Genomic DNA, 72089 nt, shown 5'->3' with positions numbered 1-72089 from the left:
CCTTTTGCGCAAGGACTACACGCATCTCTCTCACTTGGCTCTTACACGACTATGGGCTATATACCGCTTGTCGCTTCATGCTCATTTTACCGTGTTCACTTCGCATGCTATGCTTACTTCTATGCCTTTGCCATGCAATTGTGACCGTTGGTGCATCTACCCATGATTCACCATTATGCTACTCCTATGTGTATTTGCATGCTTGGTGGAGATCCTTGTTGCTATTTGCCATGTTTATCATGTGCCTCATGCTATTGATGCTATTTTGCTCATATCTTGCCTTCATGCTTTTGATATGTCTTGTGCATTATTCATGACTACCATTTGCACACACGACACACTTGACATGATTCCTTCTAGAGTGTTGCATCTTCGCACTACTAGCTTGTAACGCCCCGAGACCGTTGCGCCAGGTGTCTTCCAGTTATTCGCTGTTGTTGCCTTGTCATTTGTTTGCATGTCATGCATTTCATATCATGTCATCATGTGCATCGCATTTGCATACGTGTTTGTCTCATGCATCCGAGCATTTTCCCCGTTGTCCGTTTTGCAATCCGACGCTCCTACGTCATCCGGCTTACCCTTTTGTCTCTTTTCGTGTGCGGGTGTTAAACGTTCTCGGATTGGACCGAGACTTGCCGAGCGGCCTTGGTACACTACCGGTAGTCCACCTGTCAAGTTTCGTGCCATTTGGACTTCGTTTGATACTCCAACGGTTAACCGGGGAACTGTATAGGCCTCGTGTGTGTTGCAGCCCAACACCCTTTCAAAGTGGCCCAAAACCCATCCAAACCCCTACATCCTCTCGGTCGTTCGATCACGATCGCGTAGCCGAAAACCGCTCCTCATTTGGACTCTCCTAGCTCAGTCTACCTATAAATATGTGTGCCTCCCAGAAATTTTGCGCAGTACAAACCCTAGTCTCCCTCCTCATCGCGCCACCGGACATGTCTGCCACCGGCCACCTCACTCCGGCCAACCAGGAGCCGCCACGTCACCCCGCCACCGTTTCCCTCCACTCCGCGGCCGACACGTCGCCAACCCCGCTGCATCTCACCGCGCGGGCCCGGGAGGCCCAGATCCGGCCCCCGGCCCGGTGCGCCGTGCCCCGCCGCCTGGTCGTCCCCACCGCCTCGGGCGACCGGTCCGCCGCCGGTTCACCGCCAGCGCCGCTCGTCCCCGCCAGCCAACTCCGCCGCGCCCCGAGTCCTGCCTCTGCCGCCGCATGCCTCCATGCCGGCTGCGCCACCGTGCCGGCGTAGCTCGCCGCCGCCCGTCCAGATCCGGGGAAGGATACCCCGGATCCAACTCCTCCGACCTCCTCCACGCCGCCCCGCCGGCGACGAACTCGCCGGAGACGCCGCCGCAACCGCCTGGGTCCTCCTCTGCCTCGAACCGGCCCGATCCGCTCTGCCTCCGCGACCAGATCCGACCCGTTGACTTTTCACGGGGTAAGAATCTCACCAAGTCCCCAGATTCCTATCGCATGTCGCCCTGTTCATCGTGTCGTAACTTTGCACTCGCTACTCCGTTTTGCATGAATGATATATCAAAATGTTCATCATGATGTGCTCTGCATTTCATTATATTGCACCATGCTTGTTTCAGTCCATCTTGATGCCCTAAATGCTGTTGCAATAGTGCTATGTAATGTTAGTTCCTGATTCTTATCAATTTATGAGCATTTGTCATTTTTGCCATGATTATTGTGTGCTCCATATGAGCATGAGCTCTACATGTGTTTTGTTATATGCCATGCCATCTTTACAGGGGTGTGTGCCATGTATTTTTGTGATCAATATGGTGTCTAGCACAAGCATGCAAAGTAGCTCTTGTGATGTTGCTGATTTCAGGGACTTAGAATTCTTCCAAGTCATTTCCCTGATGTTATTTTTATGCCATGTATTCATGTTGCTATAGAGTGATCCATGCCTCTTTTGAGCATGTTCAGTAAGGATGATTTTGAGATATTGTTATGTTCTATCCATCCATGTCTTTGTTTGCAATTATGGAGTACCCTAGTATGACTCAATATTGCTCTATTTTTGCTATAAAATGTTCTTGGCAGATTGTTTACATGTTATTTAATTTTGCCGAGGTTGTTGTAGCTGATCCATGCATGCTATGAGGTTGTTCTTGCCATTTTTAGCTTCTTGATCATGTCTTCTTGCTGGGTGTATGCTTAGTTTGTCATGCAATGCCTTGTGGTGAGTGCATGGAGCTCGCAAACATGCCTTCGCAATTCTGTTTCTGCCATGTCTAGTTTTCTGCTAAGTCTAAATCTATTAACGAAACTTGCTATGTTTACATGGGTGCCATCTTATCTTCTGATCCTTTTTGGCTTATGGTCAGTCAGGGACTTTTGTTATATGCTTTGAGTTGTTTCATGCCATGCCTTGCTTTGCCATGATATGTTCCTATACCATGTTGTTATCTTGCTCTAAACATTGCTTCGTGATGTTAATTCCTAACATGTTGTTATTTTCACTAAGTCTGTGAACCTGTTATCTTTTACACTTTTGCCATGATTGTTTGAACCTGCTATTATGTGTTTTAGCAGTAGCTCATTGTTCATCTTTTGTCAAGCATCTTGAGTGGATCACTGCCATGTGCTTTGTTTCTATTGTAGACTGCAATAGCTTATTTTCTTGATGCATTTTAGATGGCATAGTGTTGTTAATCGCAGAATCATGCCATTATTGTTTTTGCTTGCCATTTGCAAACTGTGCATCCGATTCTGGTGATCTTTATATTGATTTCGAACAAAATCAACTCATCTTTCCAGCGGCGCTCTTGGTTTGCCAAGCTGAGGCATGGTTCAATCTTTTCCTTCCGGAGCATGCATATGCGTTGCATATTACTTCCTGCATATCATGCCATGTTTTGCATCATGTTGCTTGCGCATTGCACCGTGGTTGATTGTGGTTCCCTTTGCTTGTGTTCTTGCTTTGGTTAGAGCCGGGAGACGAGTACGTGATCGAGGAACCCGTTGAGAACGCTTACGAGGTTCAAGCTTACGTCTTCTCAGAGAACTCTGCAAGCAAGATGACCATACCCTCGAAATCACTTCTATCTTTGCTTGCTAGATGCTCACTCTATTGCTATGCCTATGCCGCGTTACCTACCACTTGCTATATCATGCCTCCCATATTGCCTTGTCAAGCCTCTAACCCACCTTGTCCTAGCAAACCGTTGTTTGGCTATGTGACCGCTTTGCTCAACCCCTTTTATACCGTTGCTAGTTGCAGGTGAAGATGGAGTTTGTTCCTAACAATATATCTTATTTAATTAATGCATCTATGTACTTGGTAAAGGGTGGAAGGCTCGGCCTTATGCCTAGTGTTTTGTTCCACTCTTGTCGCCCTAGTTTCCGTCATACCGGTGTTATGTTCCTTGATTTTGCATTCCTTATGCGGTTGGGTTATAATGGGAACCCCTTGATAGTTCGCCTTGAATAAAACTCCTCCAGCAAGGCCCAACCTTGGTTTTACATTTGCACTAACAACCTAGCCTTTTTCCCTTGGGTTTCCGGAGCCCGAGGGCATCTTTATTTTAACCCCCCCGGGCCAGTGCTTCTCTAAGTGTTGGTTCAACCTGAGCGATGTCCGGCGCCCCCTGGGCAACCAGTGTCTATGCCAACCTGACGTCTTGCTCATCTGGTGTGCCTTGAGAACGAGATATGTGCAGCTCCTATCGGGATTTGTCGGCACATTCGGGCGGCTTTGCTGGTCTTGTTTTACCATTGTCAAAATGTCTTGTAACCGGGATTCGGAGTCTGATCGGGTCTTCCTGGGAGAAGGAATATCATTCGTTGACCGTGAGAGCTTGTGATGGGCTAAGTTGGGACACCCCTGCAGGGTTTTGAACTTTCGAAAGTCCTGCACGCGGTTATGGGCAGATGGGAATTTGTTAATGTCCGGTTGTAGACAACTTGACACTTAACTTAATTAAAATGCATCAACTGCGTGTGTAGCCGTGATGGTCTCTTTCCGGCGGGGTGCGGGAAGTGAACACGGTTCTTGTGTTATGCTTGAACGTAAGTAGTTTCAGGATCACTTCTTGATCACTTCTAGTTTACGACCGTGCTTTGCTTCTCTTCTCGCTCTAATTTGTGTAAGTTAGCCACCATATATGCTAGTGCTTGCTGCAGCTCCACCTCACTACCCTTTCCTTCCCATAAGCTTAAATAGTCTTGATCGCGAGGGTGTGAGATTGCTGATTCCGCGTGACTCACAGATTACTTCCAAAACTAGTTGCAGGTGCCGATGATAACCGTGCAGGTGACACAACCGAGCTTAAGGAGGAGCTTGATGAAGATCGTGTTCGTGGTGTTGTTTCGTTTTCCAGTTGATCAGTAGTGGAGCCCAGTCGGGGCGATCGGGGATCTTTTGCATTAGGGGTAGTCTTCTTTTATTTTTGTTTCCATAGTCGGACCTTGTTTTTATTCTGGATGATGTAATGCTATATGTATGTATTGTGTGAAGTGGCGATTGTAAGCAAACTCTTTATCCCTTTCTTATTCAGTACTTGGGATGTGTAAAGATTACCCCTCTTGCGACATGCCTACCATGCGGTTATGCCTCTAAGTCGTGCTCCGACACATGGGAGATATAGCCACATCGTGGGTGTTACATAGCTTGCTTGCCTTGATTCATATGATTGTTTGCTTTCTTGCTTTCTTGGGTTGATGACATATATGTTCATGCCTCTCACTTGATTTGTCTTGATCCATGTCGCTTGCCTCCAATTATTGCATATATGCTTATTGATCATGGAGACATGGACACTTTACTTGTGATGCATGCTTGCTTGATTGAGCCTATTGCATTTGGTTGTTCTCACATCATATGCCTCCTTACTATGAAATGCTCCCTTGTCCTTTCTTATACTGAGCATGACGCATACACTTGTTGAGTATCTTACCACACAAATGATAGGTTTTGCATCTCCGCTAACCTCATTTGTTTTTCCGAGTGTTTGTCATGTTCTTTCATGTTGAAGGATTCACAAGGCGATACTGTCATGACACAATTTGGTCATGTGAAGGCATACATGATGTGCAACACCAACATTTGCGAGAATCTCCTAAAGGTGAACTCCTTTCCTTTGAGCCATCCTCAAATATGCATATTGGATGGGTCATTCTTTCATTGTTGTTTCCTTCTTCTTGTCTACATGTTGCACCTATTGGATGGAGGACCAACATTGAAGATTGGCTCTATGGACCTTCACATTGAGGAGCGCTCGGACTTCTTGGATGCACCTTCGAACCTCCACTCATGCCACGACATCGAGCATTGGTACACCAACACCTCCATATTTGTTGATTGTGCTCTCACATGTCATGCTCGATGGACATATCATACACATGACAAATTTGTATCTTATGCATGGATTGACTCATATTATGATTGCCTTGTTGCATCTTGTCTTTCTATGTCATCCATGATATATGAGCTTGTGCATTTCCTTAGCAAATTTGTTGTGATATACCTTGATGGCATATTCATACATCATGATTTTATTGCCTACCATCAATTGCATGATCACATCACATTCAGCATCCATTGCCATATTCATGCTATTGATAAACCGTCTCTCTATGACATCATTTTGCACCAATGTTGCATTGATCATATTCACGACACATTTGTGTGCACAATGAATGCTTTTGCTCCCATGAATGCTTTACATCTCATTTCATATCATCTTCCTAAGCTTCATGTGTTTTTTCACGAACAATATTGCCGAACGGACTCATTCTTACATGATGGACACTTTGTGTGCACTAACCATTGTATTCCCGAGTGTCGTTTGTGTTTGCTCTTTTTGCATGTATACCACTCCGGCGACACCTTGGAGTACTTGGATTGTGCAACGTCTTCCACTACGTCGAACTACAAGTCCGTCCACGACTACCGTTTCCATGGTGATGAGGATCACGACCTGAGGTCGGATCTTTCCCAAGGGGGGGGGGAGATGACGCGGAGCATCCCACATTCATCCCCATGTACACTCCAACTACTCTCCAAGCCCCAAGGATACATAAGATGAGACCTCGACAATACACCATTTGACACAAGGTGAACCGCTCCTCTTCGAACTTTCACTTTCTACATGTGAGACATGGCTACTACCTCCAACGTCTGTGCTATGCATGATCAGGTACTTAGAGGAAAGCCACGGAGCCACCACATCCAACGGACGAGCTAGCGAGGACACCAAGTACAAGTACCAAGAGAAGTCTCCAGCCACCGGACGACCGGGCAACGCCGGATGTCCGACGCCTGGGCAAAAACTCATCCAGCAAGAAGGGAAAGCCAACGGAAGCTACAGCGGCCGGACGTCCGACAAGAACCAGACGTCCGACACACCCCAGCGACCGGACATCCGACCGTCTCCGGAACTCCGGCGCCACCTCACCCGAGCCAAAACGCCGGACGTCCGACAAGTACCAGCCGACCGGACCCTCGCGAGCCACCAGACGTCCGGTACTTGTCGGACGACCGGCCCCTGGCTATGTCCAGTGTTGCGGGCCGAAGCCCATGTGCCACTCATTTACCCCTCCATGTCTCTAGACTATATATACTCCTCCACCACCTCCTAGTTAGGGTTAGCATTGGTTTAGCTCATGTTTAGAGGTAGAGAATTTCTCATCCACATTGGATCTACTCCACGAGAGAGACCGCGGCCTCTACGGAGAAGATCCCTTTGGATTCAAGACCTCCTTGCGGAGAAGAACTTCAGGACCTCCTCACGGAGAAGACCTGTTACCTCTTGTATCGTTCGTTGTTGACTTTGGATCTTGTACCTTCCTTTGTGTTCATGGATCTAGCACATGTGTGATCATACTTGTTGGTTTGACTATTCTCTTGTGCCCCCCTTGTGTTTTCCCCTCGTTTCCCTCATCCCGTTCTTCATGTTCATCACGGAATCCGCTCCTTTCGTCAAAGATCGGCCTATAGGGATTCTACCTTACCCTATAGGGATCCTCTTCTTTCGTGACAGATCAGCCTATAGGGATTCTCCCGCATATACCCAATCACTATCTTGGTTTGTGCATTCCGCATTGTGGCCATACACATACAAAAAAGGATAAGCTTTTAAGCAAAAGAGAAGGGCAAATAAGTTTGTAAGGAAGTGCCATAGCATCATACCACATTGCATATAAGATTGTCATATCCGATCATCTTGGATCATAGCACCGGAACATCATACATATATAGCATACTTGGGATAGAAAGTTCTTACATTTTGCATATCATAGGTTGTGCACAAGTGTCGTATCCTCCTATTGATCAATCATTCAAGCGTTTCTCTTGAGTTGTGCAACACGAGCGTTTTCCGTGGACTCCACATTGAGCTCATTCCTTGGTTGCACGACCCCATTTATCTATCCATGTGTGTGTTTCCATGTGCCATCTATTGCTATAGGTCTAGTTGTTTCACTTGCGAATTTATGAATCTCTTTCAACATTATTGACTCTTGCTAACATTTTGCATCAATTTTTTGTGCTACTATCCTCACTGAGCTCCACCATAAGCCTTATTTGTGTAGGTGTGAGAAACTGACAAGAATTGGTACCAATTGTGCTATTTCCTTGTTACATCATTGAGTGACCATTGATCCATCTTCAACATCGGTCAAGGTACATTTGGTATAGTTCTTCTCCTTTCTCCACTCACATTTGCTCGAGTATTGTGATGGATAGGCAAGGCATTTCAGCTTCGGTATACAACAACAACGACAAGTTCGATGCCACGAACAACTCCACTGACGCCAAGATGCAAGCTCAAATGGTGGAGATCAAAGCCCTCATCAAGTCCTACAAGCGGTCTTCCTCATCTTCGAGAAGACGCTCAAGAGCACATGCCTCCGAGCTACCATCTCCGGCAAAATCACATCGGCATCGACACCATCACCAACAAGGACGTGAAGGTCAAGAGCTCAACGACTTCACCATCTCCCTTGGCATCTTCGCCAAGCGACTTCAAGGCATCTTCGCCTATGGACATACGGCATCTTCGCCCACAAGCACTTCAAGAGAAGCTCCCCAAGCTCAAGTCCTCGACTTCCACAAGCTACTACCTTAACATCGACCATGTGATTCCTTTCTATGGGACACAAGAACCCGAGGAGTATCTCGAATGGGAGCATTTGATGCACGACTACCTAAAGCTACATCAAGTTCCTCCCGAAGATCAAGTGAAGTGCACCACAAGGAACTTCCACGACTACGCGTCCACATGGTGGCTTCACACACCTTCGGAGACCTACGACACGAGTTGGGCCAAGACGAAGAGAGCTATGCGGCAAGAGTTTGTGCCTCCAACCTACACGGAACAACTTCAACGCCAATTGGAGAACACCATCCAAGGATCCAAGTCCATCAATGAGTACTTCAAGGAGATGAAGAAAGCCTTGCGACGAGCCGGCGTGGACGACCCCATTTCGATAAAGTTCCACTTCATGATGGGATTGCACAATGACATCTCCAAGACGATCATCCTCGAGAACTACAAGTCCCTCAATGACAAGTACATTGGTGCTCTCAAGGCGGAACAAGAACTCATGAAGCCCAAAGCTTCTCCACCCCAAGCTCACTTCATGATGACCAAGCTCCATGAGAACGAGCATGAGGCTAGTACCACCATGATTTCCACGCCCGACAAGCTCCAAGACGATACTCCCAAGTTCGACTTCACCGCCATAACTCTTTGTGGCATTGTTGATGCCGAGTCCTCCATGACTCTTTTTCAAGACGGTGCGGTGACGAGTACGACTACGGAGATCCTCAAGGACGAAGCTTTGGAGGCAAGCGACAAGGTGGCGAGCAAGAATGATGCTTCCATCTTAGGAGGTGAGAGTGATGATGTGCCATCTCATGGCGACGACGATGAGATGGTTGAGCACGGGATTTTCTCTTCGACCATGGCGACGTATGATGACTTCAGTGACTTTTGCCACCATATTGAGAGTGAGAGTGACTTCACCACTAGCCCCATATATGATGTGTTACCCCAATTCCCATGTGAGGAAAGCCACAACCTCCACCACTTGAGTGAGATGAGTGACTCCACCATACGTGAGATTGAGTGCACCTATTTTCCGGGAGTGAGTGAACCACCACATAGAGAGAGAGTGATAGTTGATAGGGCATGTGAGGCCACTTCGATTTGGTCTTACCCACCACAATGATGATCTTGACCACCATTTGGTCTTACCCACCTCACCTACACCACTAGAGTGGAATGAACAAGGTAACATAGGTGACGGTGATGCTCTAATCCTGATAGAGGCGAAGGTGTCCCGATGTTTCGATGAGATAGATATCATTTTCTGTGGGAGTCGACTTTGACGATCCGACTACGAACGTGCAAAGACGTCGCGCCTTCGCAATCGCTAAACCAAGTTATGAGGGTTATTGACCACGCCGGAGCATGATCAACCTGACCACGATGGTCTATTTCCTGTGAGCAAATGAAGAACAAGCAAGAAACTGAGATTGCAATATGGATATTGCGAATAAAAGAGGAAAGCTTTATTAATAAAGGTGGGGTTCTGTGACGTCTTGGTCTAGTCCTTGGACACAAATGAACTACGCGAAGTTGCAGCTATGGCGAACTTTCAATCTAAACAAAACCCAAAGTCTAAACGATGCCCTAAGGGTTGTATATATACAGAAGAGAGGGGGGAATTTCGTGGCCCTTGAAGGAGCGGTCCGAAAACAACCCTAACTCTTGTTTCCCCACACATACGGACTCTAAAAACTGCCTATAATCAAGTATTTCGAAATTACATGGGCCTGGCCCAAAAATAAGGTGACACAGCACCTAGAATAGCCTCTAGACGAAATTTATGAAGTGGCATCTTGTATATTTCGTCCAAGGCTTCATGCACTCATTATGGTGGCCTCAAAGTCCTGGAATCATCACTTGTAACTCCGTTCTTGTTCTCCTTGCGCATGCCATCATCTCCATGCTTGAACTTGCTCCAAGGTTCATCTTTCTTGTCCCAACTAGGCCCTTCATTTGTAAGCAAAACAAATGTATCCAATTTAGGCAGCATCATATTCTCATAAGCATTAGAATTGTTACCAAGAAACGAAAGTACCGGATAATTCAATTGGCGTACGCGAGATCTAGTAATTGGTCCAGTATGTATAGCAGCAGGGGTTGTGGGTGTAACAATGGTATTGATGTGCTCATCATCCTCCCCTTCTTGAAATGAAGTCGTCCTCAACGAAAGCTCATCTTCCTCACCCAAATAAGGCTTCAAATCTGCAATGTTAAAAGTGGGACTAACCCCAAAATTTGCAGGCGGCTCAAGTTTATATGCATTATCATTTATTTTCTCTAACACCTTAAATGGACCATCAACATGTGGCATTAGCTTTGATTTGCGAAAATTAGGAAATCTATCCTTACAAAAAATGTAACCAAACAAGATCTTTAGGTGCAAACACAACATGTTTTCTACCCTTATCTCCAGCAAGTTTATATTTAGCATTCATACCCTCAATGTTGTCCTTACTTAACTCATGCATTTTTAAAATCAATTTAGCACGTTCTTTAGCATCAAAATTAACCTTCTCCGAAGATGGAAGAGGCAACAAATCAATAGGTGCATGAGGTAGGAAACCATACATAATTTCAAAAGGGCACATCTTAGTAGTAGAATGCAATGAACGATTATAAGAAAATTCAATATGAGGCAAGCATTCTTCCCACATTTTCTTATTATTCTTCAAAACAGCCCTAAGCATAGTAGACAATGTTCTATTGACTACTTCAGTTTGTCCATCAGTTTGGGGGTGGCAAGTAGTACTAAAAAGCAGTTTAGTTCCCAACTTAGCCCATAAACATCTCGAAAAGTGGCTAAGAAATTTAGTGTCACGATCTGAAACAATACTATTTGGCACACCATGCAAGCAAATAATTTCACGAAAGAACAAATCAGCAACATTAACAGCATCATCGCTTATTATGACATGGTATAAAGTGTGCCATTTTCGAGAACCTATCCACAATAACAAAAATTCTATGCGTCCCCTTATTTGCTCGAGGTAAACCTAAAACAAAGTCCATAGATATATCCTCCCATGGAACACTAGGTATAGGCAAAGGCATATATGAACCATGAGGATTGAGTCGTGACTTAGCCTTTTGACATGTAGTGCAGCGAGCAACAAAATGCTCAACATCCCGCCTCATCTTTGGCCAAAGAAATGTGTAGCAAGTACGTCCTCCATCTTCTTCATGCCAAAGTGTCCCATTAGTCCTCCTCCATGTGCCTCCTGCAACAACAAAAGACGAACGGAGCTATATGGAATGCATATCTTGTTAGCACGGAACACAAATCCATCATTAATGACGAACTTGTTCCACGTTCTTCCTTCTTTACAATTTTGCATTACATCTTTAAAATCAGCATCATGCACATATTGATATTTGATGGTCTCCAAACCAAATATTTTGATGTCAAGTTGTGAAAGCATAGTATAGCAACGAGACAATGCATCAGCAATAACATTTTCTTTACCCTTCTTGTGCTTAATAATATAAGGGAAAGTCTCAATGAATACAACCCATTTAGCATGTCTATGATTCAGTTTAGCTTGACTTTTAATATGTTTCAAAGATTCATGATCAGAATGTATAACAAATTATTTGGGCCATAAATAATGTTGACATGTCTCTAAAGTCTGAGCAAGAGCATATAATTCTTTATCATAAGTAGAATAATTTAGACTAGGCCCACTCAATTTTCCAGAAAAGTATGCAACAGGTTTGCCATATTGTAATAACACACCTCCTAATCCAATTCCACTAGCATCACATTGAAGCTCAAAAGTCTTATTAAAATCAGGAAGTTGGAGTAAAGGAGCATGTGTCAACTTATCTTTCAATAACGTGAAGGCTTCTTCCTGTGTGGTACTCCAAACAAAAGGCACATCCTTCTTTGTAAGCTCATTGAGAGGTGCACCAATGGTGCTGAAATCTCTCAGAAAACGCCTATAGAATCCAGCGAGGCAAAGAAAACTTCTCACTTGTGTGACCATTTTGGGCTGTGGCCAACTCTCAATAGCTTCAATCTTGGCTTTATCAACTTCAATTCCCTGTGGAGTAACAACATAGCCCAGAAAAGATACTCGGTCAGTGCAGAAGGTGCACTTCCCAAGGTTACCAAAAAAACATGCATCATGTAGAGCAATAAAAACATCACGTAAATGTTCCAAATGTTCCTCCAAAGATTTGCTATAAATCAGTATATCATCAAAATAGACTACCACAAATCGTCCAATGAAAGCATGTAAAACTTCGTTCATTAGTCTCATGAAAGTACTAGGTGCATTAGTTAACCGAAAAGGCATGACTAACCACTCATATAAACCAAACTTAGTTTTAACTGTTGTTTCCCATTCATCTCCCAATTTCATACGAATTTGATGGTATCCACTATGCAAATCAACTTTGGAGAAAATTGTAGAGCCACTCAATTCATCGCGCATATCATCTAGCCTAAGAATAGGATGACGATAACGAATAGTAATATTAGACTTGATCTAAACTAGAAAAATTGTAAAATCTCACAGAGCAACCTGAAAATCTGATACCACTTGATAGAGGTGAAGTTGTCCCGATGTTTCGATGAGATAGATATCATTTTCTGTGGGAGTCGATTTTGATGATCCGACTACGAACGTGCGAAGATGTCATGCCTTAGCAATCGCTAAACCAACTTCCTAGGATTATTGACCATGCTGGAGCACGATCAACCTAACCACGAGGGTCTATTTCCTGCGAGCAAACGAATAACAAGCAAGAAACTGAGATTGCAATCTGGATATTGTGAATAAACGAGGAAAGCTTTATTAATGAAGGTGGGGTTCTGTGACGTCTTGGTCTGGTCGTTGGACACAAACAAAGTACATGAAGTTGCAGCTATGGCAAACTTTTAATCTAAACAAAACCAAAAGTACAAACGATGCCCTAAGGGCTGTATATATGGAGAAGAGAGGGGGGAATTTCGTGGACCTTGAAGGAGGGGTCCGAAACCAACCCTAACTCTTGTTTCCCCACACATACGGACTCTAAAAACTGCCTATAATCAAGTATTTCGAAATTACATGGGCCTGGCCCAAAAATAAGGTGACGCAACACCTAGAATAGCCTCTGGACGAAATTTATGAAGTGGCATCTTGTATATTTCGTCCAAGGCTTCATGCACTCATTATGGTGGCTTCAAAGTCCTGGAATCATCACTTGTAACTCTGTTCTTGTTCTCCTTGCGCATGCCATCATCTCCATGCTTGAACTTGCTCCAAGGTTCATCTTTCTTGTCCCAACTAGGCCCTTCATTTGTAAGCAACACAAATGTATCCAATTTAGGCAGCATCATATTCTCATGAACATTAGAATCGTTACCAAGAAATGAAAGTACCTGATAATTCAATTGGCGTGCGTGAGCTCTAGTAATTGGTCCAGTATGTATAGCAACAGGGGCTGTGGGTGTAACAATGGTATTGATGTCCTCATCAAATCCCACTAGTGGACATTCTTGACATTGATTGCTTGCATGATGTTGATCAACCTATTACCATGCTTCATGCTAGTGCGACTTCCCCATGCGATGATTTACCCATTTATGATGAGTTTGATGATTTCCATGTGGAGTCTATTAGTTGTGATGCCATGTTGCATAGGATTTCTTGTGACAATTCTTTTGGTCACATCATGTTTGTCAATCCGCTTGACTTGTCATATGCTATGCATGAGATCAATCATATGTCATATTTTCAATGTCTTCATAGTGACTATGCATATGCTATTAAAATAAACCCAATTTGCACATATGGCATAGATGACAAGCCCATGGTTATTGGCATTTGTTTCTCTTGTGATGATATTGATATCCTCCCTTTGCATCATTTATCTCATAAGCCATGCCATGACCACCTAGCTTCGGATATGCATTGTTTTGGATGTTGTCCATTTTCTCCATATGATGTTTCCGATATTGCTCATGAGGAGACCCCCATAGTTTCCTCATACATGTTAGGAGATTTTTTTTCATCCTATCCATTGCATGATCCCAACACTTGTGTGCACAATATGCTTCCCATGAATAAACATGCTATTGATGTGCCATATACTTGCATTCTCAATTTGTGTCCCCATCATGTTACACACAATAACTATTATTTCATGACGGATGACATGTTCCTATACCATGCATCAAATTTCCTTGAGCGATGCTTATCTTGTGCTAACTCTCACGTGCACATACACATCATGATGGATGATGTGTACATTTACCACACACACAATTTCTTTCGTTTGTGTTTCTTTTGTGTATAGGTACCCATGAATACTTGTCAACCTCGCAATCCCACGAGTTAACAAAATGAGCTCTGGAGAGCAACAATAGCTTGGGATCCCATGGATTGTCTTTCCCACTGCTCTCTTTGCGCAAAGACTCTGCGGATTTCTTCTACATGGTCCTCACTTGGCTATAGGTTATTGTCCATTACATATTATATGCCCATCTTGCCATTTTCACTTTGCATGATATGCTCATTCCTATGCCTTTTCCATGAATTTGTGACCCATGCTTTGCATTACACATGATGATTGATTCTCATACTTGTATGTGTATTTGCAAGCTTGGTGGAGATATTGCTTGTTATTGCCATGTTTGCTTTGTGCCCCATGCCTATAATGATACTATGATCTTGCTTTGTGTTTGTGCTTGTGATATGTCATGTGCATTGCCTATGCCTATTATTTGCTCACATGACATGATTGCCATGATTTCCTCTAGTATGTTGCATCTTCGCACTACTAGCTTGCACGACTTGATTCTTATGATTGCTTGCCTTGTTGCATCACCGATGATTCATACTTGCTCACTTCATGCGGTTGATGACAACCACCTACATGCTTATCACATGATTGTTATTGCTTGCCATCATATACTCCATATGTTGCCATTCTCATGCTAGATGATTTTCCATGTATTGAGTGCAATTATTCGTCATATAATGAGTTTGCCCCCATAGCATTCTCGCATATATTTGGAGATTTTGACATTTCTCTTGTGAAGCATGCTTGTCTTACCTCTTTGCACCATATACCTAGTGCCATGAATATTGTCGTTGTTGCATCATACTATTCATGCACTTGTGCTTCTAATGGTTATGTGCAAGAGAAGAGACCCATCATGATGGATGATGTGTTTATCTACCATGCGCATACGTTCCTTGCCTTGTTTTGTGCATGTGTAGCAAACTTGGACCTCGTGTCAACTTCCACGTCACATGAGTTGACCATTCGAGCTCTTGAGAGCGAACCACCTCCTACCACGACAATTCTACATCACACTTGCTTGTACTTCGGCATTGTGAAGGACGCACAAGGACATGCTTTCACGATGATATCCTTCTCTTTTGAGAACCCCCAAACCATGAGCATGGATATTGCGGATCATACTACTTGTGTTACTTGCACCATGAGACTTGATTGCACACATGTTAGAGATCTAGCTTCAACTTGTCATTTTCACCGTTCCATGCACCATGATATTTATGCCTTGTGTGTTGCATCCAATTCTTCTATTATTTGCTCCTATTACATGCTTGGTTGCAACAATATCATTTCTTCACATATTCCATGTCTCATTGATTGCTACATGCTTGCCTTGATTGCCTCACACATGATGAACAATTTCTCTTTCTATTGTGTTGAGTGCCACACTATATTCACTACACCCTATGCACATTATGCTCGGATTGTCTTGCACTTGACCCATGTGTTTAGACACTTCATTTCTTTTGGTGTTGTGAATGATTCATATGCCTACCATAGACCTTTCATTGAGCGCTTTGCCCATGTTTGCTATGATCTTGAGGTAGATGCTTATTCACTTATCCAACATATTTGCATCACTACCTCACATTTACATGCTTGTCCCCATGATATCTTTTCTTGTGCTCAATTTATGTGCTTATATGCCATGTCACAATCCTTTGTCACACCATATGCTTTGCATGATGACGACGCTTGTTTGGTGAATAACCTCTTGAATGCTTGGTTTTGCACTAACACTTACCACATTCGTTTTCCAAGCGTTTGTTGTCCTTAATCCTTTTAAAGGAATCACAAGACGGTGCGACATTGGAGAGTTCCCATTTCGAGCTACAAGATGACAAGTATTGGGTGAACGTCCACTTCTACACGGCGAAGCCATCTCTTTCCCATGGTGATTTGGTTTTCGATCCGAGGTCGGATCTTTCCCAAGGGAGGGGAGATGATGTCGAGCATCCTACGGACATCACCATGTCAAGAGGCCGTTTGGCAAGTGCCATGTTGTAGGGTGGAACCCTAAGTGGGGATCTTTCACGAATTGGAGGGGGAAACTCCAAGAACAAGAAGAACACAAGGGGGAAACAAGAGGAATTGATGTAGGGTGGAACCCTATATGGCTGATCTTTCACGAAAGGAGCGGATCCCGTGATGAACACGAAGAACACGAGGAGGTAAACGAGGGAAAATCACAAAGGGGGCACAAGAGAACACTCAAACCAACAAGAATGATCACACATGCGCTAGATCCATGAACACAAAGGAAGATACAAGATCCAAAGTCAACAACGGACGACACAAAGGTAGCCGGTCTTCTCCGTGAGGAGGTCCTGATGCTCTTCTCCCCAAGGAGGTCTTGAATCCAAAGGGATCTTCTCCGTAGAGGCCGCGGTCTCTCTCGTGGAGTAGATCCGATGTGGATGAGCAATGCTCTATCTCTAAATTGAGCTGAACCAATGGTAACCCTAACTAGGAGGAGTTAGAGGAGTATATATAGTCTAGGTCCACGAAGAGGTAAGTGGGAGAGGGATCCATGGGCCTCGGGCCCGATCTTTGTACGCAGACAGGTATCGGACGTCCGCTGGCGACCGGTCGTTCGGTGGCTCGTGTGCTTCCGGACGTCCGGTAGTCGCCGGACTTCCGCTCACTTTGGCTCGGTTGGGGTGGCACCGGACGTCCGGTAGCTGGCGGACGTCCGGTCGCTGGTCGTCCAGTGTCGTCGGTCTTCCGCTGAATGGGCTTGGGAGTAGATGTATCGGTCATCCGGTGGGGGCCGGACATCCGCTTGCTGGGAGGGGCCGGTCGTCCGGTGTCGTCCGGACGTCCACTCGCTGGAGCTTCTTCAGCAGCCCTTCTTCTTGCTTCTTCGTTTCCATGCTTCCCTTGCGGATGGTGTAGTTGTACACTTGCACTCGCACTCCTCCTCGTCGTCCGTAGCATTTCGACAATACCTATGCATGCACACGAGTGGAGTGTCAAGTAGTATTCCATCCTCGAAGGGGTCAAGTGAGCACGAGTAAAGGAGATGATTCACCTTTGTGTATGTGAAGTAGATGTCGCATGTGTCACTTGCCAAACGGACTCTTGACATGGTGATGCCCGTAGGATGCTCCGCATCATCTCCCCTCCCTTGGGAAAGATCTGGCCTCGGATCGAAAACCAAATCACCATGGGAAAGAGATCGCTTCGCCGTGTAGAAGCGGACGTTCACCAAGTAGTCATCATCTTTAATCTTAAAGTGGGCACTCTCCAATGTCACATTGTCTAGTGATTCCTTCAAAATGAGCAAGGACAACAAACACTTGGAAAAATGAATGTGGTTAGCGTTAGTGCAAAACCAAGCATTCAAGAGGTGATTCACCAAACAAGTGTTGTCATCATGCAAAGCATATGGTGTGACAAAGGATTGTGACATGGCATATAAGCATATCAATCGAGCACAAGCAAAGATATTACGGGGACTAGCATGCAATTGTGAGGTAGAGATGCAAATATGTATAACAAGAGAATAAGCATCTACCTCAAAGTCATAGCAAGCATGGGCAAAGCGCTCAATGAAAGTTCTATGGTAGGCATAAGAAGCATTCACAACACCAAATAAAATGAAGTGTCTAAACACATTGGTTAAGTGCAAGACAATCCAAGCATAATGTGCATGGGGTGTAGTGAATATAGTTGTAGTGAATATAATGTGGCACTCAACCCAATAGAAAGAGCAATTGTTCATCATGTGTGAGGCAATCAAGTCAAGCATGTAGCAATCAATGGGAATCAAGTCGTGCAAGCTAGTAGTGCGAAGATGTAACATACTATAGGAAAGCATGGCATTCATGTCATGTGAGCAAATAATAGTTATAGGCAATGTACATGACATATCGCAAGCACGAACACAAAGAGAGATTATAGTATCATCATAGGCATGGGGCACAAACCAAACATGGCAATAACAAGCAATGTCTCCACCAAGCTTGCAAATACACATACAAGTATGATAATCAATCATCATGTGTAATGCAACGCATCGGTCATGAATGCATGGCAAAAGCATAGTAAAGAGCATATCATGCAAAGTGAACATGGCATGATGGCCATAGAATATGTAATTGACAATAACCCATAGCCAAGTGAGGGTCATGTAGAAGAAATGCACGAAGTCTTTGCGTGGAGAGAGCGGTGGGAAAGACAATCCATGGGACCCCAAGTCATCATTGCTCTCTAGAGCTCGTTTTGTCAACTCGTGGGATTGCGAGGTTGACAAGAATTCATGGGTACCTTCACAAAAGAGACACAAACGAAAGAAATTGTGTTTGTGGTAAATGTACACATCATCCATCATGATGTGTATGTGCACGTGAAAGTTAGCACAAGATAAGTGTTTCTCAAAGAAATTTGATGCATGGTATAAGAACATGTCATCCATCATGAAAGAATAGTTATTGTGTATAACACGATGGGGATGCAAATTGAGAATGCAAGTATATGGCACATCCAAAGCATGTTTATTCCTGGGGAGAATATTGTGCACATAAGTATGAGGATCATGCAATGGATGGTAGTGATCAAAATCTCCTAAAATGTATGAGGAAACTATTGGGGTATCCTCATGAGCAATATTGGAAACATCATATGGAGAAAATGGGCAACACCCAAAACAATGCATGTCCGAAGCTAGGTGGTCATGGCATGGCATATGAGATAAATGATGCAAAGGAAGCATATCAATGTCATCACAAGAAAAACAAATGCCAATAACCATGGGCTTGTCATCTATGCCACAAGTGCAAATGGGGTTAATGTTAATGGCATATGCATAGTCAATATGAAGAGATTGCAAATATGACATATGATTGATCTCATGCATAGCATATGACAAGTCAAGCGGATTGTCAAACATGATGTGACCTAGAGAATTGTCACAAGAAATCCTATGTAAGATGGCATCACAACTAATAGACTCCACATGAGAATCATCATACTCATCGTAAATGGGCAAGAAATTATCATATGAGGAAGTCGCACTAGCATGAATCATGGAAGGTGGATCAACATCATGCAAGCAATCAATGTCAATAATGTCCACTAGTGGGACTAGAGCATCACCTTCACCTATGTTACCTTGTTCATTCCACTCTAGTGGTGTACGTGAGGTAGATAAGACGAAAAGGTGGTCAAGATCATCATCACGATGGAACCATGTGGGGGTTGCATCATATTCCACCATGGCCATCGTCTTGTCCAAATGTAGGACGAAGTCATCGAGAATCGGCGCGTCATGATATATGGGACCTAGCGCCAAATGAGAAGACACAATAGAGGTAGAGGTCATGTCGTTAGTGTTGAAAGTGGACTCACATGACCTGTCAACTATCTCAATCTCTCTATGTAGTGGTTCACTCCCTCCCTCAAAATAGGTGCATTCAATCTCACGTATGGTGGAGTCACTCATCTCACTCAAGTGGTGGGGGTTGTGGCTCTCCTCACATGGGAATTGATGCAACACATCATATATGGGGCTAGTGGTGAAGTCACTCTCACTCTCAATATGGTGGCACAAGTCACTCAAGTCATCATACGTCGTCGTGGTCATAGGGAAAATGCCATGCTCAACCATCTTGTCATCGTCGCCATGGATGAACGGCGAAGATGGCACATCATCGCTCTCGCCTCCTAAGATGGAAGCATCCTCCGTGCTTGTCACCATGTCGCATGCCTCCAAAGCTTGGTCCTTGAGGGTTTCTGTAGTCGTACTCGTCGCCGCACCGTCTTGAAAAAGAGTCGAAGTAGACTCGGCATCATCAATGCCAAAGAAGGATGACGATGAAGTCGAACTTGGGAGCATCGTCTTGGAGCTCGTCGGGCTTGGACATCTTGGTGGTACTATCCTCATGATCGCCTTCTTGAAGTTTGGTCTTCGAGAAGTGTGCTTGGGGTGGAGAATCCTTGGCCTTCATGAGTTCTTGTTCCGCCTTGAGAGCACCAATGTAGTAGTCGTCGAGGGACTTGTAGTTCTCGAGGAAGAGAGTCTTGGAGATGTCATTGTGCAATCCCATCATGATGTGGAACTTCATCGAAATGGGGTTGTCCATGCCGGCTCGTCGCAAGGCAATCTTCGTCTCCTTGAAGTACTCGTCGATGGACTTGGATACTTGGATGGTGTTCTCCAATTGGCGTTGAAGTTTTTCCGTGTAGGTTGGAGGCACGACCTCTCGCCGCAAAGCTCTCTTCGTCTTGGGCCAACTCATGTCATAGGTCTCCGAAGCTGCGTGAAGCCACCATGTGGATGCGTAGTCGTGGAAGTTCCTTGTGGTGCACTTCACTTGATCTTCGGGAGGAACTTGATGTAGCTTGAGGTAGTCGTCCATCAAACGCTCCCACTCGAGATACTCCTCGGGTTCTTGAGTCCCAAAGAAAGGAATCGCGTGGTCGATGTCGAGGTCGTAGTAGCTCGTGGAAATCGCGGACTTGGGCTTGGGGAGCTTCTCTTGAGGTTCTTCTGGGCGAAGATGTCGTATATCCGAAGGCGAAGATGCCTTGAAGTCGCTTGGCGAATATGCCAATGGAGATGGTGAAGTCATTGAGCGGTTGTTGGTGTTGAGCTCTTGACCTTCACGTTCGTGGTGGTGATGGTGTCAATGCCGATGTGACCTTGCTGGAGATGGTAGTTCGAAGGCATGTGCTCTTGAGCATCTTCTCAAAGATGAGGAAGACCGCTTGTAGGACTGGATGAGGGCTTTGATCTCCTCCATTTGAGCTTGCATCTTGGCGTCGTTGGAGTTGTTCGTGGCACCGAGATCGTCGTTGTTGTTGTAGACCGAAGATGAAATGCCTTGCCTATCCATCACAAGACTCGAGCAAATATGAGTGGAGAAAGGAGAAGAAGTATACCAAATGTACCTTGACCGATGTTGAAGATGGATCAATAATCACTCAATGATGTAACAAGGAAATACCACAATTGGTACCAATTCTTGTTAGTTTCTTCAACCTACACAAATAAGGCTTATGGTGGAGCTCGGTGTGGATAGTGGCACAAAAATTTGATGTAAAATGTTAGCAAGAGTCAATAATGTTGAAAAAGATTCAAAAATTCGCAAGTGAAACAAGTAGACCAATAGCAATATGTGGCACATGGAAACACACACACGGATAGATAAATGGGGTCATGCAACCAAGGAAAGAGCTCAAAATGTGGAATCCACGGAAAATGCTCTTGTTGCACAACTCTAGAGAGACGCTAGAACGATTTCTCAATAGGCGGATACGACACTTGTGCACAACCTATAGGAGACAAAAATGCCACGACTTCTATCCCAAGTATGCTATATATGTATGATGTTCCGGTGGTATGATCCAAGATGATCAGATATGACAATGTGGTATGATGCTATGGCACTTGCTTACAAGCTCTTTGTTCTTTCTCTTTTGCTTAAAAGCTTTTTATTTTTTTATTTTTTTGTATATGGCCACAATGTGAAATGCACAAACTAAGATAGTAATTCTGTATATGCGGGAACAAACTTGAGGCACAAGGGATGATATGATGATACCAATATGATATGGTGTGTATGCAATGTATGGTGTAGATCACTAATGTGCACAAGTAATGTTGCCGGCAATACTCAAATGGCTAGTCTCGATAGGCAAGTGACACAAAATGGGCTAGGGGTTATCAGTGTAATGGCAAGGGAATATACAATGGAGGGATACCACAATACCAAGATGATATGGAGGTTACCGTTCGTGTTGATGATAGGTGGCGGTGATCTTGATGGAGATACCAAGATGATGGAGACTCGTCCCTAAGTAGCCGAAACACCTTAGGAAATGGAAAAACCACGAACTCAAAATCTCAAACGTCAAATGTCAAAATGGTAGTAGCAGGATGCGGTGGCGGAATGATGGGTTATGCGAGTAGGCAATGCAGAAGTGGAGGTTATGGTGGTGTACTGAACACGGTGTCGGAGTTGGAAGCACGGTCCCTAAGTAGCCAAAACACCTTAGGGTACACAACTCACAACACAAACAAAATTGGGTTAAGTCTGTGTGGGGGAAATGTAAGGTGGGTAAGCCTATGCGGAAATGGTGGTGGTGGTTGATGAAGAAGCAACCTTCCCTAAGTATCCTAGACACCTTAGGAGACTCAAATCACTCCTCAAGCAACCACTAATGGTAAGGGGATCAATATGGGTTAGGTTGCGGAAATCGGTGGTGGTGTAGCGGATGATGTGGTGGAAGCCCTAGGCAAAGATGCCAAAATTTACAAAATTTTATGGAGTCAAATGATGTTGGTGGTACTTTTGTGGGAAGGAGGATGTCAAGAGCTTTCCAACGAGCTAAAGAACGCGAAAATCGGACTCTGGATGAATTAGTTATGGCCGAAACTAAAATCAGCCGAAGTTGATATCTACATGTAGCGGACGTCTGGAAAAAACGGATGTCCGGTCGCCGGACGTCCGGTCGGGTCGGAAATCCGCTAATTCTGCTCGGGTTAGGGGTTCCGGTCGTCCAGAAAGGTCGGACGTCCGGTGGTTCCTGCGGCTCCGGACGTTCGGTAAAGTGACGGTTGTCTGGTGGGTCTGGGTCAACGTGAGATGCGAGTTTCGGGACGTAGTTTTTGGCGGAATTTGGGGATTTTCGGGTCAAAATTGATGAGATTTTATGGGTGAAAGATGGGGAAACTTAGGGAGATGCTAGATCCACTTGAAACCAATCAAATGTATGGATCAAATCCAACAAAAAATTCATCAAACCAACAAATCACAAAAAAAATGGGGCTATTTTTGGTGGGGATTTTCGAAATTGGGGAAGAACACAACAAAATTAGGCTAGAAAACAAAGAGGGGAGGCTCCGAAATCGTGATCAACGTGGCTCATGATACCAAGAAGATGTAGGGTGGAACCCTATACGGCCGATCTTTCACGAAAGGAGCGGATCCCATGATGAACACGACGAACACGAGGAGGGAAACGAGGGGAAAATCACAAAGGGGGCATAAGAGAACACTCGAACCAACAACAATGGATCCAAAGTCAACAACCGACGATACAAAGGTATCCGGTCTTCTCCATGAGGAGGTCCTGATGTTCTTCTCCGCAAGGAGGTCTTGAATCCAAACGGATATTCTCCGTAGAGGCCGAGGTCTCTCTCGTGCAGTAGATCCGATGTGGATTAGCAATGCTCCATCTCTAAAATGAGCTAAACCAATTCTAACCCTTACTAGGAGGAGGTGGAGGAGTATATATAGTCCAGGTCCACGAAGGGGTAAGTGTGAGAGGGATACATGGGCCCCGGGCCCGATCTCTGTACGTAGACAGATACCGGACATCCGCTGGGGATAGGTCGTCTGGTGGCTCGTGGGCTTCCGGACGTTCGGTACTCGCCGGACTTCCGCTCACTTTGGCTCGGTTGGGGTGGCACCGGGCGTCCGATAGCTGGCGGTCGTCTGGTCGCCGGTCGTCCGGTGTCGTCGGTGTTCCGCTGAATGGGCTCGGGTGTAGATGTATCGGTCGTCCGGTGGGGGCCGGACGTCTGCTCGCTGGGAGGGGCCAGTCGTCCGGTGTCGTCCGCTCGCTGGAGCTTCTTCGGCTGCCCTTCTTCTTGCATCTTCGCTTCCATGTTTCCCTCGCGGATGGTGTAGTTGTACACTTGTGCTCGCACTCCTCCTCCTCGTCCATAGCGTTCCGACAATACCTATTTATGCACACGAGTGGAGTGTCAAGTAGTATACCATCCTCAAAGGGGTCAAGTGAGCACGAGTAAAGGAGATGATTCACCTTTGTGTATGTGAAGTAGATGTCGCACGTGTCACTTGCCAAACGGACTCTTGACATGGTGATGACCGTAGGATGCTCCGCATCAGGAACACTCAAGAACAAGTCCAACCACACATCCACAAGACCAACAAACACACAAGATCCACAAGGTACATGAACAATCAAAGGGAAACAAGGTACATGGTAGAGTTCATCCCAAATCCTATGAAGGAGATGAGGGCTTGATGATCTAGATAGATCCTTCCCTAGATGGGGGCTTTATCCTCTAGGGATCTTCTCCAATGGAGGTCTTGTACTCCAATGGAGTCTTCTCTCTCTCAAGAGGAACCCCACACGGGGAGGTACATGAGCTAAGCTCTAATATCTAGATCTATTCTTAGCTCCCCTAACAAATGGTCTAGGTACTAAATATATAGGTGGCTGGAGGTGAGGGACGAAGTGAAGGCGGAGGGGAAGTTGAAGATGCAATCTTGGCCGCCCATCCTATGGAGCCCGTGTGCACGGGGTAAGTCGAGCCCATGCGCACGGTACACGCCCTTGCGCACGGGGTGCTGCAGCCGTAGCACCCTGTGTAGCCCATGGGCATTGGGTCTCGGGGGCCCGTGCGCACGGGGTCGCCTGGGACCTCCTGCCCAGCTGCAGTTGTGCTTCTCCTTCTCCCTCGTGGCCTTGGGGTCCTTCTCCATGGCCTCCGGGATGCTCCATAGCTGCTGGGTGGTGGTCGTCCTCGTATCTAAAGATGCACGTGGTGAGGTAGCAACCAAGTCCAATAGATATTCATGTAAATCTCGAAGAGGAGCGGGTTCACCTTAGGTTCGTTAGGTCTGCTTGGAGCTTGATGTGTTATGAAGGTGTACATGGTGATGTCCGTAGGATACTCCGCATCATCCCCTCCCCCTTGGGAAAGATCCGACCTTGGATCGAAATCTAAATCACCATGGGAAAGAGATGATGGCGTCGTGTATAAGTGGACGGTCACCACGCATTCGTCATCTTGTAGTTCCAAAGGTGCACTCTCCAATGTTGCACCATCTTGTGATTCTTTCAAAAGGAGCACGAACGACAAAAACATGGAAAAACAAATGTGGTTAGCATTAGTGCAAAACCAAGCATTCAAGTGGCGATTCACCAAACAAGTGTCGTCATCATGCATATCATATGGTGTAACAAAGGATTGTGACATGGCATGAAAGCACATAAATTGAGCGAAATCAAGGACATCATGGAAACAAGCATGTAGATGTGAGGTAGCGATGCAAATATGTGTGTCAAGAGTATAAGAATCTACCTCAAAATCATAGAAAGCATGCATAAGGCGCTCAAAAAATGGTCTATAGTATGCATATGAAGCATTCACAACACCAAACATAATGATATGTCTAAACACATGGGTCAAGTGCATGACTATCCGAGCATAATGTGCATATGGTGGAGTGAAGATATCATGGCACTCAACACAAAGGAAAGAGCAATTGTTCATCATGTGTGAGGCAACCAAGTCAATCATGTGATGCAAGTTAGTAGTGCGAAGATGCAACATACTAGAGGAAATCATGGCAATCATGTCATGTGAGCAAATTATAGGCATAGGCAATGCACATGACATATTTCAAGAACGAACACAAAGCAAGATCATAGTAACATCATAGGCATGGGGCACAAAGCAAACATGGTAATAAGAAGTGATATCTCCACCAAGATTGCAAATACACATACAAGTACTAGAATCAATCATCATGTGTAATGCAAAGCATGAGTCACAAATGCATGGCCATAGGAATGAGCATATCATGCAAAGTGAACAAGATACAATGGGCATAAAGTAACAAGTCATATATAGCCGATAGCCTTGTGAGAGCCAAGTAGAAGAGATGTGCGTAGTCGTGGCGCAAAGTGAGCGGTGCGAATGAAAATCCACGGAATCCCAAGTCATCTTCGTTCTCAAGAGCTCGTTTCGTCAACTCTTGGGATTGAGAGGTACACGAGCATACGTGAGTACCTACACAAAACAAAGACAAAGGGAAAATTGTGTGTGCGTGGTAGATGTACACATCATCCGTTTTGATGCGCACGTGCGTGTGTTGGTTAGCACAAAATAGCCAATGCTCCAATAAATGAGATGCATGATAGAGAAACATGTCATCCATCATGATGGGTTTCTTGTTATGTATAGCATAATGGAGACTCAAGTTTTGTAATGCGTCATGGGAAACATCTAGAGCATTGTTATGAGGTGGAATGCATATGGTGTCTACAAGTGATGCAATCATGTGAAACACAATAATTTTCATGGCATGGCATATGAGATGAATTGCACAAGTCATGTAAAGGAAGCATGGCAATATCATCACATGAAAAACAAAATCCAAAGACCATCATCTAGTCATCTATGCCATATGTGCAAATAGGATTTATTTTAATGGGGCATGCATAGTTACTATGTTGAGATTGAAATGATGCAATATGGGATATCTCACTCATAGCATATGACAAGGCTAATGGATTGTCAAACATGATGTGACCAAAAGAATTTTCACATGATATCCTATGGAGCATGGCATCACAACTAGGCAATTCAACATGCTCCTCATCATATTTATCACAAATGGGTGGCATATCTAAGCATGTAGAAGACAAAGTATGTGGTGAATCCATAAGGTGATCATCATCATGTAAGCAATCATTGTGAATATAGTCCACTATTGGGACAGAGATGCACCACCACCTATGTTACCTTTGGAGCTCCACTCATGTGGTGTAGGTGAGGTGTCGAAGACCGAGTAATGGTCATCTTCATCGTGATGGAACCATGTGGGGGTGCATCGTATTCCACCATGGCCATCATCTTATCCATAGGAAGGACGAAGTCATCGAGGATCGACGCATCATCATAAATGGGACCTAGCACCAAATGAGAAGACACAATAGAGGTAGAGGTCAAGTTGTTAGAGTTGAAAGTGGCCTCACTTGATATATCTACTATCTCATTCTCTCTATGTGGTGGTTCACTCACTCCCTCAAGGTAGGTGCACTCAAATTCACATAAGGTGGAGTCACTCATCTCACTCAAGTGGTGGGGGTTGTGGCTCTCCTCACATGGGAGTTGTGGCAACTCGTCATATATGAGGCTAGTGGTGAAGTCACGCTCGCTCTCAATATGGTGGCACAAGTCACTCAAGTCATCATATGTCCCCGTGGTCAAAGGGAAAATCTCATGCTCAACCATCTCCCTTGAGGGGCTTCTGAAGATAGAAGTGCTGCCCTCGCTCGTAGGTGATCGCCTTGGACTTGATGATGTCGAAGTAGGCATACTCGTGAGAAGTAGGCGAAGATGCCATATGTCCAAAGGCGAAGATGCCTTGACGTCACTTGGCAAAGATGCCAAAGTTGTTGTCAAAACCGCAGCCTTGGGGTCAATGGTGCTGTTCTGTAGAGCCCATGCGCATGGGGGTGCAGGAGGCCATGGGCATGGGGGTGGTAGAGAAGCCAACTCTCATCCCGAAGGTCGCTCTTCATGGTATTGTCCATATTCTTGGCGGTCACCTCGAAGATGATGACGGTGCCGCGTGGTACTTGCATCGCGTGGCCGTAACATAGACTTGCGACTTGAGCGTCTCCGCCTTGAAGATGACAAAGAGGAAGAAGACTTGAAGTTGGCCCACACGTGTCGGATGTCATCCAATTGTGCATCCAACTTGGTGTCGATGTAGTCCCTTGTCCGTACTTCACGTTGTTGAATGTCGATGGTGGGTCGCTCAATGCTTCCCATTGCTTGTTGTTGTCCGAAGATGGGTGTTTTGGTGATGTAGTTTTTCGCGCCGTCGTTGTCCTGGAAGATCGGAGATGAAATGCCTTGCCTATCCATCACAAGACTCGAGCAAAGGTGAGTAGGAAATGAGATAAGCAATACAAAGCTACCTTTTTCCTAAAGTTGAGGATGTATCTTGTATCACTCAATGTGAAATGAAAGAATAGTGGAATTGGTACCGAACATGTTCACTCGAACCTACAAATTAAAGCTTATGCTGGAGCTCGGTGAGGATAGTGGCACAAAAATTTGATGAAAATTGTTAGCAAGAGTCAATAATGTTGGAAAAGATTTCACAAACTCGCAAGTGAAACAAGTAAACCAATAGCAATGGGTGGTACACGGAATCACACACACGGATAGATAAATGGGGTCGTGCAACCAAGGAATGAGCACAAAATGTGGAATCCACGGAAAACGCTCGTGTTGCACAACTCAAGAGAGACGCTAGCATGATTGCTCAAAAGGCGGATATGACACTTGTGCAAAACCTATAAGATGCAAAATGTATGAGCTTTCTATCCCAAGTATGCTATGTGTATGATGTTCCGGTGTTTTGCATACGATGATCCAAGATGATCAATATGGTAGTATGGTATGCAATGTGGCGATGCTATGACACTTGCTTACAAGCTTCTTGCTCTCTTTTCTTTTGCTTAAAAGCTTATTCTCTCTTTTTTTTGATATGGCCACTATGCGAAATGCATAAACCAAGATAGCGATTTTGTATATGCGGGCACAATCTTATGACATAAGAGATGATATGATACCAAGATGATACCAATATGATATGGTATGTAAGCAATTGAAGGTGCGGATGACTATTGTGCACAAGTAATGTTGCCGGAAGTACTCAAATGGCTAGTCTCGATAGGCAAGTGACGAAGAAATGGGCTAAGGGGTTAACAATGTAATGGCAAGAATGTACAATGAAGGGATACCACGATAGCAAGATGATATAGAGGTTACCATTCTTGCTTATGGTTAGGATGTCAAAATGGTTAAGTGGTCGATGTCGATGATGACCTCGTGGCGATGATGAGTGGCGGTGGTCTTGATGTAGATACCAAGGTGATGTAGAGCCGTCCCTAAGTAGCCGAAACACCTTAGGAAATGATAAAAACCGCAAACTCAAATTCTCAAGGAAAAAGTCAAATGGTGGTAGCGGGATGTGTTGGTGGTTCCGGAGTTAGCAATGCGGAAGTGCTGGTGGTGGTTGATGATGAAGCGACCATCCCTAAGTAGCCGAAACACCTTAGGAGACTCAATTCACCACTCAAACAACCACAAATGCTATATGGATCAAAAACGTGTTAGGTTGCGGGAGGTTATGGTGGTTTTGCGGATGATATGGTGGAGGGCCTAGGCAAAGATGCCAAAATGTCAAAATTTTGATGGAGTCAAATGGTGATGGAACATATCTAGGTGTATGCATAATGTCAATAGCTAATCAACAAGCTAAAGAACGCGAAAATCGGACTCCGGATGTGGAAGTTATGGCCGAAACGGCGAAGTGCTCGCGGCTGGCCTGGGAGGGTCGTGCGCACGAGGTCTAGGGCCCGTGGGCACAGGGTGCCGTGCACATGGTACATACACCGAGGGGACGGGGTCACCTGGGACACGCGGGTTTGGTGGATTTCTTCTCGATCTGGGCTCCAAATGGATGGATTTCATTGGTAGGGTGTAGCTGGGGGTATGGGGGTGGTATGGGAGGGTGGGGGTGGGCGAAAACCAAGTGGCCGAGGCGCACTGGAAGGGTCGTGCGCACGGGGTCTGTGAAACCCATGTGCACGGGGGCCGGTGTGCACGGGGTCCCGAAGGAGCGGACGAACTGCTCCGGATCCGTGGCAAATCTCGAATCTGAGGTCAAAATCGAAGGATGGAAGGTAGGGGAAGGTGGAGGAAAGCTATATCCACTTGAAACCAAGCAAATCCATGGATCAAATCCAACAAAACTTCATCAAACCAACAAATCACAAAAAAATTGGGGCTATTTTTGGTGGGGAATTTTCGAAATTGGGACCAAAACAACAAAACTAGGCTAGAAAACAAAGAGGGGGGCTCCAATTTCGTGATCAACCTTGCTCTTGATACCAAGATCTTTTAGGGTGGAACCCTAAGTGAGGATCTCTCACGAATTGGAGGCGGAAACCCCAAGAACAAGAAGAACACAAGGGGGAAAACAAGAGGACCACTCAAGAACAAGTCCAATCACACATCCACTAGACCAACAAACACACAAGATCCACAAGGTACATGAACAATCAAAGGGAAACAAGGTCCATGGTAGAGTTCATCCCAAATCCTATGAAGGAGATGAGGGCTTGATGATCTAGATAGATCCTTCCCTAGATGGGGGCTTTATCCACCAGGGATCTTCTCCAATGGAGGTCTTGTACTCCAATGGAGTCTTTTCTCTCTCAAGAGGAATCCCACAAGGGGAGGTACATGAGCTAAGCTCTAATATCTAGATCTATTCTTAGCTCCCCTAACAAATGGTCTAGGTATGGAATATATAGATGGCTGGAGGTGAGGGACGAAGTGGAGGCGGAGGGGAAGTTGAACATGCAATCTCGGCCGCCCATCCTGTGGAGCCCGTGTGCACGGGGTAAGTCGGGCCCATGCGCACGGGGCCCCGTGCGCATGGTACACGCCCGTGCGCACGGGGTGCTACAACCGTAGCGCCATGTGCATCCCGTGGGTATGGGGTCTCGGGGGCCCGTGCGCACGGGGTCTCCTGGGACCTCCTGCCCAGCTGCGGTTGTGCTTCTCCTTCTCCCTCGTGGCCTTGGGGTCCTTCTCCATGGCCCCCGGGATGCTCCATAGCTGCTAGGTGGCGGTCGTCCTCGTACCTAAAGATGCACAATGTTCCGTGGTGAGGTAGCGACCAAGTCTAATAGATATTCTTGTAAATCTCGAAGAGGAGCGGGTTCACCTTAGGTTCGTTAGGTCCACTTGGAGCTTAATGTGCTATGAAGGTGTACATGGTGATGTCCGTAGGATGCTCTGCATCATTACACGTGTGACATCTACTTCACATACAGAAAGGTGAATCATCTCCTTTACAGGTGCTCACTTGACCCCTTCGAGGATGGTATACTACTTGACACTTCTCCTATGTGCATGCATAGGTATTGTCGGAGCTTCACGGATGTTGAGGAGGAGTGCAAGCACCAAGGAACAACTACAACATCCACGAGGGAAGCCTAGAAGCAACGACGGAAGAAGACGGAGCTGCTGAAGCTACAACGGTCGAACATCCAGGCCAGAGGCCGGACATCCGGCGCCTGTGCAGCCTCCAAGGAGCTGCACCAACAGACGGCCGAAGCATCAGCGGCCGGACATCCGGCCCGTGTGCCCGGACATCCGGCATCCCTCCCGGAAATCCGGCATCCCATATCCAGAGAAGGACTCGAACTGCCACTTCAGCCCAGACATCCGGCCCGTGCCCCAGACATCCGGCCTCCCGCGAACGGCCGGACCTCCGGCCCCCTGCCCGGACATCCGGCGCCTGCCTGCGCGTAGAGTCGGGCCAGAGGTCCATGTATCCCTTTCCCACTTACCCCTTTGTGGCTTATACTATATATACTCCTTCCCCTCCTCCTAGTTAGTGCTAGCGTTGTGATAGCTCATTTGAGAGATAGAGCTTCGCTCATCCATATCGGATCTACTCCACGAGAGAGACCACGACCCCTCTTTGGAGAAGATCCACCTTGGATTCAAGACCCCCTCTTGGGCGGCCCCATCAAGACCTCCTCACGGATATGTGCAAATAGTGTGTATGAATAATTCACATGACATAGCACAAGCATGAAAGGAGGATATGTGTAAAATAGGATCAATAGCATGAGGCACATGATAAACATGGCAATAGCAACAAGGATCTCCACCAAGCATGCAAATACACATAGGAGTAGCATAATGTTGAATCATGGGTAGATGCAAGCAAGGGTCACAATTGCATGGCAAAGGCATAGAAGCAAGCATAGCATGCAAAGTGAACACGGTAAAATGAGCATCAAGCGACAAGCGGTATATAGCCCAATTGCCATGTGAGGAGAGCCACCACCACATGAGTGATATGAGTGACTCCACCATATGTGAAATTGAGTGCATATCCTATGAGAGGATGAGTCTAACCACCACTAGCCCCCCACTTGAGAGCATCCAAGAGGGAGTGAGTGAGCCACCACACTTAGTGAGTGAGGTAGTTGACACGGCATGTGAGGCCACTTTGATTTCTAACGACTTAACCTCTACTCCTAGTGTTTTTTCTTATTTGGTGCTAGGTCTCCTACATGACGACACACCTATCCTCGACGTGTCCATACCTCCAATGGAGACGATGATGGACATGGTGGACGATGATGCACCCCCTACATGGTTCCATCAAGATGAAGATGACCACAAATGGGACCTACCTTGAAGATCATCATCATGAAAGAATACTTATTGTGTATAACACGATTGGGATGCAAATTGAGCATACAAATATATGGCACATCAATATCATGTTTATTCATGGGGAGCATATTGTGCACATAAGTATCCGAAGCTAGGTGGTCATTGCATGGCATATGAGATAAATGATGCATAGGGAACATATCAATATCATCACAAGAAAAAACAAATGCCAATAACCATGGGCTTGTCATCTATGCCATATGTGCAAATTGGGTTTATTTTAATGGCATATGCGTAGTCACTATGAAGAGATTGCAAATATGACATATGATTGATCTCATGCATAGCATATGACAAGTCAAGCGGATTGGCGAACATGATGTGACCGAGAGAATTAGCACAAGAAATCCTATGTAACATGGCATCACAACTAAGAGACTCCACATGGCAATCATCATACTCATCATAAATGGGTAAATCATTGTATGGGGAAGTCACACTAGCATGAAGCATGGAAATAGATTTATCAACATCATGCAAGCAATCAATGTCAAGAATGTCCACTAGTGGGACTAGAGCATCACCTTCACCTATGTTACCTTGTTCATTCCACTCTAGTGGTGTAGGTGAGGTGGGTAAGGCCAAATGGTGGTCAAGACCATCATCATGATGGAACCATGTGGGAGGGTGCAACATATTCCACCATGGCCATAGTCTTGTCCACATGTAGGATGAAGTCATCGAGAATCGGCGCGTCATCATATATGGGACCTAGCACGAAATGAGAAGACACAATAGAGGTAGAGGTCAAGTCGTTAGTGTTGAAAGTGGCCTCACATGACCTATCAAGCATCTCACTCTCTCTATGTGGTGGTTCACTCAGTCCCTCAAAATAAGTGCACTCAATCTCACATATGGTGGAGTCACTCATCTCACTCAAATGGTGGGGGTTGTGGCTCTCCACACATGGGAATTGATGCAACACATCATATATGGGGCTAGTGGTGAAGTCACTCTCACTCTCAATATGGTGGCACAAGTCACCCAAGTCATCATACGTCGTCGTGGTCGTAGGGAAAATCCCATGCTCAACCATCTCGTCGTCGTCGCCATGGATGAAGGCCGAAGATGGCACATCATCACTCTCGCCTCCTAAGATGGAAACATCCTCCATGCTCGTCACCATGTCGCATGCCTCCAAAGCTTGGTTCTTGAGGATCTCCGTAGTAGTACTCGTTGCCGCACCGTCTTCAAAAAGAGTCGAAGTAGACTCGGCATCATCAATGCCACAAAGAAGGATGGCGGTGATGTCGAACTTGGGATCATCATCTTGGAGCTCGTTGGGCTTGGAAATCGTTGTGGTACTAGCCTCATGCTAGTTCTCATGGAGCTTGGTCATCGCGAAGTGTGCTTGGGGTGGAGAAGCCTTGGCCTTCATGATTTCTAGTTCCGCCTTGAGAGCACCAATGTAGTTGTCATCGAGGGACTTGTAGTTCTCGAGGAAGATAGTCTTGGAGATGTCGTTGTTCAATCCCATCATGAAGTAGAACTTCATCGAAATGGGGTCGTCCATGCCGGCTCGTCGCAAGGCAATCTTCATCTCCTTGAAGTACTCATCGATGGACTTGGATCCTTGGGTGCTATTCTCCAATTGGCGTAGAAGTTGTTCCGTGTAGGTTGGAGGCACAAACTCTCACCGCGAAGCTCTCTTCGTCTTGGGCCAACTCATGTCGTAGGTCTCCGAAGGTGTGTGAAGCCACCATGTGGACGTGTAGTCGTGGAAGTTCCTTGTGGCGCACTTCACTTGATCTTCGGGAGGAACGTGATGTAGCTTGAGGTAGTCGTCCATCAAACTCTCCCACTCGAGATACTCCTCGGGTTCTTGAGTCCCATAGAAAGGAATCGCGTGGTCGATGTCGAGGTCACAGTAGCTCGTGGAAGTCACGGACTTGAGCTTGGGGAGCTTCTCTTGAGGTGCTTGTGGGCAAAGATGCCGTGAAGTCGCTTGGTGAAGATGCCAAGGGAGATGGTTAAGTCGTTGAGGAGTTGTTGGTGTTGATCTCTTGACCTTCACGTTCGTGGTGGTGATGGTGTCGATGCCGATGTGACCTTGCCGGAGATGGTATCTCAGAGGCTTGTGCTCTTGAGCGTCTTCTCGAAGATCAGGAAGACCGCTTGTAGGACTTGATGAGGGCTTTGATCTCCTCCATTTGAGCTTGCATCTTGGCATCATTGGAGTTGTTCGTGGCATCGAACTCGTCATTGTTGTTGTAGACCAAAGAGGAAATGCCTTGCCTATCCATCACAAAACTCGAGCCAATATGAGTGGAGAAAGGATAAGATGTCAAATGTCAAATGGTGGTAGCGGGAATGCGGTGGTGGTTGCGGAAGCTCAAAGGGATTGCGGAAATGCAATGATGGGTTGTGGAGTATGCAATGCAGAAGTGGAGGGTGAGGTGGTGGTCTATACACGGTCTCGGAGTTGAGAGCATGGTCCCTAAGTAGCCTAAACACCTTAGGAGACACAAGTCACAACCCAAACAAAGTCAAACCAAATTTGGTTATGTTGGGTGGTAGAAGTGTATGGTGGGCAAGCCTATGCGGAAATGGTGGTGGTGGTTGATGAAGAAGCAACCGTCCCTAAGTAGACTAGACACCATAGGATACTCAAATCAACAAAATTGGTTAGGTTGCAGAAGGCGGTGGTGGTGTAGCGGATGATGTGGTGGAAGCCCTAGGCAAAGATGCCAAAATTCACACAATTTGATGGAGTCAAAAGATGTTTGTGGTATTTTTCTTGGAAGGGGGACGTCAAGACCTTCAAAACGAGCTAAAGAACATCAAAATCGGAGTTCGGACGAATTAGTTATGGCCGAAACAAAATTTGAGCGAAATCAGTTTTTACAGGTTACGGACGTCTGGACAAGGTCGGATGTCCGGGGGCCGGACGTCCAGGCGGGCTCGGAAATCCGTAAATTTGGCTCGTGTTAGGGGTTTCGGATGTCCAGAAAAGGTCGGTCGTCAGGTGGGTCAGGGTCAACACGAGATGCGAGATCCGGGGCGCGATTTTGGGCGGATTTTGGGGTCAAAATTGATGAGATTTCGTGGGTGAAATATGGGGAAACTTTGGGAGATGCTAGATCCACTTGAAACCAAGCAAATCCATGGATCAAAATCAACAAAACTTCTTCAAACCAACAAATCACAAAAAAAATTGGGGCTATTTTTGGTGGGGATTTTCAAAATTGGGGAAGAACACAACAAAATTAGGCTAGAAAACAACGAGGGGACGCTCCAAAATCGTGATCAACGTGGCTCATGATACCAAGATGATGTAGGGTAGGAACCCTATGGGCCGATCTTTCACGAAAGGAGCGGATCCCGCGATGAACACGAAGAACACGAGGAGGGAAACGAGGGGAAAATCACGAGGGAAACACAAGAGAACACTCAACCCAACAAGAATGATCACACATGTGTTAGATCCATGAACACAAATAAAGATACAAGATCCAAAGTCAACAACGGACGATACAAGAGGTAACCGGTCTTCTCCGTGAGGAGGTCTTGAAGTTCTTCTCCGCAAGGAGGTCATGAATCCAAAGGGATCTTCTCCATAGAGGCAGCGGTCTCTCTCGTGGAGTAGATCCGATGTGGATGAGCAATGTCTATCTCTAAAATGAGCTAAACCAATGCTAACCCTAGAAAGGAGGTGGAAGTGGTCTATTTATAGTCTAAGCCACGAAGGGGGTAAGTGGGAGAGGAGTACAAGGCCAAAGGCCCACGGCTGCACACAGGCAGGTACCGGACGATCTGTGGGTGTCGGACGTCCGGTGGCTTAGGACGGTCCGGACGTCCGGCGCGCGTCGGACGTCCGCTGATTCTTCTCGGGACAGGTGGTGCCGGACGTCCGGTCGGCGTCGGTCGTCCGTCGTTTCGCTTCGGGATCGGGGGCACCGGATTTCCGGTAAGAGTCAGACGTCCGGTGCCTGGGACTTGTCGGACGTCCGGTGTTCGTCGATCGTCCGGCGGCTATAGAGGGTCGGACGTCCGGTGGCTTCCGGTCGTCCGGTCACTATAGACTCTGCAACTCTTTCTTATTCCGTCTTCTCTTCCATGCTTCCCTTGCGGATGGTGTAGGTGTTCCTTGGTGCTTGCACTCCTCCTCATCATCCGTGAAGTTTCGATAATACCTATGCATGCACACGAGAGGGGTGTCAAGTTGTATACCATCCTCGAAGGGGTCAAGTGAGCATGTGTAAAGGAGATGATTCACCTTTGTGTATGTGAAGTAGATGTCGCACGTGTCACTTGCCAAATGGACTCTTGACATGGTGATGCTCGTAGGATGCTCCGCATCATCACTCATAGCATATGACAAGTTTAATGGATTGTCAAACATGATGTGACCAATAGAATTTTCACATGATATCCTATGGAGCATAGCATCACAACTAGGCAAATCAACATGCTCATCATCATATTCATCATAAATTGGTAAGTCATGACATGAAGAATTCGCACTAGCATGAAGCATGGTAATAGGTGGATCAACATTATGCAAGCAATCATTGGTGAGATAGTCCACTAGTGGGACAAGAGAAGCACCATCACCTATGTTACCTTTGGAGCATCGCTCATGTGTTGTAGGTGAGGTGTCGAAGACCAATTTGTGGTCATCTTCATCTTGATGGAACCATGTGGGGGTGCATCTTCTTCCACTATGGCCATCGTCATCTCCATTGGAGGTACAGACTCGTCGAGGATAGGCATGTCCTCATGTAGGAGACCTAGCACCAAAGAAGAAAACACACTCGGAGTAGAGGTTAAGTCATTAGAAATCAAAGTGGCCTCACATTCCGTCTCAACTACCTCACTCACTAAGTGTTGTGGATCACTCAATCCCTCTTGGATGCTCTCACTCATATGGTTGGTGGAGTCAGTCAAATGGCTCTCAACCTCACATAGAATGTGTGGCATGCTCTCAAGTGTGGGGCTAGTGGTGGTCACACTCATCCTCTCATTGGAAATGCTCTCAATGTCATGTATGGTGGAGTCACTCATGTGGTGGTGGATCTCCTCACATGGCAAGTGGGGCATCTCGTCACATGTCGGTGACGGGGAGATGTTGGTGCAAATGTCTCCATGCTCAATCATGTCGTAGTCGTAGCCGTGGATGAAGGCCAAAGATGGCACATCATCACTCTCCTCTAAGACCAAAGATAAGGTCTCATGTGAGGTCTCGTAGCTTAACTCGGAGTATGAGTCCAATATGAGCGTCGTATTCATGTTGTTGGAGAGGTCCGTGCTCGTCGACGTAGTCAAAGGGGATGGCCCTTGCTTGACCTTCTTGTCGCCATCTTGTTGTTGGAGGCCCATATGATGTGGCACCTCGTAACTTGTCTCCATGACCGAAGGGAATGTCCCATGTTCGACCATCTTCCTTGGGGGGCTTCCGAAGATGGAGGTGTCGCCCTCGCTCGTAGGTGGTCGCCTTATACTTCATGATGTTGATGTAGGCGAAGATTCCGTACGTCCAAAGGAGAAGATGCCTTGATAGCACTTGGCAAAGATACCGAAGTGGTTGGTGTAGCCATAGCTCTGTTCTGGTTGTGCTCATCTCGCGGTCTTCTCTTGTGCTCATGATGTTTGGGCTTGGCGTGAAGTAGGGCTTGTTGGGACTTGTACGTTTGCAGTTGGCGAGCATCTTCATGTTGATGGTGTCGTTGTCGCACTTGAGCTCGTAGTAGATGTCGTTCGTCGTCGTTGTGCACATGTTGCTTGGAGGTGACTTGTCCTTCATGACGAGGTGGATCACGAATGTGACGGTGGTCGCCATGGAGACGTGGACGTGGACGACTTGCGCTTGCATCATTTTTGCGCTCCGAAGGCTTGTGACTTGAACATCGCCGCCTTAAGGATGATGAAGGGGAAGAACGGTTGATCAACAAGGTCCGAATCTCCTCCATCCTTGCATCTTGCTCCTTGTGCGCGGAAATCTTGTTGTCGATGTAGTCCCTTTTCCTTGCTTCGGATTGACGAATGTCGATGGAGTGGTTCTCGATGCGCTCTCGCAATATTGGTTGTGCGCCTTGCATTTGTCGTTGTATATCGAAGATTAACGCTTTGGTGATGTAGTTGTTCACGCCGTCATTGTTGTGGAAGACCGGAGATGAAATGCCTTGCCTATCCATCACTCCAAGAGAAAAAACCTGAGTGGTAGAAAGAGAAGAATGAATACCAAATGTTCCTTGACCAAAGTTGAAAGTGGATCAATGATCACTCCAATGTGGACAAGGAAATAGCACAATTGGTACCAATTCTTGTCGGTTTCTCACACCTACACAAATAAGGCTTATGGTGGAGCTCGGTGAGGATAGTGGCACAAAAATGTGATGCAAAATGTTAGGAAGAGTCAATAATGTTGAAAGAGATTCACAAATTCGCAAGTGAAACAAGTAGACCAATAGCAATGTGTGGCACACGAAAACACACATAGAGATAGATAAATGGGGTTGTGCAACCAAGGATGAGCACAAAATGTGGAATCCACAGAAAACGCTTGTGTTGCACAACTCAAGAGAGACGCTAGCACGATTTCTCAATAGGCAGATATGACACTTGTGCACAACCTATAAGATGCAAAATGGATAACTTTCTATCCCAAGTATGCTATGTATGTATGGTTCCTGGTGTTTCTCACAAGGTCATCCAAGATGATCTTATATGCAATGTGGTATGATGCTACGGCTATTGCTTACGAGCTCATTGTTCACTCTTTTTATTTCCTTAAAAGCTTATTCCTTTTTTTGTATATGGCCACTATGCGGAATACACAAACCAAGATAGGGATGGTATGATGATACAAACATGATACCGATATGGTATGGTATGTATGTAATGGGAGGTGTAGACCACTAATGTGCACAAGTAACATTGCCGGCAATACTCAAAGGCTAGTCTCGATAGGCAAGTGACGCAAAATAGGCTAGGGGTTATGAATGCAATGGCAAGGGAATATACAATGGAGGGATACCATGATACCGAGATGATATGGAGGTTACCGTCCGTGGCGATGATGAGTGGCGGTGATCTTGATGGAGACACCAAGATGATGGAGACTCGTCCCTAAGTAGACGAAACACCTTAGGAAACGGAAAAACCACGAACTCAAAATCTCAATTGTCAAATGTCAAAATGGTGGTAGCGGCAAAGCGGTGGTGGTTTTGTGGAAGCTCAATGGAATTGTGGAATGGCAATGATGGGTTGTCGAGTACGCAATGCAGAAATGGAGGGTAAGGTGGTGGACTATACACGGTGTCAGAGTTGAAAGCGCGGTCCCTATGTAGCTGAAACATCTTAGGAGACACAACTCACAACACAAACAAAATTGGGTTAAGTCGGTGTGGAAGAAGTGTATGGTGGGAAACCCTATGCGGAAGTTATGGTGGTGGTGGTTGATGAAGAAGCAACCGTCCCTAAGTAGCCTAAACACCTTAGGAGACTCAAATCACAACTCAAACAACCACTTATGCGACGGGGAACAAAATTGGTTAGGTTGCGGAAGTCGGTGGTGGTGTAGCGGATGATGTGGTGTAAGCCCTAGGCAAAGATGCCAAATTTGCAAAAAATTGATGGAGTCAAATGATGTTGGTTGAATTTTTGTGGGAAGGAGGATGTCAAGAGCTTCAAAACGAGCTAAAGAACGTCAAAAATCGGAGTTCGGATGAATTAGTTATGGCCGCAACAAACATCAGTCGAAGTTGATATCTACAGGTAGCGGACGTCCGGAAATGGACGGATGTCCGGTCGGGTCGGAAATCCGCTAATTTCAGCTCGGGTTAGGGGTTCCGGTCGTCCGGTAAGGTCGGACGTCCGGTGCTTCCTGGGTGTCCGGACGTCCAGTAAAATGATGGTCGTACGATGGGTCTGGGTCAACGCGACATGCGAGTTTCGGGACGCGATTTTGGGCGGAATTTCGGGATTTTGGGGTCAAAATAGAGGGGATTTCATGGATGAAAGATGGGGAAACTTGGGGAGATGCTAGATCCACTTGATACCAAGCAAATCTACGGATCAAATCCAACAAAATTTCGTCAAACCAACAAATCACAAAAAAATTGGGGCTATTTTTGGTGGGGATTTTCGAAATTGGGCAAGAACACAACAAAATCAAGCTAGAAAACGAAGAGGGGAAGCTCCAAAATCGTGATCAATGCGGCTCATGATACCAAGATAATCTAGGGTAGGAAACCTAATCGGTCGATCTTTCACGAAAGGAGCGGATGCCGCAATGAACACGAAGAACATGAGGAGGGAAACGAGGGGAAAACACAAGGGGAACACGAGAGAACACTCAAACCAACAAGAATGATTACACAAGTGCTAGATCATCTAAACACAATAGGAGATACAACATCCAAAGTCAACAACGGACGATACAAAGGTAACTGGTCTTCTCCGTGAGGAGTTCTTGATGTTCTTCTCCGCAGGGAGGTCTTGAATCCAAAGGGATCTTCTCCGAAGAGGGGCCGCGGTCTCTCTCGTGGAGCAGATCCGATGTGGATGAGCAATGCTATATGTCTAAAATGAGCTAAAACCAATGCTAACCCTAACAAGATGAGCTGGAGGAGTCTATATAGTCTAGGTCCATGAAGGGGTAAGTGGGAGAGGGATACATGGGCCTCGGGCCCGTACACTATGCACAGACAGGTACCGGATGTTCGCTGAGGACCGGTCGTCCGATGGCTCATGGGCGGCCGGACGTCCAGTAGACGTCGGACGTCTGCTCGATCTGGCTCAGACACTGGAGTGCCGAATTTTCGCAGGTGTCGTCGTCGTCCGCTGGCGTCGGACGTCCGCTCATTTGGCTCAGGTGCGGGGTCACCGGTCGTCCGGTGGGTTTTCACATGCCGGACGTCCAGACCCGACCGGTCGTCCGGTGGCTGGAGCTTCTTCCACAGCTCTTCTTCTTGTTCCTCGCGCTTGGTGTCCTCGCCTTCTTGTCCATGGGCTTCCTCTTGGTTCCTGGTCATGCATAGTACACATGTTTGAGGTAGTAGCCATGTCTCACATGTGGAAAGTGACGATTCGGAGAGGAGCGAGTTCACCTGGTGTTTGATGACGTATACTTGAGGTCTCTTCTTATGTTCTCTTGGGGCTTGGAGAGTAGTCAGAGTGTACATGGGGATGAACGTGGGATGCTCCGCATCAGACAACCTCGCCACCGACTTGCGACTCTCTGAGCAACGTACAAGGGAATACTTCGACCACAAGCTCGACGATCACAAGCAAGAGAATGACACAATAATGGACGAGATTTGCGCTTTGTTTCTCAACTGCTCTTCTTCCACTTCGTCTTCATCAAGAAGAATCCGCTCAAGTCGACACTCCTACTTCACCCTCTCCGGTCAAGTACACCGACATAGAACACTCTTCGACGTGCCACGAGAAACGATCGTCAAGCAAGCCTCAATCCTCTATGCGACACCAACTCTCCCGAACACCGACAACGTCAAACCCAAGAGGCTTTTGCGCTAGCACGAGAACGGCAACGACAACGCCAACATGAAGTGGAAGAGCGAGCGCGTCTACACCAAGAAGCACAAGATGCCGAGGCACAATGTCAAGAGCAACAATTGCGAGATGCTGAAGCACTTGAGGCGCAACAAGCCCTCCAAGATGCAAGTCGCGCCATAGCCAACCGAGACCGACAAGCTCGTGAACAAGAAGAAGCACTTCACGAAGAAGCTCACGAACTAAGATTTCAAGCTTGCATGCATCGTCAAGCTCCTCAAGTTCCTCCTCGAGCTCGACAAGCTCCTCCACAAGCTCGCCAAGAACATCAAGTTCATCAAGAGCATGAAGACAATGGAAATCCTCCACGACAAGAGCAACATGAGGTTGACAACCCTCCTCACCAAGAGCAACACGAGTTAGACAATCATCAACAACATGGACATCATCATCCCCGAACCCAACACAATGAAGAGCAACGCTACGGAAAACTCAAGTTCACCATGCCCAAGTTCAATGGAAGCAACGACCCCGAAGAGTATCTTTTATGGGCATTGAAGGTCGACAAAATGTTATGTTTGCACAACTATGAAGAAGAGAAGAAGATCGCGATGGCATCCCTTGAGTTCCAAGACTGATGGAGAGCATCCCAAGGTCATCTCCATGGACATACCATCATCTCACCAAGTGCCTAGGGGACCCTTAACACGAGCACGTGCAAGAGCTCTCGAAACCGAGGTGACATCTCTCCTCTCACAAGTTCACGTCAATGCACATGAGACATGGATACTACCTAAAACGGAGACATTGTGCATACTCAGTATCAAGGAGTTGGCCATGAAGAAGCTAAGGAGCAAGGACGATTAGAAGAGGAAGATGGGCGTGAAGACAAAGAAGAAGAAGGAGAGCTGCGGACGAAGCCCCAGCCACCGGACTACCGTCCGGGACCGGATGTCCGGAGCCTGAAGCCCCAGCCACCGGGCGACCGGCCAAGATCGGACATCTAGAGCCTGAAGCCCCAGTCGAGGTACAACGAGCGGACGTTCGGCCCGGACCGGACGACCGGCGACACTGCACCCGAGCCAAACAAGCGGAAGTCCGGCGACCGGACGACCGGCCCCTTCCGGAAATCCGCAACTTCCACATTCGAGCTAGAACCAGCAGACGGCCGGCTACTACCAGACGTCCGGCCGCCCGTGAGCCACCGGACGACCGACCCCCAGCGAACGTCCGGTACCTGGCTGTGTCCAGTGTCGGGCCCAAAGCCCATGTACTCCCGCCTTTCGCCCCCCCCCCCATTTGCACTCAGACTATAAATAGACCTCCTATTCATCCTAGCTAGGGTTAGTATTGGTTTATCTCATTTTAGAGATAGAGCATTGCTCATCCACATCGGATCTACTCCACGAGAGAGACCGCGGCCCCTCTTCGGAGAAGATCCCTTTGGATTCAAGACCTCCTTGTGGAGAAGAACATTAAGACCTCCTCACTGAGAAGACCACTTACCTTTGTATCGTCCGTTGTTGACTTTGGATCTTCTATCTCCTATCGTGTTTCGAGGATCTAGTACTTGTGAAATCATTCTTGTTGGTTTGAGTGTTCTCTCGTGTTCCCCTTTTATTTTTTCCCTCGTTTCCCTCCTCGAGTTCATCGCGGAATCCGCTCCTTTCGTGAAAGATCGGCCGATTAGGGTTCCTACCCTACAGCATCTTGGTATCAAGAGCCACGTTGATCACGATTTCGGAGCCTCCCCGTTGATGAGGACTTCAATACCATTGTTACACCCACAACCCCTGCTGCTATACATATTGGACCAATTACTAGAGCTCGCGCACGCCAACTGAATTATCAGGTACTTCCGTTTCTTGGTAATGATTCTAATGTTCATGAGAATATGATGTTGCCTAAATTGGATACATTTGTTTGGCTTACAAATGAAGGGACTAGCTTGGACAAGAAAGATGAACCTTTGAGCAAGTTCAAGCATGGAGATGATGGCATGCGCAAGGGGATCAAGAACGGAGTTACAAGTGATGATTTCAGGACTTTGAAGCCACCATAAGGAGTGCATGAAGCCTTGGATGAAATATACAAGATGCCACTTCATAAATTTCGTCCATAGGCTATTCTAGGTGCTGCGTCACCTTAATATTGGGCCAGGCCCATGTATTTTCGAAATACTTAAGTATAGGTTGTTTTTAGGGCCCGTATGTGTGGGGAAACAAGAGTTAGGGTTGGTTTAGGACCCCTCCTCCAAGGGCCACGAAATCCCCCCCCCCTCTTCCTCCATATATACAACCCTTAGGGCGTCGTTTAGACTTTGGGTTTTGTTTAGATTAAAGATCGCCATAGTTGCAACTTCGTGTATTTCGTTTGTGTTCAACGACGAGACAAAGGCGTCACAGAACCCCACCTTGATCAATAAAACTTTCATCTTATATTTGCAATATCCAGATTGCAATCTTAGTTTCTTGCTTGTTCTTTGTTTGCCTGCAGGAAACAGACCTTCGCGGTCAGGTTGATCGTGCTCCAGCGTGGTCAATAACCTCTCGGAGTTGGTTTAGCGCTTGCTAAGGCACGACGTCCTCGCACGTTCATAGTCGCATCGTCAAATTCGAATTCCTCCAAAACGATAGCCACCATCTCATCGAAAGACGGGACACCTTTGCCACTATCAAGTGGTATCAGATTTCCGGGTTGCTTGGTGAGATTTTACAGTTTTTCGTAGTTTAGATCGAGTATGTTCTTCATACCTACAGTCCATGAAAAAGCAAAAAAAATTTAGGGTTAGTTCATCATATCCGAACTAGTCTAAGCCTTTGCATAGTCTTTTCAGTATTTTGCTTTGTTGAATTTGCGGTTGCATCGTCGTGTCTAGTTGCTGGTCTTAAAGTCTAGTCTTTTAGAGTTTCGAGTTCTGGTCATAAGTTGTCACGTCGCCGCCGCACCATCATCATCGCCCCTGCTGTCTACCACCACCGCTTATCCGCCACCGATCCATCTCCATATACCATCACCAACCCGTATCCATATACCACCACCAATCTGTATTCATATACCACCAAAAATCCATATCCATATACCATCACCAATCTGTATCCATATACAACCACCGCTGCCATATCCTACCACCATATATCCACCACCAATCCAAGTTCCTTTCATATTAGGTTTGTTTTCGTGATCCATCTAATTTCCATTTCGTGTTTCCTTGCCTGAGTAGGTTTCGGAAATAAAAAAATCGCAGTCTTTAGGACAAAATTTTCGCAGGCAAAAAAAATCTGGAGGCAGTTTTTAGGCCAAAATTTTCGCAGGCAAATTTTTTTCCCTATCCTATTTTTAGGCTTTTCTGGGTCTTTTGAGCCATGTGCCATCATAATGATTTTTTGGCGCACTTTTTCGTCGTCGCTGCCCTGATTTCCAAAAAAAAATCAAAAAAAAATCGTGCTTTTATTGGATGATTTGTGGTAGTTTACTTTGATGACATATTGATTTATAGAAAATCTTTGGAGGAACATTTGGAACATTTACGTGTTGTTTTTATTGCTCTACGTGATGCAAGTTTGTTTGGTAACCTTGGAAAGTGCACCTTTTGCACCGACCGAGTATCTTTTCTTGGCTATGTTGTTACTCCACAGGGAATTGAAGTTGATAAAGCAAAGATTGAAGCTATTGAGAGTTGGTCGCAACCCAAAACGGTCACACAAGTGAGGAGTTTCCTTGGCCTCGCTGGTTTGTTTAGGCGTTTTTTGAGAGATTTCAGCACCATTGCTGCACCTCTCAACAAGCTTATAAAGAAGGATGTGCCTTTTGTTTGGGGTACCGCACACGAAGAAGCCTTCACGGTATTGAAAGATAAGTTGACACATGATCCTTTACTCCAACTTCCTGATTTTAATAAGACTTTTGAGCTTGAATGTGATGCTAGTGGAATTGGATTAGGAGGTGTGTTATTACAAGATGGCAAACCTGTTGCATACTTTTCTGAAAAATTGAGTGGGCCTATTCTGAACTATCCTACTTATGATAAAGAATTATATGCTCTTGTTCGGACCTTAGAAACATGGCAACATTATTTATGGCCCGAGGAATTTGTTATACATTCTGATCATGAATCTTTGAAACACATTAAAAGTCAAGCAAAAATGAACCGTAGACATGCTAAATGGGTTGAATTCATTGAGACTTTCCATTATGTCATTAAACACAAGAAGGGTAAAGAAAATGTTATTGCTGATGTTGTCTCGTAGTTATACTATGCTTTCACAACTTGACTTCAAAATATTTGGTTTGGAGACCATCAAAGATCAATATGTGCATGGTGCTGAATTTAAAGATGCATTGTACAATTCTAAGGAAGGGAGAACTTGGAACAAGTTCGTTCTTAACGATGGATTTGTGTTTCGTGCTAACAAGCTATGCATTCCAGCTAGCTCCGTTTGTCTTTTGTTGTTGCAGGAGGCGCATGGAGGAGGACTAATGGGACACTTTGGCGTCAAGAAGACGGAGGATATACTTGCTACACATTTCTTTTGGCCAAATATGAGACGGGATGTTGAGCGTTTTGTTGCTCGCTGCACTACATGTCAAAAAGCTAAGTCACGACTCAATCCTCATGGTTTATATATGCCTTTGCCTGTACCTAGTGTTCCTTGGGAGGATATATCTATGGACTTTGTTTTAGGTTTACCTTGAACAAAGAAGGGGAGGGATAGCATGTTTGTTGTCATGGATAGGTTCTCGAAAATGGCTCACTTTATACCATGTCATAAAAGCGATGATGTTGTTAATGTTGATGATTTGTTCTTTCGTGAAATTATTCACTTGCATGGTGTGGTAAATAATATTGTTTCAGATCATGATACTAAATTTCTTAGCGACTTTTGGAGATGTTTATGGGCTCAGTCGGGACTAAACTGCATTTTAGTACTACTTGTCACCCCCAAATTGATGGACAAACTGAAGTAGTCAATAGAACATTGTCTGCTATGCTTAGGGTTGTTTTGAAGAATAATAAGAAAATGTGGGAAGAATGCTTGCCTCATATTTAATTTGCTTATAATCGTTCATTGCATTCTACTACTGCCAAGACCCCGATTCCAAGTCACATCGATCTAGCCGGTAACACCTCATATCACTTTGCGGCCTCACGCACGGTATTCCCACGGGTGTCGCCTTACCATGGCCCGGGACTGTTTGCGCCTTTTATCTCACGTATATGATAGTGTGGCTAGCATCCATATGACAGAGAACCCGGGCCGACATGGCTAGTCGTGAACCCAAAGCGGCACAAACCTATGGGGACGGGCATACATGAATCACATCGAGCATGTCGGTGAGCAGCGTGTGAATCCGGGCTGTAGCACTGGGCCAACAGGACTCCGGGAACCTGGGCTGTAGCAGGTTAGGCAGGACTCTGGATGTCACCGCGTGACATTCCCCCAAAGGGACAGACACATGAACGAAGTGAAACACATGCCGGCCAGTCAAGTGCTCCGGAGCAGTAGTGCTGGGCTAGCAGGACTCCGGTGAACCAGGCTGTAGCGGACTACTATGGCTCATGGAAGCACCAGACTACATTTCCCCACAAGAGAGGCTACCAAGGATAAACAACTAGGTTGTCGGATCCCACACATACCAAGCATTTCAAATCATACACACAATATGCTCGATATGTGTAAATACAACATGGCATCACAATAAGACTCTACGACTCAAAGTATTTACTCATTACGCTTCGGGGAGCCAAGTATTACAAACATGGGTCTCATGACCCAACATTTAGAGCATACAAGTCAAAGCACACGCGGAAGCTTAACATGTTTGAGTACAGACATCTACAAATCAAAAAGGCTGAGAAGCCTGACTATCTACCAGATCCTGCCGAGGGCACAAGATCGTACCTAAGGTAACAAGCTAAACGTCGAAATCCACACGGAACTACTAGCGAGACTGACTTCTCACTGCAAAACATAAAAAATAGGCAAACATGAGTACAAATGTACCCAGCAAGACTTACATCAGAACTAACTACACATGCATCGGTATCAACAAAGGGGTAGTGGAGTTCAACTGCAGCAAGCCAGCTTTGACTCAGTGGCTAACCTGAACTACGGCTGCAAGCAACTCTTTTGAGGTGGCGCACACGAGTCCACATATTCACCATTCAATACACCACTATGGATCCGCTCCCTTCTCTCTACAAGAAGGCCATCCATAGCACTCACACTTATCTTGCGAGTTTTAGAGTAGCCACTTCAAGTTATCTATGAACTGTACAGGCAACCCAGAAGTCCTTCACCGCAGACACGGCTATTCGAATAGATCATTTATAACCCTGCAGGGGTCTACTCCTTCACACACGCTCTCGCCACTTACCACCATGTACACGTCATGTATCTCGGCAACCTTCAAGCGGAAACCTGGTGAGGGAGTTGGCCACGACCTGACTAACCATACAAGTCTCTAGTCCAGGTTTATCGCCTATTCAGGTTCCATCCGCGAGGAGGTCCGGCCGGAGTTTCGCTCATAGCCCCAAACGATGTGTGCAGGGTTCCGGAGACACCAAATGGGCGCCTGGTACACCGTGCCACTATGTATCTACCGCATCATAGCCCACCCCTAGGGTCAGCGCTACGCACGGCTACCAACACATATCCTACAAACACTAGAAACTAGTTGCAACTCCTGGACAAAGGGCAAGGGCAGTTAATAAGTCGAGAGGGTCCATTGGTTTCGGGCCCAATGCATGGTAGTAGTTGTTCATGGATCACAAACACAGAACTCAGTTCCTGAGAATGGTTTCAATGAGAAAACCCACCATGTACTCCTACATGGCCTCTCACCACTACCTTTACCAAATCGTGTTCACACACTTAGCTCACACACAGTAGGACATGCTCATCACCATTCCAATTCATCCCCGATGAATCAGACCTGACTCAACTCTAAGCAGTAGCAGGCATGACAAACAAGCATGAATGAGTAGCCACATCCGGGCTCAAACAACTCCTACTCATGCTAGTGGGTTTCATCTATTTACTGTGGCAATGACAGGTCATGCAGAGGATAAGGGGTTTAACTACCGCAACAAGTAACAGATGAATCGTTGTTGTCCTAATGCAGTAAAAGAGCGCAGGAGCGAGAGAGTGGGATTGTATCCGAATGTACAAGGGGGTTTTGCTTGTCTGGCACTTCTGAAGATAGTACAACTCTTCATCGGTGTCATCGAACTCATCGTCAGAAGCACGTCTATCGAGAGGGGACAATCACCGGCAACTGAGAAAGAACACAATCAATGCAATGCCACAATATGATGCATGATCATGACTTGGCAATATGCTGTGATTTGATCTAATGCATCTAGCTATGATTTAAATGAAGTTGGTTTGAATACATGATTCAAATTCAAACTCCATATATGATTATTTAAATGCCCTTTATTTGTTTTGTCCAAAAGAGAGAACAAATATTGTTCAAACATGCATGAAAATGGTACAGATGGATTCCTTGAATTTTTCTGATAATTTATCATATATAAATTATTTCATTCTGAGTTATAGATTAATTGCTATGATTATTAGAAGTTTTAGACATTTTCTGGAATTTTCTAATTACTTTAAATCTAGAAAATGATTTACTGCATCAGCACGACATAGGTGTGATGTCAGCAGGTCAACTGGGTCGGCCAGGTCAAACCTGTCCAGTGGGTCCCACTGGTCAGTGTCACGGTACTGGCTAGGGTTGCTGACTTGTGGGCCCAGTCAACGGCCACGTCAGCATGGTCAAAGCTGACGCGTGGGCCACTGTGGTTCGGTTTAATCTAAACAGGGGTTTACCCCGTGGTTAATTAGGGTGTGGGGCCCGTCTGTTAGTGGCACAGGGCGAGATTAACGCAGTAATTAGCTCAAGCTAATGACGCCACGTCATCTCACCGGAGTTTGAACGCCGGCGAGCACATCCGACGACGGATGCTCATCGGGATCGAGCTACGGGTAACCATTTGCCTCGCCATTAGCTCCTACGGGTTCCTCGGGTTCGCGTGCATCCAACAAAGCAAGCAAGAGGAGCCAGGGTGAGCTGTGGCATCGGCGCTGGCGAGCGAGGCGCCGGCCGGAGTTTGGGAGCAGCTGGGTTCGGGGCTGTGGTGCGCTAGGGAGCAGGATGGGCTGTGGGTTGGCTCCCTAGAGATGCTAGGAGCACGTTCGCGTACTCAAGAGCGACGAAACGGGCTCTGGCCATAGTGGCGTGAGGTGCGGCAGTGGTGAGCTCTCGGATCTGGCGGGGCACCTAGCTAGGGGATGAAATCGAGAGTACGGAGTGAGGTAAGGAGAAGAGGAGCTCACGAGGAGTCGGACGAGACGCTAAGTGGGATCGGGGACGTCTTGCATGCGGCGAATCGACGACGGAGATCATCGGACAGAGACGAGGAAGATGGCGATGATGGCGGCTCCACAGGGCCTCCGCGTTAGCTTTCTTCGATGGAGAGGCGTAGTGCGAGGTGGCGGAGGTGCTAGACTGATCGGGGAGGCAAGGCATCGGCGATGGGCGCGGCAGCAACGAGCGGCGGTGACGGGCACGCTCGGTGGTGGGGAAGAGAGCGAGACAGGGGAGGGGAGAGAGAGCAGCGAGTGAGGGAGAGGAGAGAGGGGTCTCCAGGGGGTGTCGTGGCGCTCGTAGCGGCGTCGGCGAGGCATCAGGCAGGCAGGAGGTGGCGGTGCGCGTGCGTGCGCGCCGCGGGCACGCGCCCCTGTCCTCCTGGCGAGAGGAGAGGGACGACTGGCGTGGCGAGTCAGCTGGGCTGAACTGCTGGGCCGGCTGGTAAGTGGCCCAGGTAAGCCTCTCTCCCCCTTTTTCCTATTTTGTTTTCTTTTCTATTACTATAATTTTGTTTATGATTTAGTAAAATACTAAACCAATTTATTTTCTTCTGAAAATTAATATAGGAACTAATTGGATTATTCCAGAGCCCCACAATAAAAATCAGAATTATATTTATTGGATTAACTCAAATGGCCAAAAATAAATACTTCTGAGCTCCCAAAAATATTGGTTAGAATTTTAACTCTGGCCAATATTATTTGTGAAAAACAGGAACATTTTCTTCGGCCTAATTGAAGCAATTTTTATCTTGATCATTTCCAAAATGATTTCTGAGGCTTTCACAAGTCCCCAATTCAAATTCCTTGAATTTTAAACATGATGCACACATGACTAGCTAGCCCAGAGCAAATCAGAACTAGGGATGTGACAACTCACCCCCACTAAAGAAGAATCTCGTCCCGAGATTCAAGCGTAGGGTAAGAAGTCAGAGGGGAAACAAAGCCAGCACAATCTTCTCGATCCAACTGCCCTTCTCGAAGATGTTGATTCATTGCTCCAATTTATCTTGATGTCTTTGCTTGCCAGAACTTACCCAACACGATGACAAGAAAGAAACTCTACAGTGATCGATCTTCGCGAAGATCAAGCAAATCATGATCAACTCACGGAATGAGACATTGAAACATCTCTCGAGCTGAGACATGAAACATACATCCAGGGGATGGAGTGTAATAGATGACGAAGGTTCACTAGGTAGACAACAATTTCACGCTTAAGAAGGTGGTGAATGGTTGTCAACGTAGCGAGGAGTTGAGTTGCCATGATACCATAATGAGACATCTTAGAAGAAGGTGACTCGTAGAGATATTCCCTTAAGTGGTAAAAGAATTTCTTTGATTCAGAGATCATTGAAACTCTTCATACCAGCCTAGGGCAAATCACAACAATCGTTTGGCGGAATACAAAGGGATGGCATACCCGGACTAGGATGGATGATGTGGACTACCTTGTTGAAGACAACGCAAGGGATGATTTTTGCTTATCATTGGAGATGGATGGGACCCATGGTAGGAACACTTTTGAAAATGATCCTAAACAACAATTACTGAGAGGGCAACTCATGGGAATTGGCACAATGGTGGTGCAAGCTGGGAACAACATGCAAATGTTGGGAGTGTTCCAACCATCATATCTGCCTGAGATTCAGATCTGGTTAGAAACAGGATACTTCAGGCTCACGTGTCTGAAAAGAAGAGTTGCAACACAAATCGACGAGATGATGTTGCAAGATTCTCAGGAAATGAACTACGATAGCAAGCTCCAAAACATGAGCGGGTTCTACTACACACATGTAAACACGCTGTCCCAGACAAGCATGACCACGTAGTAGTCTTATAATAAAACACTACCGAGTTTAGGTGGGAACCATCAACGAGGATATCTAAGTCCTTGCGTAAGGCATGCTCTTAAGAAGGAACTTCTTCTCCTTGAACAAGTCACTCAGTGGCTTGCTGTGCTAGGAAACACATATAGAATGGAGGTAGCGAGCCTGTCAAACCATATCATACTTCGCACATGCATGACTGACTTGGGATGGTACCAGAGGAAACAAAAACAATCTTCCTCGAACTCACGGCGACAACTTCCACCAAATGCACATGAATCAGAGAAAGTCGCTTCTTTCATCCAACATATGCTTCATGAACGGGACATGAAGATAATGCTTTTAGAAGTTTCCAACACTAGCGGGATGTTCAACACAAATCATGGAGGAGATAAAAATGTTGCTGATGGGCTCAACAACAATTCATCCAGGTTTCCACTTAAGTGGAATTCCACAATTATGTGAACAAGGTGATAGCATTGGTCAGACCCAAAAGATATAATGGTGTATGCTCGAAGAAACAACCATGAGTAAGACAACTTTACGAATATCGTTGGTTTTGATTTGATTTGAGGATAGCCCATACTCGAATCAAAGATTGGATAAGATGATAGGTCCATTAACTGATCACGAGGGTCAATTGATGAAAATACCATCTTTCTTCAACACCCATACAAGATATCCCTTAAAATGAACTAAGTCAGACAAGCTTTTATCTTCCAACTCTCCAAGTTGTTGTTTAGCTTAACCAACTAGCTCAGGGGTATCCAACACAGATTCTTGGAGAAAGGGGTGGTTTATAAGAAACCAACTTGATCACGAGCTCAACATTATAGTCAGGAAACAAACCGGTAATACCTCTGAGAAGATATTCGGAATATTATGAACCACTAATATGTTACTAAGCTCAAGAATAATCTTGCTTTTCAGAGCAAGACGATATGAACAAATAAGCAAGAGATTGAATAATCCTAACTCATTAATCGAAGAGTGCACCGGCTAGGTAGCACAATCAATCCTAGAATATTGTTTCGATAACCAACACGCTAAGAATGATATTAGTGTCCATTAACTACCAAGCAACACGGTTGCTAGGAGTATTGATTTCACACATCATGGTTCACTTGCCAGCATTCCGGTTGCGACAACACGGAACCGAGGAATGAAAAATGATGGCACGAAGTATCACTGCGTCAAGAATTCATGAGAGATGGTGCAATTCTCATGACAATCCTGACATAAAGGGGGTAATACTCCAGGGTAGAACAAAGCAAAAGCTGGATGGGCATTTGATCTGCAGAACACAACTACTTTGACCCAATCCTGGATATGGATGAGGTACTGGAGTTTGTTTCTCCTAGTCATTCTGAAATAGAATGGCTTAACAGACCACAAGAATAATAAGCATCGATACCACGGATGCACAATACTCCTGACTATCAATTGATAGGCAATGGTCGGAATACAAATGAAGAGGGACAACTCAAGAGGACATATATCTTTCTGAGTTGTGGATGCATAGATTACTATGTCGAACCAAGTTCAATAGGTTTCTTCCAGATAACCCATGCAGGAAGGTAGAACTGGCAGAATCGCAATTATGAATGGAGAACTCCTCAAGAGTACTCTGATTGTGATATTTTGGTTCAAAGAACTTCTGCCTTAATGGTTCATGGTATTTGGAAGAAAGAAATACCACAGACCTCGAGGACTGTCGCAAGGTTACTAATATCATAAAGAAACGAGCAAACACTATCAATAGGAGGTAAGTAGGGTGAATCTCAGGTTCAAGAACCCAGGAATAGAATACCTACTACTAAATGGCATCACGGGATGCTTTCGAGAATGGTGGCCAGAATCATCACACCGGAACACAAAACATGGCTAGATTACTAGGTGACTCTCTAGAACACCTAGGGTCATAATAATAGCCCCAACATATATATCGAAGCAATAGAGTACCTCAACGCACCGGTTAGTGTGCTTATTCTGACCAAAAAGACATCGGCAATGGAAAGAAAGGATTTGCAGATGTATCAGACTATTTAGTAACCTGGGATGACTCGGACAACATAACGGCTGTAATTGCTCAAAAGATTTGAGACAACCTGCAAAAATGGTGGCATAACCACTTAACATCACAATATCAAAGTTCTAAGATGAACAGTCAACACACAGCAGTAGTAGGAACCGAACTCGGGCTTGAATCCATCAATCCTATGGGTCTACGGATTAGTAACATGTGATCCTGATAGAAAGACGAGAAGCCTAGTTCTTAATCCCCGTAGAAAGGAAGAGGATGACTCAGATCAGAAGGGCATAAGGTAAAGGAGTAAAAAGAGCCTTAAGTTCCCTTCCACAATCAATTCCCTTATATAACTAAAGCATTTCTAGACTCAACTTCGACCAGTTGGCTTGGTAATCCTACAGGCAGTCAGGCTCTAATACCAAAGCTGTCAGGACCCTGATTCCAAGTCACATCGATCTAGCCAGTAACACCTCATATCACTTTGCGGCCTCACGCACGGTATTCCCACGGGTGTCACCTTACCATGGCCCGGGACCGTTTGCGCCTTTTGGCTCACGGATATGATAGTGTCGCTAGCATCCATATGACATAGAACCCAGGCCGACATGGCTAGTCGTGAACCCAAAGCGGCACAAACCTATGGGGACAGGCATACATGAATCACATCGAGCATGTCGGTCAGCAGTGTGTGAATCAGGGCTGTAGCACTGGGCTAACAGGACTCCGGGAACCCGGGCTGTAGCAGGCTAGGCAGGACTCCGGATGTCACCACGTGACATTCCCCCAAAGGGACAGACACAGGAACGAAGTGAAACACATGCCGGCCAGTCAAGTGCTCCGGAGCAGTAGTGCTAGGCTAGCAGGACTCTGGTGAACCGGGCTGTAGTGGACTACTATGGCTCATTGAAGCACAAGACTACATTTCCCCATCAGAGAGGCTACCAAGGATAAAAAACTAGGTTGTCGGATCCCACACATACCAAGAATTTCAAATCATACACACAATATGCTCAATATGTGTAAATATAACATGGCATCACAACAAGACTCTACGACTCAAAGTATTTATTCATTAGGCTCCAACGAGCCAAGTATTACAAACATGGTTCTCATGACCCAACATTTAGAGCTTAACATGTCTGAGTACAGACATCTACAAATGAACAAGGCTGAGAAGCCTAACTATCTACCAGATCCTGCCGAGGGCACAAGATCGTAGTTGAGGTATCAAGCAAAATGTCGAAGTCCACACGGAACTACTAGCGAGACTGATGTCTCTCTGCAAAACATAAAAATAGGCAGACGTGAGTACAAATGTACCCAGCAAGACTTACATCAGAACTAACTACATATGCATCGGTATCAACAAAGGGGTAGTGGAGTTCAACTGCAGCAAGCCAGCTTTGACTCAGTGGCTAACCTGAACTACGGCTGCAAGCAACTCTTTTGAGGTGGCGCACACGAGTCCACACATTCACCATTCAATACACCACTATGGATCCGCTCCCGTCTCCCTACAAGAAGGCAATCCATAGCACTCACACTTATCTTGCGAGTTTTAGAGTATTCAAGTTATCTATGAACTGTACAGGCAACCCAGAAGTCCTTTACCGAAGACACGGCTATTCAAATAGATCATTTATAACCCTGCAGGGGTGTACTCCTTCACACACACTCTCGCCACTTACCACCATGTACACGTCGTGTATCTCGGCAACCTTCAAGCGGAAACCTGGTGAGGGAGTCGGCCACGACCTGACTAACCATACAAGTCTCTAGTCCAGGTTTATCGCCTATTCGGGTTCCATCCGCGAGGAGATCCGGCCGGAGTTTCGCTCACAGCCCCAAATGATATGTGCAGGGTTCTCGAGACACCAAACGGGCGCCCGGTACACCTGCCACGGTGTATCTACCGCATCAGAGCCCACCCCTAGGGTCAGCGCTACGCACGGCCGCCAACACATATCCTACAAACACCAGAGACTATTTGCAACTCCTAGACAGAGGGCAAGGGCAGTTAATAAATCGAGAGGGTCCATTGGTTTCGGGCCCAATGCGTGGTAGTAGGTGTTCATGGATCACAAACACAGAACTCAGTTCCTAAGAACGGTTTCAATGAGACAACCCACCATGTACTCCTACATGGCCTCTCACCGCTACCTTTACCAAATCATGTTCACACACTTAGCTCACACACAGTAGGACATGTTCATCACCATTCCAATTCATCCCCGATGAATCAGACCTGACTCAACTCTAAGCAGTAGCAGGCATGACAAACAAGCATGAATGAGTAGGCACATCTGGGCTCAAACAACTCCTACTCATGCTAGTGGGTTTCATCTATTTACGTGGCAATGACAGGTCATGCAGAGGATAAGGGGTTTAACTACCGCAACAAGTAACAGATGAATCGTTGTTGTCCTAATGTAGTAAAAGAGCGCAGGAGCGAGAGAGTGGGATTGTATCCGAATGAACAAGGGGGTTTTGCTTGCCTGGCACTTCTGAAGATAGTATAACTCTTCATCGGTGTCATCGAACTCATCGTCGGAAGCATGTCTATCGAGAGGGGACAATCACCGGCAACTGAGAAAGAGCACAATCAATGCAATGCCACAATATGATGCATGATCATGACATGGCAATATGCTGTGATTTGAGCTAATGCATCTAGCTATGATTTAAATGAAGTTGGTTTCAATACATGATTAAAATTCTAACTCCATATATGATTATTTAAATGCCCTTTATTTGTTTTGTCCAAAACAAAGGACACATATTGTTCAAACATGCATGAAAATGGTACAGATGGATTCCTTGAATTTTTCTGATAATTTATCATATATAAATTATTTCATTCTGAGTTATAGATTAATTGCTATGATTTTTAGAAGTTTTAGACATTTTCTAGAATTTTCTAATTACTTTAAATCCAGAAAATGATTTACTGCGTCAGCATGACATAGGTGTGATGTCAGCAGGTCAACTGGGTTGGCCAGGTCAAACCTGTCCAGTGGGTCCCACTGATCAGTGTCACGGTACTGGCTAGGGTCGCTGACTTGTGGGCCCGGTCAACGGCCATGTCAGCATGGTCAAAGCTGACGCGTGGGCCACTGTGGTTAGGTTAAATCTAAACAGGGGTTTACCCCATGGTTAATTAGGGTGTGGGGCCCGTCTGTTAGTGGCATAGGGCGAGATTAACGTAGTAATTAGCTCAAGCTAATGACGCCACGTCATCTCACCGGAGTTTGAACGCCGGCGAGCACATCCGACGACGGTTGCTCATCGGGATCGAGCTACGGGTAACCATTTGCCTCGCCGTTAGCTCCTACGGGTTCCTCGGGTTCGCGCGCATCCAACAAAGCAAGCAAGAGGAGCCGGGGTGAGCTGTGGCATCGGCGGTGGCGAGCGAGGCGGCGGCCGGAGTTCGGGAGCAGATGGGTTCGGGGCTGTGGTGCGCTAGGGAGCAGGATGGGCTGTGGGTTGGCTCCCTAGAGATGCTAGGATCATGTTCACGTACTCAAGAGCGACGGAAACGGGCTCTGGCCACAGTGGCGTGAGGTCCGGCGGTGGTGAGCTCTCGGATCCGGCGAGGCAGCTAGCTAGGGGATGAAATCGAGAGTACGGAGTGAGGGAAGGAGAAGAGGAGCTCACGAGGAGTCGGACGAGACGCTAAGTGGGCTCGGGGACGTCCTGCGTGCGGCGAATCGACGACGGCGATCATCGGACAGAGACGAGGAAGATGGCGACGATGGCGGCTCCACAGGGCCTCCGCGTTAGCTTTCTTCGATGGAGAGGCGTGGTGCGAGGTGGCGGACGTGCTGGACTGATCGGGGAGGCAAGGCATCGGTGATGGGCGCGGCAGCAACGAGCGGCGGCGACGGGCACGCTCGGTGGTGGGGAAGAGAGCGAGACAGGGGAGGGGAGAGAGAGCAGCGAGTGAGGAGAGGAGAGAGGGGTCTCCAGGGGGTGTCGTGGCGCTCGTAGCGGCGTCGGGGAGGCATCAGGCAGGCAGGAGGTGGTGGTGTGCGTGTGTGCGCACCGCGGGCACGCGCCCCTGTCCTCTTGGCGAGAGGAGAGGGACGACTGGTGTGGCCAGTCAGCTGGGCTGAACTGCTGGGCCGGCTGGTATGTGGCCCAGGTAAGCTTCTCTCCCCCTTTTTCCTATTTAGTTTTCTTTTCTATTTCTGTAATTTTGTTTATGATTTAGTAAAATACTAAACCAATTTATTTTCTTCTGAAAATTAATATAGGAACTAATTGGATTATTCCAGAGCCCCACAATAAAAATCAGAATTATTGGACATATATAATATACATAACATATATATATATATATATATATATATATATCCAATACAAATATTTACTGGATTAACTCAAATGGCCAAAAATAAATACTTCCGAGCTCCCAAAAATATTTGTTGCAATTTTAACTCTGGCCAATATTATTTGAGAAAAATAGGAACATTTTCTTCGACCAAATTGAAGCAATTTTTATTTTGATCATTTCCAAAATGATTTCTGAGGCTTTCACAAGTCCCCAATTCAAATTCTTTGAATTTTAAACATGATGCACAGATGACTAGCTAGCCCAGAGCAAACCAGAACTAGGGATGTCACAACTACTAAGTTGTGCCCTTTTCAAATTGTGTATGGTTTGCTACCTCGTGCACCTATTGATTTGTTGCCTCGTCCATCTTCGGAGAAGGTTAATTTTGATGCTAAAGAACGTGCTGAATTGATTTTTAAAATGCATGAGTTCACTAAGGAAAACATTGAGCGTATGAATGCTAAATATAAACTTGCTGGAGATAAGGGTAGAAAACATGTTGCGTTTTCACCTGGAGATCTTGTTTGGTTACATTTGTGTAAGGATAGATTTCCTAATTTGTGCAAATCCAAGCTAATGCCACGTGTCTATGGTCCTTTTAAGGTGTTAGAGAAAATAAATGATAATGCATATAAACTTTACCTGCCTGCTGATTTTGGGGTTAGTCCCACTTTTAACATTGCAGATTTGAAGCCTTATGTGGGTGAGGACGATGAGCTTTCGTCGAGGACGACTTCATTTCAAGAAGGATGATGAGGACATCAATACCATTGTTACACCCACAGCCCAAGCTGCTATACATACTAGACCAATTACTAGAGCTCTCGCACGCCAATTGAATTATCAGGTACTTTCGTTCCTTGGTATGGATTCTAATGTTCGTGAGAATATGATGCTGCCTAAATTGGATACATTTGTTTTGCTTACAAATGAAAGGCCTTGATTGGACAAGAAAGATGAACCTTGGAGCAAGTTCAAGCATGGAGATGATGGCATGCGCAAGGGGAACAAGAACGGATTTACAAGTGATGATTTCAGGACTTTGAAGCCACCATAAGGAGTGCATGAAGCCTTGGACAAAATATACAAGATGCCACTACATAAGTTTCGTCCAGAGGCTATTCTAGGTGTTGCGTCACCTTATTATTGGGTCAGGCCCATGTATTTTCGAAATACTTAAGTATAGGCTGTTTTTAGAGTCTGTATGTGTGGGGAAACAAGAGTTAGGGTTGGTTTCGGACCCCTCCTCCAAGGGCCACGAAATCCCCCCCTCTTCCTCCATATCTATAGCCCTTAGGGCGTCGTTTAGACTTTGGTTTTTGTTTAGATTAAAGTTCGCCATAGCTGCAACTTCGTGTACTTCGTTTGTGTTCAACGAACAGACAAAGGCGTCACAGAACCCCACCTTGATCAATAAAGCTTTCATCTTATATTCGCAATATCCAGATTGCAATCTTAGTTTCTTGCTTGTTCTTTGTTTGCCTACAGGAAACAGACCTTCGTGGTCAGGTTGATCGTGCTCCGGCGTGGTCAATAACCTCTCAAAGTTGGTTTAGCGATTGTTAATGCGCGACATCCTCGCACGTTCGTAGTCGGATCGTCAAAGTCGACTTCCTCCAAAATGATAGCCACCATATCATCGAAAGACGGGACACCTTTGCCTCTATCACCCGTTGTGTTGCTAGCCTAGTTTTTGTTGATATTGTTCCTAATTTGAAAAGTCCCCACAAAAATCGCCCCAATTTTTTTTGTGGTTTGTTGGTGTGTTGAAATTTTGTTGGATTTGATCCGTGGATTTGCTTTGTTTTGAGTGGATCTAGCTTTTCCCCCCTTTCCCCACCCTTTTCCCTCCACGAAATCACCCGGATTCGATGATTTTCGACCTCTCCATCACAAACACCGCCAGTTCATCCTGTGCCCGAGAATCGCCCAGGCACCGGATGTCCGACCGCCAGCGGACGTCCGACGACCGGAGGACCGGCCCATATCGGACGTCCGACGTACCCTGACGAAACTGACTTTTTTTAGTTTTTCATCACCACCACCGCCCCACTTCCGCATATGCACGACCACCACCTATACACCATCACCACTTATGCATACCACCACCATTGCTTGCCCGTCTTACACTCCGACACGTGTTGCCACATCAAGCTTTGAGAATTTGAGTTGCGGTTTAGTATCCTTTTGTGTTTCAGTATCTAGGTACAGTTCGACATCAACATCACCACCTCTCATCTTCGCCACGGACGCGTCATCAACAACGACCACCTCGACTACATCTTGGTATTCGCGCCACATTTTGACACCATACCTTAAGCAAGAACGGTAACCTCACCTTGGTATTGGACATATCACTCTTGTCATTACATTGATAGCCATCATAGCCTTACTCCTTTGCGTTGCTTACCCATCGAGACTAGCCTTTGAGTATTGCCGGCAACGAGACGTGCACATTAGTGACCGTACTTTCCATAGAATACATACATCATTGTTGCATATCTTGGTATCATCTCTTGTGTCACAAGGTTTTCATCGCATACACATTTGCTATCTTGGTTCGTCAAGCATTGCATGAGAAAAGAGCTCAAACAACAAAGAGCCAAACAAGCTTTTAAGCAAAAGGAAAATATAAGCAAAGAGATTTTAAGCAAGCACCATAGCATCATACAACATTAAGATTGTCATATTAGATCATCTTGGATCATATCATAGAAACACCTTGCATAGAGCATACTTGGGATAGAAGTCGTTGCATTTTTGCTTAGTAGTTTGTGCACAAGTCTTTGTATCCGCATATTGTGCAATCGTGCTAGCGTCTCTCTAGTGTTGTGCAACAAGAGCATTTTTATGGATTCCACATTTTGGCTCACCCTTGGTTGCACGACCCCACTTATCTTTTTGCGTGTGTGTTTTCGTGTACCCTATATTGCTTGGTCTACTTGTTGCATTGCAATCTTGCAAATCTTTTCCAACATTATTGAAGCTCACTTACAATTGCATAAAATTTTGTGCCACCATCCTAACCAAGCTCCACCATAAGCTTTTACTTGTGTAGGTGTGAGAAAACGACAAGAATTGGTACCAATTGTGCTATTTCCTTGTCCACATTGGAGTGATCTTTCATCCACTTTCAACTTCGGTCAATGTACATTTGGTATTTGTTCTTCTCTTTCTACCACTCACATTTTTTTCTTGGAATGATGGACAGGCCAAGTACTTCTATCAACCCACTCTTCATTGAGCACGACGACGACATGAACTTCTATGTCACCAAGAGCCACCTCTTTGGTGCACAACGTGCTTTGCATCAAGTGCAACAAGCAATGAGTGAACGCATTGACAACTTCGCCGCCGACTTGCGACTCTTCGAGCAACGTCCAAGGGACTACTTCGACCACAAGCTCGACGATCACAAGCAAGAGAATGACGCAAGAATGGACGAGATTCACGCTTTGTTGCTCAACCACTCTTCTTCCACTTTGTCTTCATCTAGAAGGACTCGCTCAAGTCGACACACCGACTTCACCCTCTCCAGCTCAAGTACACCGACATCGAACACTCTTCGACATGCCGCGCACAATGATCGTCAAGCAAGCCTCAATCCTCTACGCGATTCCAACTCTCAAGAGCACCAACAACGTCAAACATAAGAGGCTTTTGCGCTAGCATGAGAAAGGCAACGACAACGTCAACATGAAGAGGAAGAGCGCGCGCGTCTACACCAAGAAGCACAAGATGCCGAGGCACAACATCAAGAACAACAATTGCGAGATGCTCAAGCACTTGAGGCGCAACAATCCATCCAAGATGCAAGTCGCGCCATAGCCTACCGAGGCCGACAAGCTCATGAACAAGAAGAAGCACTTCACGAAGAAGCTCAAGAACGAAGATTTCAAGCTCGCGTGCATCGTCAAGTTCCTCAAGTTCCTCCTCGAGCTCAACAAGCTCATCCACAAGCTCGCCAAGAACATCAGGTTCATCAAGAGTATGAAGACAATGGAAATCCTCCACGACAAGAGCAACATGAGGTCGACAACCCTCTTCTCCAAGAGTAACACGAGCTTGACAATCATCAACAACATGGACGTCATCATCCTCGACCCCCAACACAATGAAGAGCAACGCTTTGGCAAGCTAAAGTTCACAATGCCGAAGTTCAATGGAAGCAACGATCCCAAAGAATACCTATCATGGGCATTGAAGGTCGACAAAATCTTCCATTTGCACAGCTATGACGAAGAGAAGAAGATTGCAATGGAATCCCTTGAGTTCCAAGACTATGTCCTCATTTGGTGGGAACAAGTTATCGAGCGTCGTGAGGCAAGAGGTGAACCACCCATCACTACTTGGGGGCAAATGAAGGATGTCATGAGAGCACACTTTGTGCCTACCTACTACAACCGTGACCTCTTCAAGAAACTTCAACTACTCAAGCAAGGAACCAAGAGCGTTGAAGAGTACTACAAGGAGATGGAGATCGCCATGATACGAGCCAATGTCATAGAAGATGATGAGCAAACTATGGCACGTTTCTTGAATGGACTCAACCATCCCATCAAGAAGATTGCCGACTTCCAACAATACTCGAACCTCATCGAGCTAGTGCATCAAGCTACCAAAGTAGAACGTCAAGTGCAAGACGATTTCAAGTATGCCAAGTTCTCATCCAAGTTCTACGGCTTCTCCAACAATCAAGCTTCAACGACTCCAACATCTTCGACTACCCCAAGTCATCATGCTACTACAACCAACTTCAAGCTGAAAGCTTCATCATCTAGCCCAACCGATGAGACCGTCAAGACGAGTTCCTTCAAATGCTTCAGATGTGGCGGCCAAGCCCACAAGTCATTCGAGTTTACCAACAAGCGAAACATGATCCTCCACGATAATGGTACATACGACACCATGAGTGATGAGGAGATGAAAGCCCTTGAGCAAGTGGCAATACACCAGCCCGTGACCGAAGAAGAAGAGAATCAAGTCTTTTGTGACGGTGATTCAAGTCCCGCTCTCGTTGACTCCAAGGTCTTGACTCTTCAACATCAACAAAAAGAAGACCAAAGATGGCACATGTTCCATACCAAGGCCGGCATCAATGGAAGATCCGTCAAGGTCATCATTGATGGAGGGAGTTGTCCTAACCTAGCAAGTGAAGAACTTTGCTCCAAGCTCCAATTGCCCAAGACGAAGCATCCACAACCCTACAAAGTTCAATGGCTTAGCGACTCCGGCACTATCCAAGTTGAACATCAAGTACAAGTCTCCTTCAAAATCGGTACCTGCGAAGACACTTTGGAGTGTGATGTCGTTCCAATGACCATTTTCCACCTTATTCTTGGACGCCCATGGCACTTTGATAGAGGTGTCATCCACAATGGCCGAACGAACCACTACATCTTCAAGATGAAAGGAACGGAGTATGTACTTTGACCTATGCCCCTAAGCCAAGTGATCATCGACAAGCAAGCCACCCATCATGGAGAAAATAGTGAGAGAGCGAGCCACCAAAAAGAGAGTGAGCGCCACAAGCCCAAATTGAGCGACTCCACGATGAGCGACAAGAAGTACTTCATTCTATTTGCCACCACACGTGAGATGAGAGAAGTGTGTGGGAACCCATCTAGGCCTAGTTCTTTTGAACAGATTGTGAAGAATCTCGTCCTTGAAAATCCTGAGCGAAAAGAACTTGATTTGCCTTCCAAAATCTTGAGCGGATTCTTCAGAATCCTACTGCAATTCAAAATCCTCGAAAAACATAGATTTTCGTATAATCCCAGGATTCTGGTAAGTCCCACCAAAGAAAACGTTTCGGATATGAGAGTACCCCTATTGGAGGGATAATTTACAGCCAAATTGCCCCTTTCACACGACCGAACGACCCAGCAAACGCCGCTCCGCCCGACGCCGTCGGACAGGAGCTCCACTTGCCCGCCACCGGCCACACCCTGGCCGCCCAGCCTACATGCCGGTTCTCGCCTCGGGGCGGCCCCTCTCCTCATGACGGCCTGCCTCGCCCCCGCCGGACGGGAACTCCGCCAGCGCCCCTCCTCACGCCACCGCTGAACGGGAGCTCTGTCAGCCTCGCTCCTCGCGACCCCACTAGACGGCATCCCGCCGCCTCTGGCCGCCCTGCCTAGACGCCCGATGGGAACTCTTCTTCTCTGTCTCGTCTCTCTTCTACCTCTCTTCTTCCCTATTCCTCTATCAACATCTAGGGGAATAGATGGATAGATAGATGCATGCATTGATGAATAAATGGTACTGCTAATGCATTGATGTATGTTTAAATTTGTATCTGTCGCTTGACAATTTCAATTTGGTAATTGCCAATTTGGTACTGCTACTTGGTGCTTGGTAATTTTGGTATGTGCTGATGAATAGATGCGCTGATGGCTGTATGTTTTAGATGGAGAAAGTCAGTGCAGCTAAAGCTAAAGTGTTAACAATTCATCAAACATTTTCTGTCTAAGGGTAGTGCAGACATTTTGCCACATAACTGAATCCACAATCTCAAACTACAATCTCAGAAAAGAACTAGGCGGCAGATTCTGTGAGAAATTTCTAGAATATCTATTCTGCAGAATCCACCACGAAAAGAACTGGGCCCTGGTGTCATGCGATCTGACTTTTTGTGCAACGAGGAGGCACCAAAAGCTAACACCCCTCACACTCTTCCTCTAGTGTCGCCTTCTCTTTTGCAGGAATTTTACGATTTTTTCCCTGATGAGCTACCTCCGGAACTACCTCCACTACGAGCCATCGAGCACCGCATTGACCTCATCCCTGGAGCCCCGCTTCCGAACAAGGTTCCCTACCGCGTCAACCCCGAGGAACCTAAGGAGATCCAATGGCAAGTTCAACTACTCATCCACTTTGGACACGACATGATGAGGACATCAATATAATTGTTACACCCACAACCCCTGCTGCTATACATACTGGACAAATTACTAGAGCTCGTGCACGCCAATTGAATTATCAGGTACTTTCGTTTCTTGGTAACGATTCTAATGTTCATGAGAATATGATGCTGCCTAAATTGGATACATTTGTCTTGGTTACAAATGAAGGGCCTATCTTAGACAAGAAAGATGAACCTTGGAGCAAGTTCAAGCATGGAGATGATGGCATGCGCAAGGGGAACAAGAAAGGAGTTACAAGTGATGATTCCAGGACTTTGAAGCCACCATAATGAGTGCATCAAGCCTTGGATGAAATATACAATATGCCACTTCATAAATTTCGTCCAGAGGCTATTCTAGATGCTGCGTCACCTTATTTTTGGGCCAGGCCCATGTAATTTCCAAATACTTGATTATAGGCAGTTTTTAGAGTCCGTATGTGTGGGGAAACAAGAGTTAGAGTTGGTTTCGGACAACTCCTCCAAGGGCCACGAAATTCCCCCCTCTCTTCTCCATATATATAGCCCTTAGGGCATCGTTTAGACTTTGGGGTTTTGTATAGATTAAAAGTTTGCCATAGCTGCAACTTCGCGTACTTTGTTTGTGTCCAAGGACCAGACCAAGACGTCACAGAAACCCACCTTCATTAATAAAGCTTTCCTCTTTCATTCGCAATATCCAGATTGCAATCTTAGTTTCTTGCTTGTTCTTCATTTGCTCGCAGGAAATAGGCCCTCGTGGTCAGGTTGATTGTGCTCCGGCGTGGTCAATAACCCTCGGAAGTTGGTTTAGCGATTGCTAAGGTGCGACGTCTTCACACGTTCCTAGTCGGATTGTCAAAGTCGACTCCCACAGAAAACAATATCTATCTCTTCGAAACATTGGGACACCTTCGCCTCTATCAAGTGGTATGAGATTTCCAGGTTGCTCGGTGAGATTTTACAGTTTTTCGTAGTTTCGATCGAGTCTGTTATTCATACCTAAAGTCCACGAAAAAAGCGAAAAAAATTAGGGTTAGTTCATCATATCCGAACCAATCTAAGCCTTTGCATAGTCTTTTTAGAGTTTTGCTTTGTTGAATTTGCGGTTGCATCATTGTGTCGACTTGCTGGTCTTAGCTTCTAGTCCCATAGAGTTCTGAGTTCTGTTCACAGGTTGCCATGTCGCCGCACCATCGTCATCATCATTGCCATATACCACCATCCCACCATATACATCGCCGCTACCATATACAACCACCAATCCGAGTCTGCATATACCATCGCCATATACAACCACCAATCCGAGTCCAGATATACCATCGTCATGTACAACCACCAGTCCGAATTCCACCAGATTCATCGCCGCCACCAGTCTGAGTTCCACCAGATTCATCTCCGCTACCAGTACTAGTCCGAGTTCAGTACTTGTTGCTTTGTTTTCGAGTTCCAGATCACGCGATACTCCGAGTCGTGACAGAGTATGACTCCCAAAATTCCGTGCTACCAGCAGTAGAAAAATAGTTCCAAACTAAAAAAAACTAAGTCTGGAAAATTCTGGCTAGGCAGTATTTAGACCATTTGTAGACTTTTTTGAAAAAAATTGTTGCTGAGCAAAAAAAAGAGCAAAAAAGTGCAAAAAAGGAAAAAAATCAGATAGTGGTCCTCCCTTGTTTATGTGTCGCGCCGTGATTTTGTTCGTGTTCTAGGCTCGCGTCTCTAGTACGGTCTAGCCTATTACCAGCACAGTATCATCGTTGAGCGTTTATTCAACTTTGCATCTCTAAATTGATTATTGCTGACCCTTTTTGCTACCATATTATAAGCCTTCCAAGCTCCACATACACCTACGTCGTGCGTTTGACTCTCCCTAGTAGTCGCTCTATCCAAGCTTTGAGATTTTTGACTACGACAGTTGCCGATTGTCAGATTTCGGGTTCCAGCAGACCCTTGAGGTTCAAACACTGGGGTGCGCACGGAGATTTCGCCTCCTACCTACCTGCACCCCTCCGCCTCACTAAGATCTAAGTTAAGGAAAGAACAGCACAAGAGACACAGGGTTTATACTGGTTCGGGCCACAGTTGTGGTGTAATTCCCTACTCCAGTGTGTGGTGTGGTGGATTGCCTCTTGGGCTGATGATGATGAGCAATACAAGGAAGAACAGCCTCGCGAGGGTCTGTTCTTGGCTGGGGCGATGAACTGCTAGGAGGAGTTCAATCACCCTTCTCTCTCTCTCCAATTCGATTTTCTCTCTCCGGTCTCGAACCCCCTATTGATCTCGAACCTGGTCCCCCTACCATGTGGGTGGCTGGTCCTATTTATAGAGGCCCTGGTCCTCTTCCCAAATATCGAGCAGGAAGGGAGCCAACAATGGCGGGCTAATTTGAAGGGGGACAGCTAGTACCAGAAATCCTGACAAAAGTAGTCTTCGCCTGCACAAAGCTCTGGTGGTGACGCCGGCTTGGGCTCCACAATGACTTCCTCCCTGCCGTTGGACTAGTCTTGGTCCCGTTGCACCGAAACGGGTGCCTTTGCTTGATGCTCCCGCATGCGCTTGCTCCCCTTGCACCAAAGAGGAAAGGAGGACACTGCGCGGGCTGGCGCCCGCCTGGCGCCCTTGGTTGTCATGGCTTGCGTCACGGGCACCTCGTGAGGTACCCCGCCTTGATCTCTCCACCTCCTCACGAGCCAGCCTGATGAGGTCGTGCCTGAGGAAGCTCCGTGTCGTCCGCCCCGCGAGGCTTGGCCCCTCGCGAGGGTCTTGGATCTGTGTTGACGAAGATGGGCCATGCTGGCCCCCCTTTGGGCCACGCCGCAGGCCAAAGGCAGGCAAGTCTGGGGACCCCCGTTCCCAGAATGCCGACAGTAGCCCTCGGGCCCAAGGCGCACCCGGACTTGACCGTGCAGGGAGGCGGAAGGGCAAGAGCGAAGCACCGCGGGCCCTAACAGCCTGCGGCCTTGGGCGCCGCGTGGCGGTTGATCGGACGTGAGCGCCTTAGCAACCTCGCGAGTTGATAAAGGAGCGGCATCTGCCTAGGCATTGCTTTTTGCTTTCTCCGGTTGCTGTTCAGATCCCCTTTCTTGCTCCTCTCCTTCCTTCCTCCAAAATTTCCAGATCTACTCCGACCGCGTGACCTAGGAAGCCATGGCGCCTCGTCAGTCCCCGGCCGTAGCTTGGTACTCGTCTGCCCTGGACTCGCCGAACGTGTCGGAGGCGAGCCTCGCCCGGTTGCGCCGGATGGCGGCGGCGCGGGGCATCGACGGGGCGAAGGTGTTCAAGGCCGGCTCCGCCACCCCTGAGGGTCAAGGGAGCACCTTCTATCCGTTCTTGGTAAGCGCCATTGCTGCTGGCCTGGTGCCTCCCTTCTCCGAGTTCTTCTTCTCTGTCCTCCGCCATTATAAGCTACAGGCTCTGCATCTCCACCCCAACTTCCGTCTTTCTCATGGCAATCTTCGCCTATTACTATGAGGCTCACATAGGGGTGCAGCCCTCAGTGGCCTTGCTGCGCCACTACTTCTACCTCTGGACCTCTCGCGGTCCTGCTTCTGCGTGCGCGAGCTTCATCGCGTATGGTGGCGCCATTGCCATTTCGAACCCCGGGAAAAAGATTGAGGGCTTCAGGAGCAAGTGGGTCTTGGTAGATGCTGGGCGCATCCACCCTTAGCTGATCTTGCCCACGGAGCAACCCATGAGCTCCAGCAATTGGGGTCGAGCGGAGCTCGCGGACCCCCGCGCGAAGCTAGTGTTGGAGAAGATGGACGCGGATCTGAGGCCAGCCAACATGGCGGCGGCGAAGCTGACCGGCGCGTCGCTACTGAGGGAATTCCTGGAGCACCAGCTGGCTCCGCTTCGGTAGTACTCACTTCCGATGTGGAGGCCCCATCCGAGCCCCGCGGCCTTGGCCGATGGAGATCTGGCTGCGGTCCTCCAATCTCTGGTCGGGGGCGATGTGGCGAGGTTGGAGGGCGCTCCTACGCCCTTGTTCCTCCGCGACGACTGGGAGCAGGTAGTGGAGTACATGCCCGTCTTCAACGGGGACGGGCCCGTTCCCATGGAAACTCCTGGTGAATCGGTGGACGTGTCCTCCGACGACTCCAGCGAAGAGGAGGAAGGAGGGGAGAGGGAAAAAGGGCCTGACTCCGAGGCGACTGATGGAGAGTCGAGGGCTCCCCTCCCTCGGCGCAGGTCCCGCGTTCTCCGCCCCTCTCCGAGCGATGACGACGAGGATGATGATGAGCAGGACGGCGGGAGCTTGCCCTCGATCCCGAAGAAGGACAGGACCGGGCTGATCTCCCGCGGGTCTGCCCCGGCCCCGAGGCAGACCGCAGACGCCCCTTCCGCTTCCAAGCTTCCCGAGGTTGACCCTTCCAGCTGGCTTTCAGGCTTCAAATTTGGCCGGAGGCCGCTTGAGCTCACTGGCGACGACCCGTAAGCGCTTGATTCTTGTCTTTATTTATTTTTCTGCTTCTGAGGCTTGACGTCCGCATCTCTTGGATAGGCTGGCGCCCACAGCAAAGAAGCCGAAGGGAACTCTTGAGGTTCCATCCGTGGCAGCGCCTCTGCCCGCGAAGGAAGGTGACCGCGACGCACGGGCTTCTCCTGCCCGGTCGTCCTTGCGAGGCCTGGCTGAGCCGGCTGGGGCGAGCTCAGCCCCCACGGCCCAAGTGACTCCCAAGGTGCCTTTGCCTGCTGCCGCCACTACAGCCGTTGGGGCGCAGCAGGCTCTGCCTCAGGATGCTGTGGCCGCGCTGCCGCCTTCTCCTCCTACTCCACCGGCTGCTTTCTCTTCGACTCCTCCTGCCGTTCTGGATCGTGCTGCTGCTGAGCTGGACCGACTGCGGTAGGATCTTCTTGGCGCCGACCCTCGCTTGGTGGCCAGGCGCTTGGAGCTGGCTTCAGCATGGGTTCACTCCGACGCTTCGATTTCGGCGGCGCTAGTCCAGGCCTCGACGGCTTGCGATGAGGAGAAGCAGGCCGTCCTTGAGGCGAAGGCTGCTCATGACGCAGCCCTGGGGGAGGTGGTCGATGTCCGTGGTCGCTGCAAGGCGCTGGAGGACGAGCTACAAGGCCTGCGGGACCAGCTCACGAAAGAGGTCCGCCTTCGCCAAGAGCAGGAAGAAGGCATGAAGGTTCGCGAGGCGGCCGTCAAGGATAGGGAGGTCAAGCTCAGGAAGCGTCGCGACCGCCTAGGCGCGCTGGAGCAGGAGTTGGGGCGAGGAAGGTTAAGCTGGATGACAAGGCCCAGGTTCTTGCCGAGGACCGCGTGGCCTTCACGGAAATGGAGGCGAAGGCTCGCTCCTCGCTAAGGATGCTTTACGACAGCGGCCTGGAGAGCCCGCTGGCTGGCGCCGAGGACGGCCCCGCCAAGCGGCTTCCCTTCCTGGTTCGTGCTCTTGAGGATGTCGCCCTTGGCCTTGGCCCCACGGCCGAGGCCGAGGCGCGTGTCCTGTCTTCTGCAGCGTTGACGCGGGTCCTCACCCACATCTACCTTTGCGATCCCGACGTCGACCTCGACAGCCTGCTGGAGCCAGTAAGCGGAGAGCGTGCCGCTGCCGCTACCGAGGCCGTGAAGGGTCGCGCGGAGGCTCTGCTGGGGAAGTTCCGGGCCTTCAGCACCAAACCGAAGCAAGGCACTGCCGACCCCGCTGCTCCATGAGGCAAATCCACTCCGCGCTGCTCCACCGCCGACAAGTGACTCCGTTGTGGCTCCTGTCCTGCCTTTAATTCCTGCACATGTATCATGCCTCGGGGAGGCGTTTAAACTTGCGTTCAGCATTGAGATAACAGTGTGGACTGTAATATTTGCTTTTGAATTCCTTGAAATTTGCGCCTTTCCTTCCTACTTGCTTGTGTTCTACGCCGGTAGAGCGCGGCCCCGCGCATACCTCACCCAGCATTAGTCCTGACTAGAAACCAGGACGGGGCCAAGGAGTGAGGGGCTACGTGACAAGTTAGGCTCCTGAGTCGTGATGCTCAAGAGTCCCCCTTAGCGCACGAACAACAAGTAGGGAGGTGTGATGTGGGTGGATCTACCGTTCTACGTCTGCAGAGCCCGGCCGCGTGCATACCTCAACCGCCGTTAGCCTTTCGGAACTAAGGAGTGAGGGGCTACGTGACCAGTTAGGCTCCTGAGTCGCGATGCTTAGGAGTCCCCCTTGACGCTCAAACGGCCTTCGTACTTGGGCTCCGCTCAGGGAGAGACGCGCGATGAACCAGGCCCAGGGGGGCCTGCTGGGTGGCGTGCGTCTGGGCGTGACCCAGGCGCAGCCCCCGTGTTGAGCCGCCTCGCACGGTACTCCCGAGAGGAGGCATTACGATGAGGCTAGACACTGAGCTCTGGGTTCCCTGAGGTTGATGCGGCCTGGGGGCCACCCTCAGTTGTTTATCACCAGCGCGGAGCATAGCGCTTCCGTATGTGTACGAGCATAGCCGCTCCTCGGCAGTGTCGTCAGCCAGCATGGAGCATGGTGCTTTCACTGGTGCGTGGGAGGGGGCTCCCCTCCGGGAGGAGCCCCCGGAGCGTGTACAGCCCCGCCCTGACATGTGGCTGGCACAGTAGGGCCTGGTGAGATGTATCTGGGCACTGTGAGCCAGCGCGGGACTCACGGGGCCCTACCTCTAGGCGGGTTGCGCCTGGCACTGGGCCTTATCTTGTGATGTGTCCCTGCAAATTTGGTTAGATGCCGGCACTCTACGTCCTCGGGTCCCGGCCCTCCAGCTGGTCTCAGCCCTCGCTGGTATGCCAGGTCGCGATGCCGTGGACAAGGC

Source organism: Triticum dicoccoides, chromosome 1A (assembly GCF_002162155.2).
Source record: "Triticum dicoccoides isolate Atlit2015 ecotype Zavitan chromosome 1A, WEW_v2.0, whole genome shotgun sequence".
NCBI classification, from domain to species: Eukaryota; Viridiplantae; Streptophyta; class Magnoliopsida; order Poales; family Poaceae; genus Triticum; species Triticum dicoccoides.
This window is presented reverse-complemented; position numbering follows the sequence as displayed.